General features: G+C 35.3%; 2 protein-coding genes across 4 annotated transcripts; one reads left to right on the forward strand and one right to left on the reverse strand.

Annotated features, from left to right (window-relative positions):
* Positions 1-15,572: 15,572 nt before the first annotated feature.
* On the reverse strand, positions 15,573-16,511 carry LOC144430439 (uncharacterized). The gene has a single exon (XM_078118374.1). The coding sequence runs from the start codon at positions 16,509-16,511 to the stop codon at positions 15,573-15,575; it is 939 nt and encodes a 312-aa protein (XP_077974500.1).
* Positions 16,512-21,716: 5,205 nt separating this feature from the next.
* On the forward strand, positions 21,717-45,394 carry LOC120330325 (uncharacterized). Of its 3 annotated transcripts, none has more exons than XM_039397216.2 (7): positions 21,717-21,986; positions 23,337-23,459; positions 24,983-25,553; positions 28,281-28,484; positions 28,862-29,043; positions 32,783-32,881; positions 38,116-45,394. In XM_039397216.2, the coding sequence occupies exons 1-7, from the start codon at positions 21,803-21,805 to the stop codon at positions 38,181-38,183; spliced, it is 1,431 nt and encodes a 476-aa protein (XP_039253150.1). In that variant the 5' UTR covers positions 21,717-21,802; the 3' UTR covers positions 38,184-45,394. The 3 variants fall into 3 exon arrangements, with proteins under 3 accessions (XP_039253150.1, XP_039253152.1, XP_039253151.1); XM_039397218.2 differs by having other exon boundaries at positions 41,449-45,394; XM_039397217.2 differs by having other exon boundaries at positions 23,337-23,438.
* Positions 45,395-72,089: the final 26,695 nt, after the last annotated feature.

Genomic DNA, 72,089 nt, shown 5'->3' on the forward strand with positions numbered 1-72,089 from the left:
TATTGATCAGGGCCGACAAAGTATTTACAACTACCGCCGGACGAGGACTCATCATTTTCATTTTTTGCAAATTTGCCTTGCTATTGCGTTTTCCAGCCGCTAAAAATGTGTCCGTTGTTCACCCAAAACACCTTAGCCTGGGTAATAGCGTCATCTTGTCTATAGTCTTATTCGGAGAAAAAATGCAAATTGCTTGTGATAAAATAGCTAGAAAATCTGAAAACCGTGTAATTCTATTAGCACACAAACACCGTAATTGAAAAGCTGAGCTGTCAAAAATTGACAAAACACGGGCAGTTCTGAACTGCTGGCCGTTAAATGTTGATAAGCACAATCCTACGCTGGTTGCGGGTTGCTTCACCACCCAAGTGCATCTGGAACAACAGGAACGCTAGCGTAGTGATAGGACAGAAGGCATACTTTGTTACTAAAATCGTCTCTCTTCGCCGAGATGGAAACCAAAAAAGCACCAAACTTTGAATGAGGGCCCCACATTTCTGAAAAGATGCTTCGCTCGTGTTTAAGTTCAAACACAAAGATGGGGCACCGTCCTCTCACCTATCCCCCTAGTCTTCCCTTAGTCCACCACTCGATCCAATTACCCCTATCCACCGACCCATTTCACTCGGCCTTCCTCTTCTCGACCTACTACCCTTGGTCCCCCCGCCTTCCTGTTCTCGGGCCACTGTCCCATCTTCCTCGGCTTTCCTGTCCTCGACCTTCTTTCTTCTCTCGGCCTCTCTGTCCTCGACCTACCGCCCTATCTCTCTCGGCCTTCCTGTCCTACCTTATCGCCCGATTTCACTCAGCCTTCCTCTTCTCGACCCACTGCCTTATCACCCTCAGCGTTTCTATCCTCGACCAGCTTCCCTTATCTCCACCAGTCTCAATTCTGCGACCTACCTACCGCCCTACTCCTTCCTGTCCTCGACCCACCGTCCTATATTCCTCAGCTTTCCTATCCTCGACCCACTTCCCCATCCTTCCTGTCCTCCGCCAACTTCCACTATCTCGGTCCACTGGCCCTACCTCCATCGGCATCCCTGTCCTCGACCTACCCAAATCCCGACCTAAAATCACATGTTTTATGTCACAGAAGTATACCAACGAGATTAATTGGAGCGTACGTCGAGAAAAAACTCCTATAAGACTGGTCATATTTGTAAGATACATCGTAATTAGTAGCTTAAAGTTGTGTTTATAATACTTTTCCTATCTCGGCCCGCACGTATCGCTTGCTAGTGGCATACACACGACTTCGCCGGGATTTGATTTTCGCAATCCGTAGCTTCCGCACCTCTTTGAAAGTCTTCTGCTCTGGATCTTAAGTACTGGAAAGTCTGGAATGTTATTGTTTAATTCCATAATTGTTTCTCTTCCCAATACTGCAAATACACGAAATGCGTATTCCATCTTCCTTGTCCTCCAGCTACTTCGCCATTCCGAAAGCATTTCATAGGGAATAAAAGCGGTGACAGCACGTTTGTACACATTTGACAGCATATATATCCACGGGTTCAATCTATATGCGGGTGCTAAAGTCCATGAGTTAGGCCGTTAGGGTTAGTATCGGTTCAAATATCCGTAGGTGCAAATTCCCATAGGTGCAATAGTATGCAGGTGCAATTGTCGTGGGTTCAAATGTACGTGAGTTCAAATGTAATGGCACCAATGAAAGCAGGTATGAAATAAATACAATAGTTACACAGACAAAGCACGCTAAACTTTTTACAAAATAAAAGCAGCAGACTTTCAAAAGCCCCAGAATCTCGCGAATAGTGAATACTTTACCAGCGATCTCTATCGGTCGAGGTTGCAGAATCATCATAAATACAACTGTAAGCTACTAATTGTGGTGGTTGATTTGATTAACAGGAGAAATGTCTGACAATATTTCTGGATCAAATAGAGGAGACAATGATGTAAAGAAGGAATCATTGGGCAATGTTAACACTATTTTACACTCACTAGAACTATGAATTTCTTTAATGCTGAAAAATATCCACGATAATATCTTACAAATGCATTCAGAACAAGAGAGCTACGCCCAAATATATGGACACATCTGTTCGCAGTATAGTACGGTTTACCGTACCGTCAGACCACAGTCTACAAATGTATTCACACCAAGCGAAGCAGTACAGTAGGACACAAAATGGCGTCCGATTTCCGCAGAACTTTCGGTGACGTCATAGCAAACAAAAACAAATCTCACAGAGCTAACAGAAATATTTGAAATAAATAAAAGTAAAAGCCTTCTGGAGAAAAATTTCATCTTCAACCACTAAAAATTTCAAAGCAATGTGTCCAGTGATCAAAGAGAAAAGCGTTTTTTTAATATTTCCACTAGATGTCCAAAACGTGTCAAAGAACAACAAGAACAAGAGAGCAATGCTCAAATATATGGACACGAAAACTATTTGCAATAATTGCATCACGCTGTTAAACCGGCAAATATTTTTTGCATTGATGAAACCGCGACCACCATATTTCATAACATGTTGAACACTATCGGAAAGATTGTAATGCTTCTTTATTAGCATATTGATGTTGTTTACCGCAGAACTGTAATGAAAAAAGGCTAACAGATGAGCATAAACATTGCAGCTGTGCAAGCATACAAAAAAATGGAATAAGTTAATTTGACTGCAAATGCAGTAAGAGTAAACATGTAAATAAACTTGATATGATTTGGCACATACCTACGTCATCGACTGTACAGTGGTCATATATTTCATTCTCACATCTGCAAATTGCAACAATTTGATTTTTAAAATAGGTGAGTATCGATCAATTTATATTTGATAAAACTGAACAATCACAGCAATATAAAAAACAGATGACAAAATGACTTATAGTTTGTCTTTAAACGTGTTCCCATATACCGTAAATGAAATATTATTTACTGCTTAACAAATTTTTGTATGCCTCTTTCAGGACATGATTCCACACATGAATAACATAAAAAACATTTTTAATTAACTTTCAGCCCTGGCCACTTAAACTAATCAAATCCATGAAAACAAATAACTAACTAATCCCATACAGCCATACCAGACTTGGAATGGTACCTTACCGGTAACCAGACAAGAGGCTGTGGTTCGCAATATGGTTAAGCCGTTCTATAGGCTTTCCTCTCCATCGGGATAATTATGTAAATCTTATCCTTTTTGTAAAGTCTCTTCCTCTGCATATTTCTGTATTTACTGATTTATGTACACTAACCTGCTGCACATGTTGAAATTTTTGTGAAGTTTCTTCCTCTGCATACGGTACCATAGGTATTTATGCAAATGTTGTTTCCAAAAAAATGTAACGAAACAGCGAGAAATTAGAAAGGCATAGCAGCTGTGCAGACATGCTGGCTCATTACAAAAACTTAATTTCAATGCAGGCACACACTCTAAACAAATATAATTAATGCAACTAGTACAGTAATACTGTACTAGTCTACCGATATCGTACCTGTACAGCTGTACCGGTACGTACCGTAACGGACTACGGTACCTGTATCGGTAAGACGGTACGTAAACCTGTAAACGGTACCGGTACGTGCCGTACAGGCCACAGGGACTGTCATAGCTTTCCCAGCTATCGTACCAGTACCGGTATCACTTTCGCTTAACACGGGAACCACAGTCTACAAATACTGAAATATATGGAAAGTGAACATTGATTGATTGATTGAACACCGAGCGAAACAGTACCGGTAGTTTAACTTAACCTCAAAAACCTTTCGAGTTTATTGAGAAATAATTTGAAATACCAACTGATAACAGTAAATACCGCAGTCAACAAATATATGGTCACCAAGCGAAGCTGTAGTAATAGTCAACTAGCTAAGCAGTTATCGCAAACCGTTGCATTGCTGCATTGCGGGTACCGGTAACCCTAAACATCTCGATTCCCCATAAATAACTCTTAGCGGAGCAAGAATGGACCTTCCCCGACATCAAAACATCCGTATTTTCAACCAATCACAAGCGAGCAGATGTAAACAAACATTCCCGCTGAAAAGTCGCTCAGACAACTTTAGACGCGTTCCGCACAGGTTACTGGCGGTTTAGGCAGATATTTGTCCCTTTTTCGCTTTTTACCTGTCTTTTATTTACCACATTTTATCTTTTGGTGATAAAATGTTAATTGAAGTGTCATGCATGAAATATCTTGGGATAATTATTGACAACAAATTTAAATGGCATGCTCATACTGAATATCTATATAGCAAGTTATCAAGAGTGACTGGGATTATGTTCAAACTTAGACACTATTTGACATTGCATGCTTTGAAAATCATTTACTATTCATTATTTCATTCTTGTATTCTGTATGGTATCGTAACTTGGGGTTGTTGTGACAAAACCAGTCTTAACAAATTACAGCTAGTCCAAAATAAAGCAATTCGAGCCATCTGCGGGGTGCCACGCTGGGCAAATTTGAGTAGTTATTACAAAATCCTTGGTATTCTTAAAATAAAAGATCTATATTTTTATGAAATGGGAAGGCTCATGTATCAAGCGGTAAATAGCACTGCCCCTCGCGTAATACAACAATATTTTGTTACAACAAAAAATGCACATACATATGGTACTCGTTCATCTCGAAAGGGAGGATTATTTGTACCACGATTTTCATCCTCGCGGGCCCAAAATTCCATAAAGTACCAGGGTGTGAGAATTTGGAACGATATTAACGAAAACCTAAAGGAAATTCCCAGTTTTAATGTTTTTTCCAAGAAGTATTTCCAGTCTTTTCTGAATAAGTACTGATTCATAACTTTTCTACTTGTACGTTTTTATTTTGTGTGATATAAAACTAAACGCTTTTTCTTGCCGCTTCTATTTTAAATTCGTCTCAATATGTGTCACATTACTATTGTTGCTCAATTGTTAGTTACAACAAGTTAAAATGTTTTATAATTGGTATAATATAAAATGTAATCTGTCAACCTTTTTTATGCCAGGAGAGTTGTTTCGATTTAGTGACCGTATGGTCCTTCCAACCTCCTATCAATTCCGTTGTTAGTCGATTTATTCTTCTTTTACCTATCGAATGTTGTTGTTTGTGTTTGATTTATTGGCTAATGACTGGATGATGAATAAACTTCTATCTATCTATCTATCTATCTATCCGGTACCCCTGTCGTTCAAATGGAGTAAGATTTGTGCCTTTTCCGAAGCCACATATTGACTGACAAAAAGCAATGAGGTGGATAAAGGAATGCAACAGACCTCACAGTATATTCAATCTAGGAAAAATCACCAGAAATACCTTCGTGTGTACCAAGGTAGCCTACGCCAACATAAATAATGTTTTCGATACATGATATATTCAATATGTTAATTCTTATATGAAATAAATTTTCATACAAGCAATGCGTTCCATCATGCATTTTCATGGAGGCGAGGGACCAACTGATGAATACCCTGACCCTATATCAGATTCTTGTCGCCCAACAGAAAAGCACCATCGAATTGTGAAGTAAGGATTACTTATACCATAAGTCAACTTCGGATCATAATTTCACATGATTTGTCACCATTTGATACAGAGACATGTGAATCTGACGAAAGTGAGAAAGAATTGTCAGGGATCCAACCAGATCTGCCCCCAGACTCTTTAGTTGAAACTACCTCAAGTGCCGCTGATGAAAAAGACAGCGCTTTGTCAGACAGCAGAAAAATGCAAGCAAGCATCATCATCATCATTTTATTCTGGTTCTCTGGCATAAAACAACACAAAAAGTCAATATACAAACAAAATGCAGAGAAAAGTGGAAGTCGAGCATAACTTAAAATAGATATTTTAAAAAGTACGCGACTATCTACCAAAAAAAGAAATAATAATAATAAAAGGGCACGAAAGAATTAACAAGATTCAGAATCGGAACTGCAACTGCAAAGTTACACCAAGCTGCTCCTGAAAAGCTTTCCATGTATCTTTTGGTGATAAAATGTTAATTGAAGTGTCATGCATGAAATATCTTGGGATAATTATTGACAACAAATTTAAATGGCATGCTCATACTGAATATCTATATAGCAAGTTATCAAGAGTGACTGGGATTATGTTCAAACTTAGACACTATTTGACATTGCATGCTTTGAAAATCATTTACTATTCATTATTTCATTCTTGTATTCTGTATGGTATCGTAACTTGGGGTTGTTGTGACAAAACCAGTCTTAACAAATTACAGCTAGTCCAAAATAAAGCAATTCGAGCCATCTGCGGGGTGCCACGCTGGGCAAATTTGAGTAGTTATTACAAAATCCTTGGTATTCTTAAAATAAAAGATCTATATTTTTATGAAATGGGAAGGCTCATGTATCAAGCGGTAAATAGCACTGCCCCTCGCGTAATACAACAATATTTTGTTACAACAAAAAATGCACATACATATGGTACTCGTTCATCTCGAAAGGGAGGATTATTTGTACCACGATTTTCATCCTCGCGGGCCCAAAATTCCATAAAGTACCAGGGTGTGAGAATTTGGAACGATATTAACGAAAACCTAAAGGAAATTCCCAGTTTTAATGTTTTTTCCAAGAAGTATTTCCAGTCTTTTCTGAATAAGTACTGATTCATAACTTTTCTACTTGTACGTTTTTATTTTGTGTGATATAAAACTAAACGCTTTTTCTTGCCGCTTCTATTTTAAATTCGTCTCAATATGTGTCACATTACTCTTGTTGCTCAATTGTTAGTTACAACAAGTTAAAATGTTTTATAATTGGTATAATATAAAATGTAATCTGTCAACCTTTTTTATGCCAGGAGAGTTGTTTCGATTTAGTGACCGTATGGTCCTTCCAACCTCCTATCAATTCCGTTGTTAGTCGATTTATTCTTCTTTTACCTATCGAATGTTGTTGTTTGTGTTTGATTTATTGGCTAATGACTGGATGATGAATAAACTTCTATCTATCTATCTATCTATCTATCTATCTATCTATCTATCTATCCGGTACCCCTGTCGTTCAAATGGAGTAAGATTTGTGCCTTTTCCGAAGCCACATATTGACTGACAAAAAGCAATGAGGTGGATAAAGGAATGCAACAGACCTCACAGTATATTCAATCTAGGAAAAATCACCAGAAATACCTTCGTGTGTACCAAGGTAGCCTACGCCAACATAAATAATGTTTTCGATACATGATATATTCAATATGTTAATTCTTATATGAAATAAATTTTCATACAAGCAATGCGTTCCATCATGCATTTTCATGGAGGCGAGGGACCAACTGATGAATACCCTGACCCTATATCAGATTCTTGTCGCCCAACAGAAAAGCACCATCGAATTGTGAAGTAAGGATTACTTATACCATAAGTCAACTTCGGATCATAATTTCACATGATTTGTCACCATTTGATACAGAGACATGTGAATCTGACGAAAGTGAGAAAGAATTGTCAGGGATTCAACCAGATCTGCCCCCAGACTCTTTAGTTGAAACTACCTCAAGTGCCGCTGATGAAAAAGACAGCGCTTTGTCAGACAGCAGAAAAATGCAAGCAAGCATCATCATCATCATTTTATTCTGGTTCTCTGGCATAAAACAACACAAAAAGTCAATATACAAACAAAATGCAGAGAAAAGTGGAAGTCGAGCATAACTTAAAATAGATATTTTAAAAAGTACGCGACTATCTACCAAAAAAAGAAATAATAATAATAAAAGGGCACGAAAGAATTAACAAGATTCAGAATCGGAACTGCAACTGCAAAGTCACACCAAGCTGCTCCTGAAAACAGAAGTTGGCCCTGCACTTGGTAGTAACTGTGGTGTGTGATGAATATTCTTATTTTGTTAGGTTGTTTTGCATTTATCACTGTCATATAAGTCACAACTTGTTCATAATTACCTGATAACTTTAGAACCGAACCAAGTGGTGGGTGTTTGCCCATCTGACCATGGGCTGACTATATAACAATGAGGTAGTGCCCAGTGAGAGCAATTCTTCCATATTATCAAGGGATGAAACCAGGCAGCTTTAATAAAATACCTCAGACGCTCCATTGCTTTCATATTTTTTGTTTGTTGTGCCCAAAAGCATATATCTGGTGTGTATTTTTATCCTATACAACACAATATCTGTAAAACTGTATAATTTGTAGTTATTTTCTTGGATTTACTTGCTTGTTCCTTCATCATATATTTTTTATAATCTGTTATATCCCATTTCTACACTGACTGAATAAACTATATCGTAAAACCTATCACATAACCGACTGTTTTTGGTTGAACCGGTATGATTGGAACTCCGGCTCGATCTAACTTTGTGGGATTAGCACCAACTACAGACGACAAAACTGTTGAATCTATTTTGTTCCCTCCATATAGGTTGTTACCAATGCTGGGGAAGGCTTGGCTCAGCGGAGAATCTTTTAATCCCCTCAATTTCATCTGTTGGATAGTCTTGGTTAGTCCATTTAAACCATGTTCATCACTATAACATTATTGGTCTTATTATTTTATGTGGTATGTAATCGATCATAATACCTCAATAAACCTGTTGAATCTAATCTTTCAATAGTATATTTGCACCCATCTTACTGAGCTAATAAATCTGTGCTTCTATGATAGGACATAAACGTAAGTGCCCTCACTGTGCCTAGCATGTACAAATTGCATCAGAGACTTGGTGACTATCCAGCGACACCACTATTTGAAGATGATGTGGTGGCAGAGACACCTGAACTTATCTATAGCACTTGACTTTGAAATCTAGCGTTGAACCAAGATTGACGACTGAACCATCATGAATGCATCTGAAAAAAATATTCACCTGTTCAGAATTACAGATTTCTGTAGTTTGTGCAATGTTTCCAAGAATGTATCTAAAAGACTTTTCAAACTGCCCCTGCATTTCATTTGTTTCTATACTAAACCCACCAATTCAGCCCTAACTTGGACGCTATCTATCAGTCTATGAACTATGGGATACGGTATGGTACCGGTAGTCACGCAGGTCTCCCAATCCTATCACCACCCTCTGACATTCTTCAACCATATAAGTTTAAATATCACCTTTCAATGAAAAGTTTTGTATCCTTCTCCTGCTGAGGGAAAGAAAAGTTCCTGGAGAACCAAGTTATAGAAAATTCATCTCTGAGTGATTCCATTTTTGTATGTTAAATAGGCTTTTAGAACTAAGTTAGGTACGTTAACGACAATGTGAAGGCGGAATAACGTTAATATTAGATCACTTGACAATATGTTATAACTTTAGAAGCACGAAAATACCGCCATCACCAGTGAAATGCCATTCGAAGGCTTTAAAACGAGCAACGTACCACTCTATCGCCCTACGCAAGCCTGAATATTTGCAATGTTTGTCTGAGCGACCAAAATCAAAACAATAAAGGTCAAAGGTCGGGGAAAGGTCCATTACGATCGCTTCTCAGTTGATATGCCTTCGCGCAATCGCCACAAGGTGTCACTATTTTTTATTCTGATCACTTCTTTGAACACAAAAAACGAATCTCTCGAAGTCCACAGGGAATTTTAAAATAAATAAAAGTAATAGCCTTCTGGAGAAAAATTTTATATTCAACCACTGAAAATTTCAAAGCAATTGGTCCAGTATTCGAAGAGAAAAGCGACTTTTTAAAAACGTGTCGAAGAACAAGAACAAGAGAGCTATGCTCAAATATTTGGACACGTAGAGTCACATAATTTTGATGACGTCATAGCGAAAAAAAAAGTAATAGCCTTCTGGAGAAAATTTTTATCTTTAACCCTTAAAAATTTCAAAGCAATTGGTCCAGTATTCGAAGAGAAAAGCGACTTTTTAAAAACGTGTCAAAGAACAAGAACAACAACAACAACATAATATTGAAACGATCGTTATGTCCACTACGTGTCCAACAAGAACAACAACAACAACAACATAATATTGAAACGATCGTTATGTCCACTTCGTGTCCAACAAGAACAACAAAGCGATCGTTATGTCCACTAAACGTGTCCAATTATTAGAAAGATTTCACGGCATACGTTTTAGTCAATCACGTTGGAATACTCCTGCCGCATGAACCATGTGAGTTTGGGTCGAAGGAGGGAATAGGGAAATAGGACAGTGGATCAGGGATAGAAAGGTTGAGGGAGATGGAACAATAAGCCGATGATATGTAAGCCGAGGGGGTTGGTCTAGGATAGGAAGGATTTGGAGATATAGGACCACGGGTCGGTGCTAGGCAGATAGAACAGTAAGTTGACAATAGGTCGAGAATAGAAATGCTCTGGACTCTGGAGAGATAGGACGGTGTGTCGTTGATAGTATGGCTGAGGGAGATGGAGCAATAGATCAAGAATAGGAAGACCGTATACAGAAGGGCAGTGGGTGGATGATAGGAAGGTTGAGGTGGGAGATATCAGCTGGCCGAGGGTAGGAGTGCTGAGTTTGGCTTTTTAAATTCTAAATTTGAGTCGAGCTCGGTCGAAAATCTTCAAATACCTTAGTTAGTTTATAACCTTGAACTTACTTAATTAATGATGTATACAATAAAATGTTGAAATATATAAATAGGAAATTATCATCAAAATTGTACCAAAATTATCTATATGTCGACAGAAGATATCTCAAAGCACATGATTTTTAGGGTGACCGTACATTTGAACCCAGAGAGAGAGAGAGAGAGATTTTATTATTTCGTCAACCAAAAAACGTAAAAAATAGTCATCAGTAAAATAGCACTAGCAAAAAAAATTTTTTTTTTTTTGGTATGGACAGGAGGAAGCGATACGACCATACGGTCATCGAAGTCAGCTCCCACCATATATGCTGATTTTATTAAGATAACACTGAAAGATGACCAATGACAAAACTACTTAAACTATTACATTAATATTTTTACAATAAAATTCTGAATAAAATTAGGAGACTCGTGGGTAAATGCATTGTTATGAGTATTTTTAAAAGAAAGAAAATAGAAGAAAACAAAAAAGGAAGGGGGGTGTCCTATGTTAATCTAAAGCGACCAGAATAATGCTATGGAAATTTAATATTTAGCTGAAAACTAAATTACTAAATTCATGAATTCAATTGGGCTTGAAACGATAATAAATAGAAATAATAAATAATTGGATATATATAAACAGTGGATCAGGGACAAAATTTTAATGTGACGAGAATGTGGAAAATATTTTAGTGCAACTTAGTGATACATACACAGTATTAGGAAAGTAAATAACAAAAACATGAAAATATTAATTGAACTCCCGCAGTATGTGTAATATGTGTACCATGTTTGGGCCAGACCCAAATCCTATCCAGACCTTCTTTATCTTAGTTCCATCAAGGGCTTGGGAGCAAATGAGTTTCTTTCCAAACAGGACTCAGTCACCTCATATAACCCGATGTAAAGCAGGCGAACAAAACCAGTTACCCGCCCAATGGTACACATACTACTACATACATTAATTAATCAACAACACATAGCAATATCATATACACCAAAATATATGAAAGAAGCACCATTCCATTGATCAACAATAGCAATGATAGTAATTAAATAAACACTGGTATGGTGAAAGGACCTTGACACAAACCTGCAACAATGTAGAGCAGTAAGTTGTGTGTATTGAGAAGAAATATTACAAGTGATTTGAGCTATGGGAGTGGAACTTATCCATTACACAACACAACTACAAATACGAATATAGTCAGGAATGACTGAAATGCAGGGTAAAAGTAATTGGAATTGCACAATCAATTTGGCTAAGAGATTTAACATTATTCAATTATGACAAGTGCAACTGCACAACATATACCGTAATGAAAATTGAGCAATTAGAGGAAACTTTGTTCCAAAAAATCTCGAAATATAATAATAGATACCACACATAACTGATAACATTTGAATTGAACAACAATGATAGTAACTATTATAGTGACAAACAATTGTGATGCAGAGATGAAATTTGACATTTTGGTAATTCCATTCTTGCAAGTAATGAAAATAAAGAGCATCATTGGGAAAGTTAACTATGAAAAGTACATATGCTAAAAGCAGTCAAATTTTATCAGGTAACAATATAAGGGTTTACGCCTACGGTAACTACTATAACCTCATATTATGTCAAAAAGTACAAATGCTGAATAGTTTATAGTTTGGCTTATGATGAAAACTGTTGGTGTTACATGCAAGCCCCTGTGCTACAGTTGAAATAACTCATGTACTATATAGCTATCACATCAGGAGGAAAATTAAATTTCTATATAGAAAAGAGCTGACTTAATAGATTACAGTTGCAAAGATAAAGATGCAAATCGTGAGTGAAATAGTTATTAAGATGCAAAAAAAAAATACAGAAAATATATCCCTACACATATTAATATTTATTTATGAGATACTTCATATACTTATATTTGAAGCAGCTATAAGACGAATCTATGATTTCATTGGGAATAGAGTTCCAAATACTTGGACCAGTAATTTTAATGGAGTCGCGGGCCAGACTGGAACTTGTCCGACTAACAAAATATGCTCCTCTACCTGCTAAACGAGTGTTGTATTGGTGGACATTACTACAATTTGTGAAGTAGCTATCGAAAATTTCAGGCAGAATTCCATGTTTAAATTGAAACATGATTTTCGCTATTTCGAATTTATATACATCAGCTACTGTAAGAATATTCATCTTTTTATAACTGGGACTTATTCTCTCACGAAAACGAGTACCACTCATTAACCTTACTGCACGATTTTGAAGTATTCTAATCCTATCCATATAAGTCTTAGGGGCAGAACCCCATGCCACAATTCCATATTGAAGATGTGAGTAAAATAGAGCGAAATATACGGTTCTTAATACCTTTTCAGATACAAACGGTCTCAGTTTAGACATAGCACCTATGGCTCTGGACAGTCTACCTGCAAGTTGATTAATATGCCTATGCCAGTTTAGCTTATTGTCTAGAATAACTCCAAGATATTTGACAGAGTCACAGATACTAAGTAATGAGTCGTTTAGTATAAATTTTGGAGTGAGGTTCGAATTTTTAAGGCTTTTGCTACAATTAATCAATAAGACTTGGGATTTACTAGGATTGACAGTTAGCTTGTTTTTAATTAGCCATTCTGATATACAATAGAGATCCCTATTAACTATATTTTCTAGGTCGGACAGATTTTTTGCAGCGAAAGTAGCACTAATATCATCAGCGAAAAGTTTAATTGGAGCCCTAATGGCATTAACAATATCATTTACATGAATTAAAAAAAGGGTAGGCCCCAGAACTGAGCCCTGGGGGACCCCTACCGACACCTTTTCACTTATTGATTGACAACCAACCAAACTTACAAATTGACGTCTATTTTGCAAATAACTTTTGAACAATTTATTGGCTACTCCCCGAATTCCATAGTAATTAAGTTTTGTAATTAAGATATCATGATCCACTGTATCGAATGCTTTTTTCAAATCCAGAAATACACTACAACCTAATGAGCCTTCATCTATAACGTTATAGTAATGGCTGATAATATCTAATATAGCATGTGAAGTGCAATGTCCATCCCTAAAGCCAAATTGGTCCCTATTTAGAATTGAGTTTTTGTCCAAAAAAGATTTCAGTCTCTTTAGTAATACTTTCTCATAAAGAATTGAAAGACAAGACAGTACCGAGATGGGGCGATAATTTGACACGGTTTCCTTATTTCCAGATTTGTAAACCGGTACAACTCTGGCAACCTTCAAATGCCTGGGAAAAATACCCAGGGTCATGGAGATGTTGAAAAGATTACACAGGGTTGGACTAATGATGGTCTTTAAAATTTTAATCAAATAGACCGGAACGCGGTCGTGACCTTCTGCTTTACCAGTCGCAAGCGTGGAAATAAGCATTTCAATTTCGTTGGTGGTGGTGGGCTCTAGATACATTGACGATTTAATGGGTTGCTTTAAATATTTCATAAAATCATAATTGCTGTTTGAAAAAGCTGAGGCAAGCGTCGGCCCAATCTGGGAAAAATAATTATTAAAAACATTACAAATGTCAACTGGATCTTCAGTTGATTTATTAAGAGTCTCATCACGCAGAGTGTTCGGATGATTTTTTTTAAATTTTTATTAATGATTGAGTTAATGGTATTCCATGTCATTTTCGAATCTTTCCTATACTTATCGAAACATTTTGCAAAGTAATCCTCCTTTGCTCTATTTTTAATAGGAGAGAGAGTGTTGGAATATTTCTTATATTGGCGTTTTTCAATATCAGTGCCATTTAAAAATAAAGTTTTATGTAATTTATCTCGTTTTTTTGCAGACCGTAATATTTCAGGTGTAATCCATGGTTTTTGCTTCAATCGACGTTCCTTTCTACTAACTTTTTTCAAGGGGGCATATTTATCAATTAAATTTCTTAGTCGGTTGACAGATTCATTAAAAACTATGTCATAATCATCAGCTCCTACCTCAGTACTCAACATGTCATTTCTAAAAATAAATTGGGCATCAGTTAAAAATTGGTCAAGATTAAAATGTTTCATGTCCCGTTTCAATTCCGAAACATGCCTGGGGCGTACATAATTCATCTCAAGATGGCAAAAAATAGGAAAATGATCTGTCAGATTATCATGCAAAACAATTGGTTTAATATTTTTATCTATAATATTTGTATACATATGATCAAGTAAATTAGCAGTATTACTTGTCACTCTTGTGGGAAGCGTAATCAATGGAATTGTGGCATGGGATTGAAGCATTTCTAGGTACTGCTTCGTAAAGTTGGAATTTTCATGGAGGTTGATGTTTATATCACCAACTATAAAAAAAAATTTCTTATCATGAGTTAAATTATGAAGACTATTTTGTAGCTTATATGAGAACTCCTGATGATCCGAGTTGGGGTGGCGATAGATTATACCCACAGTCAAAGAATAGGGTTTGGCTGTTCTAATAGGAACCTCAACCCAGAGTTCTTCACATCCAGCAACATTTAGGTAATAATCCTCAATAAAGTTAGGAGAGAAATAAGTCTTTATATATAAGCCAACACCGCCAGCATTTGTACTAGATGGTGTATGATAGAAATCGTAGCCATCTAAATTAATATTAGTTACAGGATCGGATTTTAGTTTGGTTTCAGAAATAGCTATGAAGGATGGAGATGAACCTAGGTCATATACAAGTCTTGACAGCTCATCAATATTTTTTTGGATGGATCGAATGTTTAAATGGGCAATAACCAAGGAATTCTTTTTCAGTTGGGTGAAAGTAGTTAATAAGTCATTTCGCTCATTCATAGAGACACAGTTTGCAACATTTTCAAACTCAAAATCACTAGTATTTAAAACATTTTGTTGTACTTCCCTCTTATTTGGATCAGTACTATCATCAAAGGGTATTTGGTCAGAATTGGTGCAGCAATAGTGAGTTGCACCAGGACTAATGTTGGGATAATATTTGGAAAAACATAAAATATGGATTCTGGAATAGCATATATCACAGGGGATAAAATTATTTAAACACGGCTTATCACATAGAGAACAGAAATTCAAAAGAGCCATTTTTGGCAATAATATGACAAATGAAACCTACTTGAAAAAAGATGATTACTTCAGGTTTTCAATATCAGACAGCTTTGTGATTGGGACTCTTGGGGCATCTTTGTTCTTCCTCATATAAATATTACCATTGGTTGTCCAGAGCCGTTCATAGTTATTTGATTTTCTTGATTTGCGGGCATTATATAAGAGGTTATTCCTGAATTCTGTTAAATTTTCATTAATGAAAAGCGATTTCATTCCTTGTATCCCAAAATTTCCGATGCTGGATATATTACGTTTTCTATCAATGAATTCGTTCCTTTTGTTTCTATTCGTGAACCTGACAATTATGGGGGGGATCTTTGATTTGTCTCTTCGAGGTAGTCTATGAGAGATTGAGATGTCAAGCCTTTCCACATTTATCTTTAGCAGTTTTCCTATTTTTATTATAAGTTCATCAGTATTTTCATCTTCTGAGTAGGGTATACCATGAAATTCCAAATTTTCACGTCGTACGTATTGGGCCAAATCTTCAAAATCCTTGTCGAACCTTTTTTGCAGAGATGATATGAGTTCTTTAAGTGCTTTATTAGAGGCTGACAACTCTTCGACTTTGCGATGAAGATCAGATAGGTAATCTTTTTGTATCTCGAATTCAGCATTAATAAAATTTTGACTTGCATGCACCATCTGCACATCTTGCTGAAGAGTGGTATTCGTGGCATGAATCCCATTCATGTCCTCCTTGAGTGAATCAACCTTATTCACAAGACTATCGGTCTGCTTGAACATGGTCTCGAGCCTTTCAGCCATTTGCTGGGTGTTATTCAGCACAGATTCATCTATCTGGATTGAGATTTTCCTATCATGCTCATTGATTGATTCTTCTAAAAGGTCTTTAAGGCTATCTTCCACTATTGCCTTTATCTCAATCTTCAAGTTATTGGTGATTCTCTTTTCCATTAATTCCAGTTTACTTGTTAGCTGAGCAAACTTTCCCTCCATTTTCAGATTGTATTCAGTACAGTTATAATAAATTATTGTAAGTTAAGTTAGTTATTAGCAAATCTTAATCAAATAGCGAATAATCCCATGCGTATATCCACGTGTTCAATCTATATGCTGGTGCTAAAACCCATGGGTTAGGGTTAGTATGGGTTTAACTATCCGTGAAACAAAAAAAATTCCATAGGTGCAATAGCATACAGGTACAATTGTCATGGGTTCAAATGTAATGGAACCGATTTTTAGTCATACGCATGGATTCACATGGACAAACGGAAATGCCCGATGGCATTATGGGTAAGTAAACATGGCCAACTTTGGTTTTGTCTCTCTTGCTGTCTCGGCTGGAATTGTAGGTTGTCGTGTGCGGAGTACCGGTGCTTATGCCTGAATTTATGTTAGAGTTTGCAGGATTTTTTCATTTCTCACGTATAATGATGAAACTGTGTGCGTTTTTACCACTTGACGTTAACACGATGGGTTAGAGTGTTAGATACAATGCTGTAAATACCGGTACTTGGGTACGGCACCGCTAAAATTGTAATAAGAGATGAAGAGTGTACCGGTACCGTACGCGGTACGTCTGTACGTACCGTGCTGGTACCTACACATTTTAAAGGAACCACAACGGCGACCGTTACCGGTACCGATTTTTTGGTTTTGTACCAGTTACGTACCTTACGTCACCTTAAATAAATTTGTACATTCCTATATCCTGATATCTGTATATTCAGATATTGCGATAAAACAATACCGGTACCGTACCTTTCTTTCTAATGCTGTAGCGTACCGGTAATGTCTGAATTTTGTAAGATATAAATAATTTTTCAATAGTAAAATATGGCAACGAGTACAGTTTTTATTTTGTACCAAAAAGATGTAAATTCAATAATATGAAATGTTTATAGACTGTTTGAATTTTTTTAGGTTTTTCAGTTTTTGCAGAGTGGCTGCAGCCTGAAATTTCATAAGTCTGTAAGTGTCTTATTTCTTGATTTTGTACTCAGCGTTGCCATATTTTACTATTGAAAAATGAATTGTACCGTACCTTAATACATTAGAAAGCATATTGTTTTATTGCAATATAAAAAGTGTACAAATTTATTCAAGGTCCAATAAATCGGCAATATTTCTCACGCGTTATTGTCCACTCATCCCTCGCAGCTCTGCGAAATCACACTAAAATGCGTCCACAAACAACGATGTTACGACCAAGAACCCGACCAAAGAAAAAAAACGGATAATTTTTTCATGTCGCCAACTGCCTATTGTCCCTTTATGAAAGCTTGAAAATCCAATGAAACATAAGAGTTAAAAAGATAGAAACTTGTCAGAGTTGTGTTTCTTTTAACCATCTTTAAAGTTTTGCGTTTCTACAACGGGGAGGTACGCATTTCCAATAGGTCAATAATATCTTTGTTGACCAATTTGCAACCACCATGTTTTTGTGTGTTTGATTGCGGGCGATGCGGTGTTTTTTTTAATTTGACGAGTTGTGTTCGGAATAACCGTGTTCATAAAATATATGAATGTCAAAAATGCAATTAAAAGCCCAATTTTCTCACACATGGCTGCGTATGTCTGTAGTCTCGACGCAGCAGAAGCGATGTTCAAGGCTCGAAATTCGTGGTTGCACACTGGTCGTTTGGTTGCAAATACATCTTCTGAGTGTCGTACCTTGGTGGTTTGTATAGCGTTAACCCCTGGTGGTAGAAAGTTAATTCGAGATGTAGCATGTAGAATAAATGCCAATGCACATACGGTTAAAAAATTAACGGTGAGAAAGTTAGAAATATTGATTTTTATTTTATAGCGATGTGAATGAAATCGTCCGCAGACTGGCTGCACCACCCTGCAGCCCTAGGTGTAAATAAAAGTGTATAATTTCTGAAACTTTTGTAAAGCTTGATGAAGTGTTTGACGGATGTGTTATACAGTCAGACAGTGCATGCAATAACTTTGTAGAAGCTCTTCGTTGTGTTTGTTTGATGTTAGGATTGTCAGATTGTGGTAAAATACCAACCATTCCAACATTCAGCCATTACATCATTATATGAGTTACTGCAAATATCTTAATGTCAATTGCAGCGAATATTCCATAACCTGGTAATTTTTTATATGAGAACAGGAGAATGTTGTTTATTGTGAGTCTTGAAGCAAGTCAAATTAATGGATATGAAAAATCAGTTCAACATTTGTGGCTGACAGAGTTGTTGATTTTATATTCAGTGACTGTTATTGCAGGCATCTCACTTTTAGCTGTATGCTCATTCAGTCATTGTTGTGTCAGAGTTTGCAAATACAGAAATAGGGAAGCATTGAATTGCGTCACCGGATAATGTGATAACATGTTACGTGACTGTGGGATTATCTGGTTTCTCAAACTTTTTTGATCCCAATGATTTTTGTCTCGTCTCGTGAAACACCAAGAAATTAGGAGATAAAATATGTAATGACAAAGTTGTGGATTTACTTTGTGCATCAACTTGCACAACAGCTTAGCATGTCAACAATCCATCGAGAAGGGTGATTTTGGTTTCCAAAAAATTTGGCTAAAAAGTTTGCTGTAAACTTGACAATTAAAAAATTCGGCCAACAGTAAACGATATTGAATGGTTAACAAAAATGTCATGCTTTGCAGACTAGCACGAGACCTGTACTCCTGTTTAGATAGCAAGTAGAATGGCCGAGATCTCCATGACGACTAATTTAGTCGCAATTTCAATCCCTGTACTGCGGAACAATCCAAGGAAGGTTCGAAACGCGAGTACGCGACTAAACAATTATGGTATGTTCGGATGAATGTCATGGTTCTGAAGGGACACATACTAAAACACATTCCATACCCTGCTTATTTTTCAACTTGCCCTATATACTCGCAGATAGGTCGCAATTTTATTTTTATATTTTTTAAAAAATATAGGTGTGACCAATCCGCTCGACATAAGTCAGGGTCTGAATGTAGGGGCAATGATATACAGGTTTGTAGCGAGTTGGTTATTCAGGAAAATTGTACTAGGGTCTGCGCTTGCGTACATGCACTTATTATCGCTCACAGGGATCGATAAACATATTTTGATTATATTAAGCCCTACAAAATAAAACAAAATAGGAAGTTATCTATGCAAAAAAGCTAGGGAAAGGGCCTTTTAAATTCCTAGATTTTCAGTGCGACTTATGTGCGAGTCAACTCAACACAAAACTAATAGTGCGACCTATACGGAGGCATGAAATATCGGCGAGTACTGTATATACGATAAATTGTATTGAAAGAGATTTATTATACTTGTCAAATAATATATAGATTATCAGTCATTGGTTCATAAAGCTCAAAACATATCAAAGCTATACATTTATCCAAATTCTAAATTTTTTTTTATTACTATATTCATATGCAGCGTGTTTCATGTTGTGTTGTGTCTCTATCTATAGATGTTGTTTTGTCTAACAAACTCCTTTGTACAAACAGTTTTGTACACTCCACCCTTATCCCTGTTACCGCATCCACCCACCCTCCTTGCACAACTGCCTGTATAAAGGACCATATTGTACATATTTGATCTACCCTATTATAATTTATATATATCAAAAGGGGTGTATGCCGCACATTTGTGTTTTAGGCCAATATGGTCTTGTGCATACATCCCGTCTTCAGTATTTATAATTACTCACTCTTTTATATTGCTTTTACGAGACGAATAAACATACATACACATACATACATTTAATATTAAAATCTTGTCATTAGTTTATAGCAGTGGTTCCCAATTTTTTATAATCTGTGGTCCCCTTTCAAACCCTCTCAACAATTGTGGCCTTCTTCCTTATAAAAATACCCAGGCTTTAATTATACATGTTATCATCAGTTATTTTATAATAAAAAAGCAACAAACTAAAATAGAAGAATAAAGAATTACAATCAAAGAATTAAACAACTCACAGTCAATTTCAAATTGATGTAGTCACAGCGAATTTACCTAGTGGAGGTCTTTGATTGTGGGCCCCTCAGAGAACCGTTCTTTGGCCCCCTAAGAAGACGAGGGCCCAATTCGAGAAACCCTATTTTATAGCCCCAAGCATCTACAAAATATGACTTTCAGAACATATGTATAGCAGTTGCAAACGTGAATATGAATATTGTATTAATTCCATGTATATTTTAATTCACAGGTTAGCAATAATAAATTGTTATAAACATACATATATAAACCAAATGTTTAGAAAAATTCTATATGGTATTGATTAGCTATCTATTAGGCATTTTCAACCACATGTCTTCTATATCTGTAGCATGCATGAAGCTTAATGTCCTAATATAGATACAATATTGATAACTTCCTTATAGCGACGCTTCTTTTAAGATTTAGACAGTGATGTCATTCTGTGTAATATTGTTACAACGTCTTGTGTTCATGACGATTTGTTTCTGCTATTTTGATGTCCCATTGAATTAGATATAAATAAAAAGGAAATGGCTAGAAATAAGAGTAGATGTTTGTTTAATAATGATGTGTGTTTGTTGTTTCATTGCTGCATTGAGATAACATTTTGTTGAGTAACAGTAGCTGCAACAAACATTTTACACTGGGCATTCTTTATTTCAAATTAATTTCTTATAACTGAAACATTATCATGAAAGGTTTTTTTTTCTTGGCCCTCGAAACAAATTGTTTCAACATTAATAATGAAGAATTAACATAAATGTACTCAGTTTAATCTAATTTCTAGTAATCTTATGAAATGGCTTGACGGTGAGGGATTTTATGCTACGCACGAAGAACTTGCTCATTGCTCTACATCACAATTTGCCCAGAATACAACATTTATGAGTTTTGCCATTATGATATTATGTTATATCATACAACATCGACTGTTACCTATTATCAACTAAGTCTGGTAACTCCAAAGTGCCTGTACTCGTTGTTGTTAGAATATATTAGCATTGTCTGTGAAAGGGTACTCCCGTAGTGTGTGTACCAGGTTAGGGTTAGGCCGTAATTCTATTTTGATTTTCTTTATTTTAATTCTATTCAGAGTTCTATTTTATAAGGACTGTCTCTGTTATCTAAGTGAATATACTTCCTGCCTATATTAATCAGTCTGTAAAAGATATCGTGTTCAAGCCAGAAACTGTCCATTTTCTTCTGCAGTGCTTGTTATCGTTCCATAAACTTTTGTCTAAACCATAATACTTTGTTTTTCAGTTATACATATATATATAAACATGAAGGGTGTAAAATAAAACATCATCATTAAAATCTTCACTCCAAAATTGAAATCAAATCAGCAAGATGCCGCCACCACCCCCTCCCCCACCGCCGCCCCCCACATTGGCGGTGGCGAACACAGATAAACCAAAGTTGTCAAGATCAGAAGCCGGAGGTAGAAGTGCTATGCTCAATGATATTGCTAATTTTAAAGGAAAGAAACTGAAGAAAGCAGTAACAAATGATCGAAGTGCACCTGTTGTTGCAAGTATGATTTTTATTCTTTTATATATGAATAGAGATGGGCCGTTCAGAATACCAAATCTAGAGGATTTGAATCCCAAAGTATTCGAATATTGCAATTATGCTCAAATTCAAATCCGGCAATGTGGTGGAGAATCCCTTCTATTTGAATAACTTTGAAAATAGAATAGTATTCTGGATTCGGTTCAAGTATTCTAGAATAATCTAAAATATTAAATTATTCTACGCGTCCATTCCTATATAAGAAGCTGGTTTGAAATCACAGTGACTGCAGCTTTTTGCCATAATCTATACAAGCTGCGACTCTGATCCATTGAGATTCTTTTTCTACATCTATTATTGTAAGCTTAGCATTAGGGCTGGGCATATCGAATAGTAAATTATTCAAATCAGTTCAGATGGGGTTTTCGGATCACCGACATCTTGTTTTTTTTTGCCGGGTCCTAGGTCAAAGTGAATCCCTTATTTATTTTCATTAATATTAAATTTTTAAAATGCAATTCTGACATATGACTCACTTCTTTTGAGTGAGGTATTGATGAAACATTTTTCTTACTGTTTGTAAATGCTCAACAAACTGTCTGAGTGATAGATTATGTGTTTTCACTAATTTATGTGTCTGGTGAACCCATTGCTATAAAGCAGTCAATACATCTACATATCTTCCAAGTAAACAAATATTCGATTCGATTCTGAAATCATCAGATAATTGAAAATGCCCAGTCCTATTAGCGCAAGCTCCAATAAAATTTCATATCTCCAGTTCTGACCTCTCCAGCGCTGCTTTAATGTGCATGATATTACTTGCTATCGATGACTATGCTATTGTTGTGTATTAGATTTTGTTGTTCAATCCCACTACCTATCCCAGTATGTAGTATATTTGATGTAGAAACAATTGCTTTTCTTTGTAACCAAGAAAATGGTAGTTGTCATTGTCACACGAGAAGGCTATTGCTTTTATATTTTTTCAGATTTCAAGTCTTATGTGATCTAATGTTTATCCAAACTTTCGCCGTTGTGTTCAATTTCAAGTGAATCTTTCTATTATTCGTTATGACCGTCATTGGTTTTAATTTTGCGAACTTAGAGCGCTCAGCTCATTTCTCATGTAGGCTACAGATCAACGTGTCGATATATTTGACGGAGCTCACTTATTAGTTTTATAATTAAGCCATATTATCTGCTTTTTCCCATCATAGATTATGATTTATTTCCAAATGTTTCATACATATAAGTACATATTGCAATAAGAATAAACAAACAATAATCATGAAATATATTCCGAAGGGGACTGGCAAGATTTCAAGGTCAACCGAACCCTATGAATAATATAAAATTTTATCTTCTTTAGAAACATCAGGCGGAGGAGGAGGAGGAGGAGGCGGCGGTGGAGGAGGAGGAGGAGGCCTCGGTGGATTATTTGCCGGTGGAATGCCGGCTTTGAAACCGGCAGGTGGGTCCAGGCCGTCAGGAGGCAAGTTGCACCTAATTGTGCATTTTTCATTTAATTATGATATTCATTATACAAGGTGGCCAAAAAACAGAACCTATTTGTGGAAATATTGTAACATTTCATATAAAATTCATTTTTCCAGAAATTAACTCAAAAGTGAGAAAGCTGCATATAAGCGAGTTTTTGAAATCGAGTCGTGACTTTAATTAAGCAAAATAAATGCTGCCAACAGTGCCAAGTTTTTACGCTGTGATACTTCCCAAAATACATAACTATTGACACTTCAATACTAATATAAAAAAAAACAATGAAAGTTACTAGAAAATAAAATCAGTAACTTTAAGGTTTTTGTTAAAAAAACAAGCAACCCAAGAAAATTTCCCAGCGGCCAAACGGATGGGAACACTTTTCTAGAAAGCATAACTTTTGTGCAAAGCATCTGATGTTACTGAAATTTGCGGGTATATTCACACACAAACAAGTGTTTAATAAATTTTCTTCATTTTTGTCGAAAAAATTAAGAAATTCATGTGTTCTGTTTTTTGGGTCACCCTATATCAGGGGTTCCCAAACCGCGGCCCGCAGGCCAATCCGGCCCCCGTAACGATTTAAAATGGCCCGCCGAGCTTACGTGAAATAGTGTTCAACAGATTTTATTTCTACCATTTGCGATCTAGATTCTAGATACCGCTAATTTATGTCATTATCAGAGTTCAAGCATGTGTTTATCGTAACAATTCAATTATACCAGTATATCAATTATGGGTACCGGTATTAGGATTACAAAGGACAGTAATTTAGTTATCAGCCATATAGGAAAGTTTAAAGATGTCAGAAATCAAACGAAAACTAGACTCAGAAAACTGACGTTTCTTGAATAAATGGCAGTGTTCGTATTTCTCCATTGAAAAGTATCAAACTTTAGAGATTTGTCTACTTCTCCAACGAACTATTCCAGTTCTGAAGGAATACAACATTGAGCGCTATTATGAGTCAAACGAGCATGTTTCAAAAAAATGTCAAATGAAAGTGAATCCACGTTTGGGCGCTACATTCATCCGGCCCGCGAACATCTTTCCGATTCTAATTTTGGCCCGCGGTCAATAAAGTTTGGGAACCCCTGCCCAATATAATGGAATTTTTGCAATTCAATCGCAACTAATTTCAATTTTTTTTGCTTGTTTATGCTCTGTAAAAGTAGCCACGGATATCTAATGATATGTAAGGAGCCAAGATCGAGATGCATAACCTGTGCCAACACAGTTTTCAATTTTTTTAATAAGTAATTTAATTTAATATTGAACTTTTGTAAATGGCCGATCGATTCAAATTTTCACTTCCCTAAAGATGGTAATGGCCACAAAAAGGCTATCTTTTGCACTAAATTTGTTTGGCTCACCCTGTATATAAGATTTGGTACAATGTGACCCCATTGGTTATTTGACTTCCATGTTCATATTATTTGGTCATTGCCCTTATTTTAAATTTTAATCAAATTCCAATTTTGAAATTTTTATTTATAAATAAAAATATCTTATTTTTAGGAAATCGTGGAAATGCTATGAAACCCCCTGGAATGGCATCAAGAAACGGACCTTCTTTTAATCAAAGAAATAATGACCCTCCACCCCCACCAAGTGATAGAAAGCCGAGCATTGGGACAGGACCTAAGCCATTCAACTCGAGTCCGACTCCATCATGGAAATCACCAAGCAGTAATACTTCACGTCCTACGTCTGGTGGAGCACCAAGATGGAAACCCCCCGGCCAAACTAATCCTCCTCGTGGGCCTCCCCCACCCCCCGCAAGCAATTTGAAAAACAATTTTTCACCCCCTATTAATAATCGTGGACCTCCACCAAGGGCTGGAGTTCCACCAAGGGGGCCACCTCCAAGCCCTGGAATGGGGGGTAGATCTGGCCCCCCACCTCCCCCTCCTTCTAGGGACTCAGTAAGACGGACTTCTGCTTTGCATCAAAGTAGCGGAGGGGATCTCCCACCCCCACCCCCTATTTCAGCAATGCCTTCAAGGGGAAATGGCCGCGGGGCACCTCCCCCTCCTCCTTCCAGAGGACCGCCGCCGATGTTGAATCACAATTCACAACCTCCCGGAAGGTTAGTGTATTCGTTTTTTTTTTAGATATGTCAGTTAGTGTCGAACTTTTTTCCGAACAAGGACGTTATATCTGTAAAGCTGCTGTTTATCGACAGTATCATAATCTTTTTTCTGATTCGGCCTCACCTATTTATTTCGGCCTTTCAGAGGGTGCACTTGGGATTTGGACCCAAGTGTGGTAATAAGTCTAATGCTTCAACCATTTGGCTGTATTTCAAAATTGAATCAACCGTGTTGGCAAGAACGCAGCCACTGTGTAATATATTTGAGTAGGCGATATTGTACTGATCAGATTATAGCACATCACAGCATTTTCATTCTTAATAATATATATTGGTTATTTTTATATATTTAATTTTAGTTAGAGATCTATGTCATGAATCTGGCCCTAACATACCTCAAGTTATAATTGCATCAATATATATATCGTATTTTCCGGATAATAAGTAACACGAAGCCTATTTTTAACACTCAATATAGCTCTATATAGCTATAGTTTTTCCTTATAGCCTTCCAATAAGATGGGGATAAAAATTTCTTTTCTGTTGGCCAGTTAAGCACTCATCGGCGCTCATTATAGGTTTTATATGGTTAGAACCAGGTGGTTGTTTCAAGTAGAATTATACTTAAAAGCTGGGAAATACGGTATCTAAGATTTTAAAAATTTTGTTTAGTTTTCCCTGTAAATTTTTTTTTTTATTTAAATAAAGAAAAAAAAAGGGGCTCCCGAAGTATGCGAACCAAGATGGCGGACATCGGAATGTAATATGTGTACTGGGTTATAGGCTTGCACGTAATTGATAAAAATCAATTCCGTAATTACGGCCAAATCGATTACGTAATGACCCCGTAATTGCGATATTTTTCCACACATTTAAACCTATCATAACAACCAATTGAATCCACTTCATTTTCGATTGGCACATCGAGTTTGGGTTTTCATATTCCTGGCAGTACTAAACGCCGGTGACAGATGGTAAGACAAGAGTGAATTCAAATTAATTTTATTCTGATTGTTATCTTTTGTGCTAGCTTTGATTTCCTTTATCACCTTCGCAAATTAACCGTCCCAATTTTATGCGATCAATTTTATCATTACCGACACTGGTATACGGATATTTATGAAACGATAGTTGACTTTTTTAAAATCGTATTCAAAAAAATGTCGGGTTTCCAATTTATCAATGCCATGACGAGCGTATTCTCTCGTTTGATTATACTTGCTCTTGCCTCGCGACGAAGACTTGTTATTGCACCGTTTTTAACATTATTCGACTTTACTACCTAGTCAGCATTTTATATTAATTATTGATGCCGACTTATTGACGTTATTCCGATTACCATGCTTCATTTTACATTAAATCCTGTCGCGGACTAAATGTTGTAACATTATTTGCAACAAATTTAGATCAAATATTAATTATTTGCGCATAATTTAAATACCGTACTTATATGATATGGCTTTTCTATCGCAAAAAAATGCATATTGTGACATTTATTTTGCACGCACGAAAAAATTAACTTATTTTTCTAACTCAAGTCGACGATCCTATCGGCCAAGATTGACACAAATTTGGTCGAGTGTCGGTGGTTTTCAAGAATCAAAATAAGTTGCCGCATTTGGTAAAGACAGTTAATCATATTTGGCCGAAATATTGCGAGGCATTGTGGAAAATATATTGAGCAAGGACAAGTCCGGACTGATATAAAACGATAAAACTGGTAACAGAACATCAAGGTTTTGTAATTGAAAATGGTTCTCGCACAGAATAAACACACTGGCTCATACTTGATATTTGATAGTAGTTAAATTGAGAATATTGAACTGTTAAAAACAAAAAAAAACGATCGTCGAAATTCTTAAATCTCGTTGCCTTGGTTAAATATAATCCAATGATCAGGACATTTTCAATTAAATACTGAATAAAGATAGTAATACATTAAACATTTAGGCTACAATTTAGCTTTTTTTTTAATTTCAATCATTGTGGTGGAGAAATCCCACTATTTAAATACGGTAACTATAAAAATAGAATAGGATTCTGGATTCGATTTAGGTATTCTAAAACAGTGCTTCCCAACCGCCGGTCCGCGGACCGTCAACGGTCCGCAAATGAATTTTTACCGGATCGCGGGAAATCCCGTCATATTGTTGTTTCTCTGCCGTCTCAATCGCTTTACCGATGCCGAAAAGACGAAGTTGCGTTGGTTCATTACGCAATTTCTCTTCCGTCGTCATATTGCTGTTTGATAAGCGCGACATTAATTATCACGGTGACGTATTGGCAAGAGAGAGAAAAGTGAGAAAAACGGCTGCAAATACCGAAGCTATAACTTCTTCTACTTTTTAAACTTTCACTTTTTTTAATTGACGGAATTGACTGCTTTGAAGAGAGCTCGTTTCAATCGTGAAAGTGCTCGACCAATAATTACGACTTTACGTAATTCGTAACTTCCCTTCCGTAACTCGAAATAATTCCGTAATTCCGTAAATCTGTAAATTACGTGCAAGCCTACTGGGTTAGGGTTAGGCCATAATTTTAGGTATAAATACTACGGGAGGCTCTTGGCTAGTCTTCGAACTGATAATAGGACTAAAATAAGGAAAATTGGAAAAAAATTATCGCCTAACCCTAACCTGTTACCCATGTTACGTTCCGATGTCCGCCATCTTGGTTCGCATACTTCGGGAGCACCAAAAAAAATTTATTTCTTAAATTTCACAGGGGTTCTTATAAAGCAAGTAATGGTCCGCCGCCACCACCTCCCCCTCATGGTGGTCGATCGTCAATGATAGAACGTTCTTTACCACCTCCTCCAAAAACTAACGGATTTCAACCACCTCCCCCCTCGAGAAATGATTTTCCACCACCTCCACAGAGAAATGATGCACCTTCGTTACCATCACGAAACGATTCCTCTGTCAGAGGGTAAGTGTTTGGGGGAATTGGTAATTTTTGAAAAAAAATCACGAGTTTTCAGATTTGGTGAGAAATTGATTATGCAGAGTAATTTGATCACAAAGAGTGTTAATTTCTAATATTTTACCTCAAAGTCATGTTTACGTATTTAAATACTGTATGATGATATATATCAAGATTTAACTGCCAATAAGCAGCTAATTTTTATCTTGAAAAAGTGTATTTCCAGCCATCCAGTTTTCTGTGCCATAAATTTATTCTTTTTTTGAATTTTTCAACAAATTTTCAACTTGTCTTATCTTTCATATCTGTGTAATAAAAAAACTAAAAATATACAAAATACTATTTCTTTCTTTTGAATTAAAATATTTCATTATATTTTTCAGTCGAGCCCCACCGCCTCCCCCATCAAGGAATGGGCCCAGAGGGGGCCCTCCTCCACCTCCGAGTATGTCACGTCCAGCACCGCCTTCAATGGGAAGTAAAGCCCCGCCTCCCCCACCCCCTTCCAGAGGTCCCCCACCTTCGGCCAGTAGGAATTCTGGATACAATTCATATCCACCACCTGGTAAGTTTGACTTTGTTGTTTTTTAGAATGAGAAATTAGTTGAAAGACTATATTTAGAACAAGCAAGGTTACTCCCATAGTATAGGAACCAAGATGGCGGAAACCGGAACATAGTATGTGTGGTCAGGGTTAGGCCATTACTTTAGTTACAAATATTACGTGAGTTATTTGCTAGTCCCCGAACTCGTAATAGAACTAAAGTAAGGAAAATTGGAATAAAATTATGGCCTATCTCTAATCTGGTACACATACTCTGTTCCGGTGTTCGCCATTTTGGTTCACATACTACGGGAGTACCGGGGCATGTGTATGGTATTCATAAAGTCTTGTATTACAGCGTTCTTTAAATTTTTTTATCAAGACCCACAGGAATTTAAATTGAAAAATGATGATAAAACTGACAATACTTTTAATGAAACTGATGTGCTTGCATATTTTTGCACAAAAGATAGAATCTTGGCTCTATTTTGGCGATGGTGGATTCCAGTACCATCTTTCAAATTTGATCAATATTTTGTTTTGTTAACATAAGTTAGTGTCGAAAAAGATTTAACCGCGACCCGATACCCGCGATAGATTATGATTCAATACTAGACCTGAGTGCAACTTTTAAATTGTTCAAAGTTACAAATTAGTGAATTACTATTACTAAGATGAGCTCGGATTTTACAAATAATTTTGAAGATTCTGGTCAATATTTAGGCTGAAAATTTGTTTCGTTAGATAGCATTTTCATGATAATTTATCAAATTTTAAAAACAAGCCTCCATATACATAAAGGAAATCTAAATTTTTTATGTCCCAAAAAATGCAAGAAACAAATTAAGTTCATGAATTTTCATCAATTTTCCTAAGAATGGAAAAATAATAAATTCTTGACAGCATAAAACCTAATCAAATTATAATTTACCTAATCCAATTTTGGTATTTCTGAAGTCAGAACACATTGAGATTGTGTCAAGATCTTTTATTTATTTATTAGAGTTTTAATTTCTGAAAGGTTAAGGCTAATTTAATATTCTGACATGACCAAAATACCCATTGATTGAAATAAATATAAAATTCAGTATTTTGGAAAATAAGAGATTGTTCGCTATAGAAGGAAAGAACAACTCTATTTTAATAAGAAAATGATTTTGAACAAAGGCCTTTTTATAGAATCCTTGAATATACAAAATTTGCTTGTTTAAAATGTGTGCTTGCAACCTTTGATTGAATGATCCAATATAATACATGAACTAATATGGACTATATATTAGGTAGACTTGTATTCCGCCAAAGTCCTAAGCATTATAGATGGTTTCTAACTTCAGATCCCTCAAACAGTACAATAATCCCTTGGATGTCTAATGTGTTGTTTAGTATACATTGCCTTACGAAATCTGAATTCCATTACGTTTGTTTTGAGGCGTGACCAGCCCAAGAATAAACAAAAGTCATATGAGGATGACATGTCCTAACTGCGACGTGATATAGAATAATTGGGCGTACTATGAATTTTTCTGTATTTTAACTTTATTTCTGTCCATCTATTTTACATAGTCGAATTGTTTATAATGTAATTTGCTCAAATCAATGAAATCAATAATAATGAGAGAAATTGTACAAGAAATAATGCTACACATTAAATAAATATATAACTCTAGCTAGGGGCTCCCGAAGTATGCGAACCAAGATGGCGGACATCGGAATGTAATATGTGTACTAGGTTAGGGTTAGGCCATAATTTTAGGTATAAATACTACGGGAGGCTCTTGGCTAGTCTTCGAACTGATAATAGGACTAGAATAAGGAAAATTGGAAAAAAATTATCGCCTAACCCTAACCTGTTGCCCATGTTACGTTCCGATGTCCGCCATCTTGGTTCGCATACTTCGGGAACACCTAACTCTAATTGTGTCAGTGGCTGGTATTCAATATTTAAATAAGGTCTTGCCTTGATCAAACCTTATCAAATACCAAAACAAACTCAAAGTTAAAATTACGAGCTCATGTTTCTGGCATTATGAATTCAGATTTTATCAAAATTCAAAATTTTTTAAATCAGCAACTTATTATCATAGTATGTCCATAAAGTCCCTTTACAATTTCAATTTTGTTATGAAGTCAGTTCTCAATATATCTTAACCAGGTTTGTTTTTTAATCAGTCATTCTTCAAGTATTTTTACTTCATTTAATACATCAGCGAGGGCCAAAATGATTGTACATGGTATCGATAAATTCCCTTTAATTTAAAAAAATTCAAAAAGACTATGGACACGCTATATATGCCGCAGTTGGCTGGATATATATTTCGTTTTAAAAAAATAACGTTTTTGTTACTATTATTAATATCACATGTCACATCCTATATAGATTTAGTCATGGTCATTGAAATTTTTTGCTTGGAAACTCTTGGGAGAATATGCGTGTTCACAAAAGCCATGCAATATGCACTTGCCCTAGTAAATGAGATCTTTAGCAAGCTAGATAGATAAATGGCCACACTGTATTGAGCCCCCAAGCTTGGAAACTTCAAAACAATACAATCCCCTCTGTAAGGGTTTTATCAGTTTGTGACTCATCACATATACAGGAAATTACAAAAATAGATCAGCCTGGTGGACTATTGTGTTCTCATTTGGGCCATGTTTGATTTAATATGATTTTTATCTATCCCTATGTCTTGAATGCTTATGTTATCCTGTGGTTTTTATACTTGAACATTATAAAGAATTTGAACCTCATAAGGCCTGCTATAATATAGGATGTCCATAAAGTCTTGATATTTTTCAAAATTGCAAAGGAAGTTTATCGATACCGTGTTGTTTTATCTATATGTATGTCACATCACATATCTATTAAATGAAGTAAAAATATTTAAACAATCACTGATCAAAAAACATCAAACCTGGTTGTTGAGATATATTAAGAACTGATTTCACAACAATTGAAATTGTAAAGGGACTTCATGGGCACCCTTTACTTTGCCAATTTGTTGCTTTATGTATCTGAAATTTAAATTTTATTGGTTGAATTTATTTGCTGAATTTAAGGAATAAATCAAATTAAAATCTACATAAAAAAATTGGGAGATGAAATTAACGATATTAAACTAGTTGAAAATACATCCATAATGCACTGTACAGGCGGGCATTTTTGAATAGTATCGAATATTTGAATACTTTGGGAATCAACGACTACTTTTTAATGTAATAAAAACTTATATTTATTTTTGGAAAATGATATTTGACAATCTAACTGGATGTAAATCTTGTTCGATTTATAGAACAATGTTATCTCAAATTTCCTGCATTATTAAATATAGATTGATTTTTTCGAAATCCAAGTTTGGACAAGATCCAATTTACAAAACCTGATATTTTTTATTTGTCAATATTTTTTTAAGAATATATCAGAATTTATTCTATAAACTACTTGGTTATGGACATTCTCTAACCCTATTTTATAAATATAACAAATTTAGATACCGCCAATTTTTACGGCATTATCACAATTTAAGCACATGTAAATTCGTAGCAATTGTACCGGTACCTTGTTATTTATACATACCGGTACCGATATTGACCCCTTGGGAGTGCTCCTCTATACCGGCCCGCGAATATCCTTCCGCATCTAATTTTGTCACCGGTCAAGCAACTATGGGAAACACTGTTCTGAATGATAGCAGTGGGCAAGATACCTTTAATAATTTTCCTGCCTTTCCAATTTTTTTTAAAAATTCCTCTTTACTTGCAGATGACTTCGAAAACAGGTTCAAATTTCGAGCAGAGCTTCCACCTCCAGAGCCTTTTCAACCGTCTCCTAAAACTTATCCCAGTCAGGCACCAAGAAAAAGTAAGTAATCTATTCATGTGTCTTACTGTAAATTTGGTTTGTGAATGTCTCTAATACAGAGGAATTAGAAAAGTAATTGTCTATCATTTTAGCCAATTTCAATGAGTGTGATTTTGTGCCTATTATTTTTGTTACCAAAACGTTAGGTTAAAAATCTTCTATACCGGGGGGGGGGGGGGGGGTCTTTTTTATTGTTATTAATGCTACATGTCGCCAGAACATATTAGGCTTTAAATTTGCACAGCTTCTATTTCTTTTGTAGCCTAGGTAGATCTTCTTTTTTATGGTTATTATGTTTTTAGCATATGTTTAGGTTTATAGCATGTGTCTGTCTGTAGGAGTGTGTCAGAATCATTTTGGAATTAACTTTCTCATTTTATTTAATTGAATTATTTTTTTAGCTTTCTCAAATCATATTGTTATATGGCGTAGATTGAGTATTATGACAAATAATGGTGAAATACTGACTTGTATTGGAGTGGCATAGCTTGCTCTTCTTTCATACATTGCACATGCCGTATATTCTCTCATATAAGCTGACCCCTAAAAACGATTACTCCTCGATTACTAAAACTTTTGAGTACAATCATACACAAACATAAGTTCAAGAGTTTGATAAATTTCATAATTAATCTGTTTTGGTCACACTGTATTCTCAGCTATGCCATGTATAGGTGTGTCCCTTTGCCCTAATTTCAACACTGGGCTGATTATTTGCAACATGATATGGAGGTTTCCAACTCAACAACCCAATTAAAATAGCAGATGGTTTGAATACTACAGCAGGCCTATGTTTGAAAACCATTTTTTCAAATCATAACACCATGATAAAAATACTTTTCTCCTAACTTTATTGTGTGGAGTCATGCAGAAAAAGTATTCAGAGAATGTGCCAACACTTGCAAATCATAACAGGCTCTTGAAACATTTGATACATTCAAAAATGACCAAAACAAGTGCATTATTGTAGTTTCAAATCTAGTATTTAAGTGTGTTTGATATTAGTTATATTTAATACAGTAAATAATATTTTTATAGTCTGTTTTTTGGGATAATTCAGATTTTTTTAATTTTCAAATATTGCCATTTTAAAAAATTGGCATCTCAGGCGTTATTAGTCATTATTAAACTTATAACATCGTGTAAAATAGAAAACCAGGTATTAAAGTAAAATTTTGAGTTGGGTTGCGTGAGACTAATTCCCAATTCGTCCGTAATGCAAGGATGCGTAGCAGGAATAAACATGACTATACTATTCAAATCAAGAGTCCTGCTGCACGCTAATGCGAATGTCTTTCTGTAACGTTTGGTCTGACCGAAGTCAAGCTTCATCAGACAAGCAGTTTACAACAATGACTACTAAGATAAACTAAACTACCCGTAAAATTTATCTTGAATTTTCTGCACTATAAAAACTCATATCTGAAACAAAGCAAAATACAATGATTTGTCTGATCTTCTCCAATGAACATGGACCATATGGGAATATATAAATATTCATATTCAAAATAATATTTCATAATGTAAATTACTTTTCACCATTTTTGGATACACTTGTTTTTTGAAATATAGTAAATTTAGAAATGAAATCTAGCTGGTAATCTGTATTGGAATGTACAAGGTGTCCATAAAGTCCCTTCACAATTTCAATTTTGTTATGAAGTCAGTTCTCAATATATCTTAACTGGGTTTGTTGTTTTTTAATCAGTAATTGTTTAAATATTTTTACTTCGTTTAGTTGTTGTTAACACCCTTCGTCGTTCTGTGTTAGAAGACCCAGGAACACGGCGGTTTCGACCGGATTCTCCCACAGGTCCCTTGTGGTTAAGTGTGTTGGTTTGGCTGAACATATAAATAGATGTGGTTCCGCATTCAGGGCAGATATTCCTTATTGCTGGATCAATGCGAGTCATGTAGTGGTTTGTTTGGCGACCCCACCCAAGAAACTTCGTTTAGTAATACATCTGTGAGGAAAGCAATATATGGTATCGATAAATTCCCTTTGCAATCTCAAAAAATTTCAAGATTTTCCTTCATGGACAGTGGACACTCTATCTAACCTCAGTATTTACTACTGCATATCATACTCCTGGGTCCTGATATTGCAATTGTCTTATTATTAACTGGTGACAGGAGTTAGGAATGAAACTGTACCACTTACCATCAAAAACTGACCAGTTTATATCAAATTCAATCCCAATGGAGGTACGAGAATTCAAGACAAATTTAAGATATTTTTAGTTCTCAATTTTCACTTAGACATCTAACAGTTTTTAAACAATATTTTGTTGTTGATAAACGTCATGCCCAGCAAACCATTTCGAAAAATGTTGAATTCTGAAGAAATTTGTTATTCCTAGTCAAAATGTTTATTTTTGTGAGCCAGTTTTCTTGTTTCATAAAACATTCCACCATAAATATCTTAGCTCCAATAAGCATAGTCATTATATGGATAATATTATTAATAATAGAATAGTTGGATTTACATTATCTTACATAACTTCAGTTTCAACTTTATAAACCACAATCAAACTGTGTGGTAAGAATGATCAAACTGATAGTCAATCATTGACTATTCGGGTTGCGTTTACTGAAATTATTTTAGTCTCTTATTTTGATATAAGTTTAACCATCTTTCTACCATGGCATGTAGATTTACACAACTGGTATTTACGGCCCATGGTTGATCTTAGATTGATATTTATTGTAACATCATAATGGGTATGTTAGCTCATTAGCCACTAGTTTCAACTTGCTATCAGAATGAGCATGTAATTGCTACACAAGTGAAAACATGATATATTTATGACACATTCATAATATAGTATGTGCATTTTTTATGGTATATCAGAAAATAAACTACTTGGTTATGGTCATTCCAGAACCCTATTTTATATCATTATCAAATTTGATACTGGGAAATTATGTTGTAGATTGTATTTTTATTCCGGATTTCAATGAAAGGAAAATATGTTTCATTTGATTGTTACAAAGAGACTTTAGAGATACCGGTATTTTGATTCCAAATGTATGAGCATGTGGCAACCCTATTGTTTGATGCTTTGGTGTTCAATCGCAACAACTGTACTCACCTTAACGCAGAGCATATGTTTGGAATGTATAAACTTACAAGTCTCATGCCTATCTTAATTAATTTGTCTTTGAACTGGCATGGTATATACCTAAATCAATAATATGTTTTGGGTTAGGATAGGTACAACTGCTAGAATCACATATGCCTGTAGCTGTATACTTATTAATGCTACCATACGTGTATGTTATTTTGCTCATAAACTAGAAGCTCCAATATTTACGTCTAATCAAAATTGCCATATACTCAATTAAATTATTAACAAATCTATAGGGTAAGCATATATCATTATAAAACAAGGAATCTAGGCATACAAATCGGGAAAAGATTGCTATAGGCTCTTGTAGCTAACCAGTAGTGAATATGACAAAGGCATTTGGTTATTGTTAAAAAATCTCTTTCATACCACTAGTTTTATCGCATTTATTGAAACACTATCAACATTGAATTCAAATTTGCTATAGAGTTGAAAGGAAATATTGAATGGGCCGTAACTGAAAGTATATGAATAATGGAAAAACGACCATTACTGATTTGAGGACTGTCTGTTCATTGAGAACTACCCAACTACATTGTATTGTTAGCAAACAAACGGTGCATGTTATTGGAATGTCAATATTTTCATTTCTATGTACGGTAGTTTCACTGGGTTTCCATATTCAGTAGATAAAATTATTTGGCTGGGTTTTCATATGACAGGTAAAATTATTATCACTGTCATTAAAACAGCTCACAATTCCTGTGACTAGTTTATGTTTAAATAACTTTGTTTGTGTTCTGCTATTTTTATATTAACTTAAATCGAATTGTATCTATATTTCAAACATGGATTGTATTTGCATGCTCAATTTATATCATGGACTTACATGGCGTTTTATAATGAGTATGGATGTATAGTTTATTGTCTTTATGTGTTGGCTATTGAGTAGGATGTCATGATTTATTGTGACTACGTAACATTGCTTATGTCGATAATGCTTGGTATTGTGGTTGCAATGTGAAAGAGTACAAATTAATAATATCATTTGAAATAGTTGCAATAGTTGGTCCTAATTTATATTGAAGCTATAAAACACTGCAAAGTGACATTGGGTATGAAGTGCAAACTTTATAGTTTTGGCATATTTATTACCATTTGTTGTATTTTAACACAAATAGTAAGTGCCAAAATCTTTGTATATAAATGCAATGTTGGATTTATAACCAGCCCATAGCCACCTAATGGGTGAAAATATTTAGCAATTCCATGAAGTTTATGCTCCCGAAAATAAATAACTGGCTAACTGATACCCAACATGAACTGGTAACCCGATGAGAACCACGACCTTACCGGCTTTAACACAGATGTGCGACATTAACCTTTCACAAGTATAACAGCAGTTTAGGACTGCTGCGTTATGATATGACAACAGACATGAAATATACAGCTGTAAAAAGCAATTTGTTTTGGCGTCAATCGTCGTTAACCTGGGGTTTTGTACAAGGCAAATGATATCCACTGAAATCTTCATGTTTATATCCCAGAAATATTCCACATATAATATACGGTAATTGTTTTTAGTTTACCAATTTGTCTGGTAAAAGTTAGCGAATAGCCAATCTATCCAATACAGTCTCGCAATAATGTATGAATGCAGCTCAACAAGTATAAAAGGGAAAGATGGATAAATATAACATATTGTGGGATTTCCAACAGTCAGATATTTTTACAGGCCACACTAGCTTTCTATATCCCAGAAACTATTTATTCGAAAAGAAGACAATTTGTTTTATTTTTTAAATTTTATTTCTCAGAGTTTTCAATATATTTTATTATTGCATGGAAGTTGATAAAAAGTTTTTTTCCCATTCAATGTTAATGTAATTTATTTGGTTATTGGGCCTAACCTGATGTCAACAAAGCATCGACATTTCCGGTATGGATGGTATGGATACTAGCTTCTGTAGAGGGCATATGGCTCACTGTTTTCTTAAAAAATTGTTTTCTATATTGTATGTTTCTAGTATTAGTTTGTAGTTGCTTTGGTTGAACTACAATAAAAGCAGCAAATAACTTTTCTTATTCCTATTTTTGCTCGTATTTTTATTTCGTGTGTGGTGTTTATTTATTTATTTAAGTTCTTTTCATTTTATTCTTTTTCAGGCAACCAGAGACGAGTACCATCGAATGCCCCGCCTCCGCCTCCACCCATACCTAGCTATGGATACTAAACTGTTTGGAGGAAAAACAAGAGCTCAGAATGCTAACATAATAATGTAGCATATTGGGGTCGGTTATAATGTAATTGGCCCCAATTAGAAGCGTGACGCAGGCCGATAACAAAAGCCAGCATCACTCAAAAACTTGATCTTGTATATCTTTTCAAATATGGGATTAGGAATCTTACAGAGATTATGTTTGGACGCTTATCTATCAAAAAAATATGTTGATTTTAGTGTAGTACAATAAATTGGTCAGCCTTTGAATCACGCATCTCAAATCGAATTTTTGTTACGCTACATTACAGTACTCGCAACTTCATTGTTATGTATCTTATGTTCGCAACGTTTTGCTGACCTTTCTTTATTACATCATAATCATAATGCAGTGTCCAATGAATTACTTCCTGTCACATGATCCTATGGAATTGGTGCATTTTAAATTTAAAATTGCTGACCTACGGTAATAGGACAGGTAACAGAATTAGTAAATTTGATGAATAACAGATTCATATCAGATATCAAATAGATAATTTGTTCTGAAAAAAGATCATTGTATACATACTGTTTAATTAATTGTGCCAAAGATAATATCATTAGTTTTTTGGATTTTTCCAGTAATAATCCATTTTCATGACCTGATATTTTGGAGTTTAATGGTTTTAGTGCAGTGGTTCTCAAACTATGATGATCCCCCCTTTCAAAGACACTCAACACAACATAGGCCCCCTGCTCTTCAATACAAAAAAATCCTAGTTTTATTCTAAATGGGTCTCCATCAGTTATTTCCTTCTCTACATTCTATAACAAAGCCAACACACGAAAGTAAAAGAATAAACGTGTAACAGTCAAAAAATCAGTCGATTTACTTCTGATTGTTGTAGTCATCGTGATTGGTACTGAGTGAAGATCTTTGTTTGTGCCGAGAGCCCAGTTTAAGAAGCCCTGACCTAGTGCATATATCATTAAATAGGATTCATTCATATAACTTGTCTCAAACCATTAATTTATTTTTGCTTTTGAAACTCGTACCTTGCGACTCCAGTTTCTAAAATGTTATTTTCAAATTTGCTTATCTCATCTACGATTATGATCACTGACTAGCTCATTTATACATATTATAGGTTTTGATCTTTAATACATTCTGAAAAAAACATCAAAAACACATCATGGTTATATATTATGGTTTAATAATGGCGAACCCGTGAGTTTTTTTTTTTTCATCAAATTCACAATACCAACTCCAGGCTTAGGCTTAGTCTTGCAGGAAAAATGCTATCTCTAGTTCTTTATTACTGTAGATATTGATCAAATCTATGAGGTACCTTCATCTTGTTTCATGGTAAAATTATGACGTTTTCCACCCATTCAGTAGAAAAGGTTGAATATAAACTGTTTTAATTATTATTTCTGCATTTGCCCGATATATTATTGTCCCTTTGATTTGGGAAATTTACTTTTATGACAATCACATGTGCCTACTTTATTCTGTTGGAGCTCGGTGTTTTTTTTGTTTTGTAATATTACTTTCTCAAGTTTCGAGTTTTTAGAGAATATTTTCTTTATTATTGTTATTGTTTTTTTTTCATCTTTGTGCAAATGTTAATATCATATGCTGAAGAGCATTTAGATCCCTATCTTCCAAAAACTAAATGAAGTAAAAATACTTGAACAATTGCTGAAAAAAAAAGCCTGGTTTAGATATATTGAGAACTGACATCATAACAAAATTGAAATGGTTAAGGACTTTGAGACACCCTGTATATTCGTTACTTCATATTCACAACATTTATGATTAGTAAACTTATTGGTTTTGGACGATTGGGACATCTTTATGGTATACCTGATGGTATTGATATACTGATAATATCACAGGCAACTTTTTTAATTCTGACTATATATTTACTCATCTCTGATTGGTGAATTATTACATGCAAATCACAATATGTCACATTCCATGAGTCATTATTCTGATTCACTTAGTATGGCGGATGTCAGTTCAAACTGTGCTAATGGGCATGTATGAGTTTATTCTGTTCATATAATTAAGTCTTGAAATATTGTAAAAAGAATCTAGAAACAGGGATGGCCGAAACCAAACATTTAGTATTCTGAAATCTGAATACATTCTAAAGTGATCTTTTCGAATATGAAATATCGAAAACCGTATATTTAAAAATGAGTTTATCGATAGAAAAAGAAAGTTCTTCAAATTAGAAATTGAATTTGATTATGCAGAATAATTGAGATATACATTGTTTCAAATAATATTCTCTATTTTATTCTGTCAGAAGTTAATTTATTTTTCTCTATCATGAAAATAATAAACGCTGGAAAATCCTAGAAAAATTAAGAAATAACTGAATCAATTATTTCGAATGTATTCAAATATTCGATACGATTTGGGCATATCTATCCAGCACGCTGATCTTAGTCTCTTATCTGGAAAAAATTATTCCGGTTGAATTTTCATGGGTTCAATTTTATTTGAATAGACTTTGTGATTGTTCATCCACTTGTGGAGCTGATTCATGATTTCTCAAAAGCGGGCCACAGTACTAGGCACAGAACTGATTTCACATTTCTCTTTCCAAAAAAACTCCCCATTCCTCCTAGTTTCATTGTGTGATAAGGTTATTTCACAGGGTGTTTCCACTTTGCTAAGCATGAATTATTTAAACATAATGGGATTTTGAATAATGGAATTACTAATCACAATAACACTATAAATGATAAGAATTGAATGATAAGAAGGTATATCATGCACAATGGGTTTTTATAGTTGTACTTGACTTTGTTGGAAACGCAGTTTACACATCCTGGGTTGCCAATCCCTCACCTTGAGTGTAATAAATTGGGTAGGCAATGCGTGAACCGGTAAGGTTCAGGTCCTCCCGAAAATAAAAAGTTTATATATGTTGATGGCTGCTTCAGAGCATAAGGCATGATGATAAATGCCGAAAAAAATGTTGAATAATGACCAGATTCCCCTTTAAATTAATGAATTAATCTATCAGAATGGTTGTTAAATTTTCATGATCCATAGCCCCTGTCAAAGACCCTCAACACTTTAGGAGTTCCTTCACCATCCAGTCCATGCTTCTGAAAACTGGCTAACTAATCTCATACCCGGCATAGACTGGTAACCAAATGGGAGTTCCGGTTCGCCATATGATTAAGCTGTCTTATCAGCTTTCTTCTCAACCGGGATAAATATGTAAACCTCTGTTTCATTTCAAATGTGATCATGTTAATAATTATGACTTTTATGTGATAGAATAATAGTTGGTTGAAGATTTGGATTCACAGAAGAAATGCTGTCCTTGGATGTCACAGGTTTCTGAAAGTTTTTCTTTTCAATATTCACCAATGACTGCAGAATATACAATTTGGAAATGGGCCATTGAGCGCATGTTTTTGCTATATCTAGACTTGTTTGAAATTTATAAAATTCATGTTAATTATAATAGTGTTTCAACCAAAAATTAAACCCATTTTATACAGTACAGAAATACCATGTAAATACTTGAATGCTGATATCTCTGTTAGGTCTATGGGGAAACTTCACGATCTCCCCTTGACCTCTGTTAGACTCTTGACTCCAGCTTTGAACTTGGAATATTGATAACAAAATCTTTCCCATATGCAACAAGTCTTCTTAAATAGACTGTTATGAGCGCTTAGCAAACTTTCAGAGTTTATTTATATATTATTATCACAGTCTATAATCCAGACTTTAGTGAAAACATGGCCAAACTGTCTATAACAGTGGTTCTCAAACTTTTTAGGGCCGCAACTCTTTTTTAGAATTTGTCAAGTCTCACGTCCCACCTCAAAAATAACTAGTTAAACTATAAGCTACAAATAACAGATAGTAAAGCAAAAGTATGTTTTCCAAAATAAAGAAATATGAATATCCAAAATAAGGCGGGCAAGATTAAATCCAACAAACATTTTTATTTAGTTTCACGCCCCCTCTCAAATTGTTTATGTCTTCTTGTGGGGCGTGCCTCGCGGTTTGAGAACCACTGTTAAACTCTCCATAACGAAACATCAAGTGACTTAACTACCATATTCATTCATTATAAAAAAATGGCATTTGATTGTTTATTTATCATATCTTCACTGTAAGAGCATACAAAATAAAAATGTCAATTCTTTTTCATTATTTTGTTGTCTCTGGCCACCTCGATATCTAATATGATTTCTGAATTGGAAAAAAATTGTTTGATTTCATTATTTTGTTATCTTCGATCATCTATGACAAACTTCCCAAACTTTTAAGCTCATGGCCCCTTCCAATATATTAAAATTTTCTGCGAACCCCTGTTCAGAGTTGCGCACCGCTTATCGGGCGACAATCAAAGTCTGCATTGTTGTGCAAGCACGCCGCTTCTTTGATCCTGTATATTCTCTTGAAATTGTGAGATTCGTGTTTTGCGCTAGTTTTAATATTTGTATTTAAAGTCAGAAGTTTAAAAAATTCTAACAGATATAACACTTTTTGGGAAATTAGTCTAGTCTTTGTGGCCCCTAAAATTTATAATAAGCCCCCTTGCCTGGGCGTGACTCCCCTGATCTATACATAATATCTGAAATGATTTCTGCATTGGAAATACTGACAATTTTTCTCGCTTTTTAACTGTTATATGGTGTTGCCGAAGTTACTCATTTATTATATTTTCACAACTGTATCTTCATATCTATATATGAAAAGAGAGTCGATGAATTTCACCCATTTTTCAACTTATATTGTTGGTTGCACATGAAAAATACTTCGTCTTATAAGTGCTATCCATAACAGTCTTGATAAGAACGCTAAATGCTTACATTTTCTACATATTTTGCAAATTTTTTGATAGCTTCCAAATTTGGCAATTTATACAAGGACTTCACAGTTAATTTTTTCTCTGATAAATATTTGTAGTTTCACTGCATTTCGTTCGGTTAAGTCTGGCATTGTTTGAGTTTATTGTTAGTTTGGATATAAACTGATTAAGTTGTCTTGACATCTTTTTTATTTTCTTTATTCACTGATCCAATTATTGTGTGTTGTATTAAAGTGCCTAAAAGTTTTCAAATATTTATTGAAATTTTCTATTTGTAACTTTGGAGCAACTGATTTCAAAATTGGCTAAGCCATATTCCCATATTCCCCCTTTACACATTGAAAATCTTGTGTAGCTAGTCTGGCTACCCTAAATTCAAAGTTTTATAGCCCAACCGATCTTCATAAATGGCCATTCAAATTGCGATTGGCGATGTATTTATCATTCTTGTAGACATTATTGGTCTGTACAGAACAAGTACTATAAATATCCTTTATTTGCAAATACAAGTTATTCCATGCGAGTAAGGAAGCTTTATTTTTGACTTAATGATATCCTTACATTATTCGGCCATAAGAAGCTTCCTGGTCCAGAAGGAGTTATATGGAGTTTAATTGTTCAATATGATACTATTTAAGCCTACTTTTACAGTTCAATAATATTCTCGATCCATTCATCCAGACACAACATCCATTAAAAATCCTATGTGTCACCACATTGTTATACTCTTCTGTTAAGAATGTATGAGTGAGCTAAACTGAAAGTGGTTATCAAATTTTATCACATTTGATAAAGTTATGAATAGGATATTTTGAAGACTGTTCATGTTCTGTTGTAACAAAATATCTCCAGAACCAAATCAATTCTCAGACTTAAGGCTCTATTTTCTCCACTGAACTTATTATTTTATGGCCCAAATTAATAAATTTATACATGTTTTTTAGTGTGCCTATCCAATCAGATGGCTTATGACTAACTTATTCATTCTCATCCATTGTAAGCCTGTTAATAATATATAAATCATTGTAAAATTTATTTCTAAAGCCTGGTCGGTCTTATGGTCATTTTCATGCATTATGTTATCATGAACTCAATCCCTAAGTTCCCCAATTAGAGGAAGCTTGACCTCCACGAACCCCTATTTGTGCGCCACTTCTTGGCCCATCTTGCTCACTAAATAAGTTGAGCAAAATAAGTTTTGAGTCGTTGATTCACCACTCTTATAGTCCATGCTTGTCATTTCTGATTTTTAACAGTTCATCATATATCAAGAATAGAGTTGTATCTTGTTTTTTCAGGCGCTTTTTTTCATGTTTTATTTTCAAGTGAACAATGAATAGTTACTATGTATATATATTCGCTTTATTACCGAATCAGGATTTTGGAATAATTTTTCATTTTCAGTTTTTAGATTAGCTGGCCAATTGATATTGATAATTGACCTGTGACTCTTATGTATGTTGTTTCACTCAATTCCAAAAACTTTGCGAATCACCACTGCATTCTTGATTCTTCATGTACTGGTTACATTGAAGATTCTCTGGGATGCTTGTTGTGATCACAAAGATCCACAATCTACTTCTGCATGTAACGTCATGTCCCAGGAATCCCACAAAAGGCTATCCTTTTCTAGTGCTTTGGTAGTATCTAATTTGTTTGGGACTTGGTGCCCTAATCCATTACTCTTTTCTCTAAAATGTACTCAGACCTTGAAAATAATTTGGCCTTAGGAACTCATTAAATATACTTATAGTTACAGCTTTCACAGTTACTGTTTTATAAATAAACGATATTGTATTGCCCTAATGCCCAGACATCTTTTTAAATGTCCAGTCCTCATGTCTTTTAGCCATTATTGTCCCTGCAATTGATTGAATTCTAAATTAGCTGTATGTTCATTAACTTTGCTGCTTTCAATAAAGGATATGAGTCGTAGTATACTACAATCTATGGCAGGGATGGCGAACCTATTTGAATAAATGTCAAAAATTTTAGCTGCACGCCGGTATATCACAGTAGTTCACTTATCGTTAGATTATCACTAAAATTTGAGGACTTTTTGTATTAATTTAACTTTATGGGTCACTGAAGAAACTCGGTGGGTCACTTTGTCACCCGCGGGTCAGTGGTTCGCCATCCCTGATCTATAGGATAAAACTTTGACCGAACATTTCAATACATGCAACTCTGGCTTTAGTAAAACAGTGTGTTGCTCAATTCTGTTCATAAACAAATTCTCTCGGATAATTTTATTTATCTTCTCTACATTTATGTATATTTCTATTGTTTCCTGCATATTTTTTCTTGCATTGAGAGTAATAATTTACTTGATTGTTTTGTGTATTCGCCTAACTATTCAGCACCGAGATATATTAATAAAAATATTGAATTCTATGTATGTTCTTTGAAAGTAGCGGTTCCCAACTAGGGCCACGGAGAGGTTGGAGGGGAGCCACAATGCTAGGCGCAGAACTTATTTTGACATTTCCCTTAACAAGAAAACTACACGTTCTTCCTAGTTTCATTGCTTGATAAGGGTGTTTTCACTTTGTTAAGCAAGAATTATTAAAACATAGCGGTATTTGGAATTGACCAATCAAAATACCACTAGAATGATGAGCGGGGGGGGGGGGGGGGGGGGCATGAGTGCTAACACCTTCCGGAAGGGGTCAACGAGCCATAACAAGCTGGGAACCATTGTTATGTATAGAGACTTGGGGGGAGGGAGGGGGGCTTGTAGAGAGAATTTAGGGGGAATGTATGTGTTGATGAGTGTAATATAAGTGAATATTTAATTACTAAGACGGGCTTGAAGCAGCAGTGAATATATGGGTTCGCAATATCGATGACTTCCTTCACAGGCCCTAACTAAAGTAGGCTAAATGTCGGTGATGTTTGGGACTAAATTTAGGGGGAATGTTTGTGATGATTAATGGATTAGGGAGGGTACAGCAACGTAAAAGAAGAAATCATTTTTCAGTGAGAATTTGCTTTCAATGAATTGATATTAAATTTTCATATTATCCTAGGAAAAAAATGTCTTAACAACTCTTCTCCCTCATGATTATTTTTCATCCGTGTGGTTGTGTTCTACAAAATTCTTTCCACGGTGTCTCTTTCCAATGCAATATACAATATTACAATATTCGTACAGTTATAAAGGCGCAAGTACTTCATACTGAGTTTTTCTGACTGATTTCTAATCTAAAATTTTATATTAATGATTATTTTCATGTATAATTTCCAACCTTTATAACACATATATGCGCCAGACATACTTCCCATTAGATAACTCTGCTCAGTCGGCTGTCTATGCCTATCTATAATCTGGCAACTGTTAATTTTTCGTTATGCCACTCTTCTTTGTTCCGGAATTTTGGGAAGCGTGCTGCTGGATTCTTTGCTGAGTAAGTAACTATTATTCATTAAGTTTGACGTGATGGTCATACAAATATATTAAAAAATTGTAATTACCGGACTAAACTGTCCTACTGATGCCCATTACTGCGATAATAAAGTCTCTGCAACAAAAGTTGGATGCTGGTTTACCGTTGACCCGGCCTAGGTCTGCAGAGCGCAGCAGGCGGTAGAAGAGGTGGCCTTTGCTTTTGAAAAACGTAAAATCTAGAGACATAAGAGGGGAATCATGTTTTGATAGATAAACAACTAAACCCAATAACCGATGCGGTTAGATAGTTCCCACGCTAATCATGTTTCATGAGATTCGATGGCGTTACCGTTGAGACACGTGCTCTTTTCGGAAACCCTAATAAACGAAATATCCTTTCAGCATAGGACTAAACACCTGCTCTATTATGTAGAAAATTCGGACCCCCAAATGTCTTGACTTGTTAAATAGGGGTAGGCCTAGTTTGAATTGGAATAGCGGAATGCACAGGGAACAGAAAAACACTGCTCGCCGTGAGCCGCGCTAAATGTTTGTCTATTTCACCTTGAAGTGTTAAAACGACGTGTGACGATGGCCACCTTGGTATACATTAATAAAATATCTCTAGACACTAAATGGACTAACGGACGTTATGTGTGCCTAGAGGCATGTATTAAAATTTCCACAATTACATTTCATGAACTTTACTGAACTTATTAAGGCCCTATGTGTACAAACCTTGCGTGTTAATGAAAAATAGATGGCGCACGCATCGCCCGATAAACGTTTTTTCCAATTTGCATTTGATTCTGATATTTTATGACGCCGCTGTGATTGGTTTATCAAATAACAATCTATGGGCGGTTTTCATTTAATCTAACCCTCGTTTGATAGATAGATTTTCCTGTTTATCGGAGAGAGAAAATCGGCTTGATCATACGGCGAACCACAGCACCGACTGAAGGTTTGCTCGCATGAACGGGTATCGCAAAATTTTTAATTTATCAGTTTTGCGTTCCTGGTGCGCGGACTTGTACGGTGGAGGTTGCGATAGTGTTACATAGACAGCAACGCGATTACTCAATGGCCAGTGTCACGGACCTTCTTCGACACATATATATTTATGTTTTCATATGCTATCATACAGACGCCTTATTATGTGGGCTTTGGCCGGGTCTGACCAAATTGCATTATGAGACTACGATCAGCCAGAAGGTGCGGATAAAAATTTGTTTGCTCTCCTTCGGCCGATACGCTCGGGGTTGGATACTTTTTATGTGTGTCTGTTACTCATGCTATTTTGGGCGTCGAAAGTGCGTCTTTTGATTTGGAAAATCCATAGTGCAACAACCCAACTCTGACAATAGCGAAAGCGCGTGAATTCGGCTGACAACGTACTGTGACTCCAGCAATCCTCTCGCACATAATTTTTCTCCACGCGATTAGAACTAGCGCAGGGTAATCGTCAAGAACAACTTACCTCTTCGCTGTTAAATTCTGCCTCAGTTGTATTAAAAAATAGGTTAACAAATGTGAAATCGACTGAGGAGTAAATCGAAGGTATGGTCAATTTTTCGTAGTCAAAAACTTACCGCAATTGTGACACGCTGAACTTAAATTACTAGTCCAATTTGCGGGAACCCTGAGACAGCTTCGTCGAGCACCAGGTATTTGATCGAAATCAGGTTTGAGTAGAGCTGGTCTTGGAGTTGGTTTCCCAAATTCTGGTTTTATGTTATCGGATATCTAAAGCAGGGGTGTGTAACATTTTTGTCGGCGGGCTATACAACTGACTTCAGACATCTAGAGGGCCACACAAAACATTAGCGGAAAGGCAAGGGAATATAATATCGCTTAGCGGAAACGGCGGAAGATTTAACGCACTGACAAGAGTAAATAAACAGTGTATTTTATGTATTTTACCCATGTGAGCGCTTTTTCAAACTTAAACTGTCGGATTAGAATTGGTTCCATTACATTTGAACACACGTACATTTGAACCCATGACAATTGCACCTGTATGCTATTGCACCTATGGAATTTTTTTTGTGTTTCGGATAGTTGAACTCATACTAACCCTAACCCATGGGTTTTAGCACCCGCATATAGATTGAACCCGTGGATATACACATGGGTTCAAATGTACGTGGGTTCAAATGTACGGTCACCATTAGAATTATATGATGGGGAAAATCGGAGTGTTGACATTGGCCACACCAACTGCTTCGGTGAGCCGGGTTCCCCTGATCTAAAGTCTAGTGGGCACACGGGGCATTAGAGATATGGATGGTTGTGCTATACTCGAGATATTTGGTTTGAGACCATTTTTGGGGAAACCCATCGTTTAAAATAATATCGCTATTCGGTAATATCGTCGAAAAAAAAACTCTCCGCACGGAAGCAAATTGGCTCTAATTCGATTTCCTCCGCACAGGTTATTTACGGACACAAAGAGAGCTGGATGGAACAACTCTTCAGGATAATACTTCAAATCAATCATATGTGTAGAATAGGTCCAGGAAAGGGTGTTCACCACAAGAGGGCAGAGAAGAGCAGGCATGGAATATGACGAAAACTTTTAAAAATCTGGTAAGTTACGATTAATTTTACTAATAGTAACCGCGTTAAAATTGCATATTACCGATTCATCTTTATTGCATTTTTTGCTTTAGTGCAAGGCGCTACGCACAACACAGTCTTGTGACAAACACATACTAATATAGAGGTATAAATTCCGACATTTTTACTGGCGATATCTTGTCAGGAGATTATTCTTTGCAAAAATAGATTTATGATGAAGAGGAATAAAACAAAGTATCTAAAAATTCTTCGGATAAGTTAGATCGAAATTGACGCACAAATCATCGCGCGTCAGTACTCGCATGTTAGACATACAGTTTGGCATTTGGTTTCAACCTCTAACATTCGTTCTAATGTCAATGTACTCAAATAAACAAATTCATTTATTTTTGTCACAGATCTCCACTTCCCTTGGGCACATGATAAGAATTTTAAACATAGGTATATAGGAAAAAATCTAAGGTTCCATGCAACATTTTAAAAGCAAGCAAATATCATTATATTGCGTTTATATGAAACAGACATGTAATGTACGTTAGACTTTAGAGAGTAGTATTTAGCATAGGTATGTTATATTCATGTTTATATATATATATATATGGTGACCGTACATTTGAACCCACGTACATTTGAACCCATGCGTATATCCACGGGTTCAATCTATATGCGGGTGCTAAAACCCATGGGTTAGGGTTAGTATGGGTTTAACTATCCGTGAAACAAAAAAAATTCCATAGGTGCAATAGCATACAGGTGCAATTGTCATGGGTTCAAATGTACGTGGGTTCAAATGTAATGGAACCATATATATATATATATATGAAAGAATTTTTTTTCAACAAAATATCAAATTGTGTTGGATCTCAATCTTGTTAGAATTCAGTGGTTCTCAAACGGTCGGAACCCTCCAGATTCCAGAACCACTGTGACTGCTAGATTAAGCGTGATATTTGACATAACCGAATTTGGTAATTGTATATACATTTGTGTGCATGCCGCACCATGTTTTTGTGATGGCTCTTGTATTGGAATATACTTGAAATAACAACTTCCATTCATATTTACATAAATGTTAGGTTTTATTTACGTTCAAATGAAACTGTTACGACGTTGACTTTAAAAAGGCAAATCAACTCCTCTGGGAGTATGGCTTAACGCCACTAAATTCGACGTGTCACTGCAGGTAATTTGATCTTTATTATTTTATTCAAATGTAACCTTTCGGATGTTTCCGGTATATTCTTGATTCGATTTAACAAATCTTGTGGAGAAAAGTCGCAAAAATTTACTCGGATTTGAATATTTAAGTAAAAAATAAAAAGGGATGCAAAATTATATCCAGCTTTAAATAAAGGCCCTCTATTCTCTATTGAGTGATTTTAGACAGTTGTGACCATGAGCACATTCAGTTTTAGAGATGTATTTTCAAGCACGCACGAAGAGGAAGGGCCTCAATAGTAAAAAGTTAGGGACGATATTTTCACTCACTCCGCTATTTTTATACAACTTGATCTAGTTTACGGTCATTACACTTTTAGTGTAGAATTTTCTCTAACATGGGTGAATGCTAACATGAAAAGAATGAGCGCTTTAGAAAGAACGAAAGTGAAATGATTAAGCGCGCAAAGTCTGGTATAACAAAAATACTAAAAAATTAGTTAATGGCTAAAAGCCTGGGTGATTAGGTTACTCGTTTCAGACCAAGAAGGTTCATTACATTTGGACAGTGGCTCATCTAGGGTATGGCTCATGCCATTAGCGTAAGCCGTAAACGACGCTTATGGCATGAGCCATACCCTAGATAGGGGCGGAAAAGCGGCGAGAAAAGTTTTAATCGTAAACGGTTTCAATAAAATAATTTGAAATTTGTATTTTTACTAAATATTTTGGGTATCTCGTTTTAATACCAGTCAATTTAAATTGCCAACCAACTATCAAAAAAAGCGCATTTTAAAATTTTGCCATGGGCGCCATTTTACGTAGACTGCATTTGGAATAACACCAGTCAAATTGTGGCAACAATAGCAACCCTAACGACGAAAATATTAAATTAGCAGAATGATCCATAGGTTCCACTTCATGTCCACGAACAACTATGTAATTCTGGCTCCAATGCTGGATTCCTCAACTGATTCGAGCTTAAAGTAGGCGCCATAAATAAGTCTTGCATTCACTCTGGCTCTCGTCATAACTTGAGACAAAATTGAGAGTATGTCTCCCTCACATTCGTCCACAAATCGCAGCAGTAGTAAAGAAGCCCCAGGCACAACATTCCCACTGACATTAATCATCATCATTCTATACCTGTTACTAAATACAGGGTTTGTCGTGTTACCGTGAGTAAAATTCCCCTATCTTATCTTCTTTGTTTTTTATTGTTTTATAGCAAAATGGCTTCAATGAAAATGTTCATGTTTGGTGATAGGTGTGCCGCGAAAAATTAAAAATCTCAATAGTGTGCCGCGATTTAAAAAAAGGTTTGGAACCACTGACTTGGGCTCTCACCATAAGCTGAAAAAAAATTAGTTAAAATCATTCATATGTGGTTAATCCCATATTATTCTATCCTCCTGGGATTTACAATTTTAACTTATTTTTCGAGACACTAAATATTTCTAATTTTCATTGATTTCGCTTTCGACGTGAGGTACTTTGGAAGACGAAAATGCGTATTTGATCGACGTAAATTCAATACAGCAACGCATTGAACGTCACTCCGCGCACAATTTAGGAATAAAATTACAAGTTATATTGAAATATATTATTTTGCGGAGATAAAAAATCGAAGTCGATGTAATGATAGGCGCTGCAGTCTAGCTATTTCTGTATTCTGGTTAGCTTGGTTAAGCTGTATTACCGCAGGCAGCCATGGCTTATTAACATTGAAGTTCAATAAATCGAGAAAACTTCGCTAATCTTATCAAGACCCTCCCCCGAACCTACTTGGAGAAGGATCTCCGTACGATCGAGTTTCAAGGATGTATGTGTCGTGACCGTATTGGGCGATCTTCATATGATGCAACTTCGCTTACTCTAAAAGATTTTGTATGCACTATTGCATGGGCTCCAACTTTTCGGGTTACAGAGCCCTTGAAAAGGTTGACTATTAATAACAGTGTACATACTTCGGAAGCGCCCTTATTTGAATGTAGTAGCATTGTAAGCCTTCGTTAGTTTAAAATTAGTGAAAATTGTTGATGTGCTGAAATGTATTTCGACTTATACCTTCAAATTCACTCGTGATTTTTACGATCAATCGGGTGTGGAATTCGTTTGCCAGTTATGCGGCTCTGATCAACGTTAAACATTTAGCGGGTTTCGAGTTTGGATCAGAGGCATTCTTTGACTGTACTGTGAACTTCAGCCTTGAATCCGTCAGCGTTCTGATACCTCACCAGCTCCACATAAAAGAGCTAAGATTACTTATATGTCTTGAACGCTCACCAAATTCAATTGCAGAACTTTGCACTTTTTAATTGTAATATACAAAGCGCATGTCCTTACTATATGGAACACCGAAGAACATAGAAACTTCTAGTTAACTCTGGGATGACCTTTGACCCCAACTGACGGTTGTCATATATATTACAATATACTTCAATTTTTGCAGAATTACTTAACGTTATGCTCAATCTTGAGTGCATATATCCTTCATAAATCATAAACAAATACGTCCCAATATCCGCTGAGAACAATGACGACGAAATATATATATATACATTATTACATCATTGTTTTAGTCAATTGTTAAGATTTCACCTGTTATAAAATCAATGTTAACTAAATTAAAAATCATTTTCTTCTTCGCCAATTACGTCATAAATCTGATTTTTGTCTACATAGCTTTGTTCATTATGTCGTGATAAGTATGATAAATAGTATTCCGAGTACTTGAACAATATAAAAATCGATACTGTGGAGAGACATGCTGTTTGGAAAATCAGGAAAATATCGTTCAAAACTAAGGTTATTACTGTGAAAAATATGACTTTAACACGGATTATAGTCAGGTGAATATTCTTGCGATAAGATCTTTATATTTAACCTGTTCGAGTTTTTTGGAAGGACCCGAATCAGTACAGATTCTATAGAATTAATCAGAGTTTTCTTTTAGAAAGTTGAAATTTAAATATTTAATCCTGCAGAGAAGTACCCACTCACTGTTATTTCTGCTTACATAAGATGAGTTTTAGAAAAATATTATGTAATTAGGGCATTTTTTTTCCGATCTCATTTTGCACGCGACTGGTTATCTGACAAGTGTACGCCCGTAAGTAAGAGTATGAATTCTGGAAACTGCATACCAAGCGTGTATAGGATAAACCAGGTGGGTGCAACCTTTAATACAGAAGGGTCAGATACAAACAACTAGGTGAAACTGCGGGCCGCATCCTTATTTAACATAGGCGTTCCAGTAGTTGCAGGCACATAAATTTTGGTTGTTGATCTCATGATATGAGTTGTTCGCTTCACACAAGCTAGCTGTTAGGACATTGTATCGTCATAGACATATAAAATGAATTGGACTCAGGTATAGGCTCATTTTCAACACAAAAATATTGGAATTACTCATACATACCAGATTAAACTAAATTGAAAACTCGTTTCGGGGGCAGAACATCATTCAAAATTGATACTTTTCTGCGGGTCGCATGATTTCCCTTGTGGGCGCAAGTTGCACGACCACGGGGGATTAGAATCTGCAATTTTTTTTTTTTTTACACATTGTATTCAAAAATAAAATCCGCGAGGTGCAAACGTTAGCGTTCACGTTTATTAGATTTGATATTTGACAAAATCGTTTATGTTCACACTCTGTCGAGTATAGAATTACCGAGAGCAAGAAAAATGTCTGTTTTGGGTGTTAAATAAATAGCACACGTGGCCACAAATGATGATTAATATTTAATTTTACTGTCTAGAATTTTATAAATCATAATTTGAGTGCAAAGTGAAGACATTAAAATTGCTGGCCATGCGTGAAGGATTTGAACTTCGTGTAACGAGCAATTGCACAGTATTATGAAAGCTTAGCCCGAACCAGGGAATGCAGCAATCGCTGAACGCAGTAACGCACGGAAATAAAAAGGATGTGTTTTATTAGAAGTGCCAGTCTTTCACTGGCATATAGGCTGAGGGTCGAGAACCCCATACATTTTTCGTAGCTTGAAAAGCTTTTTATACCCTCAAAGGACACGTTTTCCGGTCGGACCCGCCAGCTGTGACGATCTAACTTTGCAGTTAGAACCCACCCTATTTAAAAATTTCTGGTCACGCTTCTGTCCCTGGCGCCTGATTCGTTTTTTTCTCAAACCATCGAGTCGAAGGTATAGTTTCCCCGGATACGGAATTTCATACTTTCAAAGGCGATAGCTAATAAGGACAGAATTTGATCAAAAGCAATATGTTCATTAAGCGTTATTGAGAAGACTTGCATACGTGGACGTTCTTATTATCAGATATTTATTTTCTCGGAACTGGAGACGAATACAAAATTTTTTCTAGTCCGTAGCGAATCCAAATTCGTTTCAACGCGAGGTCGAAATCGGAGGCCTCGCGGGCCACGCTATTATTTTTGATGTGTTCGCAGGCCACAAGAGTGTAACCTTCAAATAACCGCAGATTGATTGAATACCGAATTTAACAAATTTGAGTTACAGGATGGTAATTACTGACTTTTCTGACATATCGGCAGCATTTTTTGTAATACTGTTTTGGCTGATTGCGAAAAAACTACCCAGCAGGAATTATATTGTTGGGCCATAACATTAATATTTAGTTATCAAGCATAGTCAACCAATTCCTCATTCGATTTTCAGTTATTTATGAAGCCTATTTTGCTAGCTTATATTCCCGAAAGATAGAAAGCCAGTTAACAATTTTAACTAGCCAAGCACTTTATTCAACTTCGCTGGTTGCCTCAGCTAGCCATGGAGTGAGGTGGTAGGCTTGGGTTTTATCTTTGAGTTATTATACCTGTATAATAGTCTTTTCAAAACTACAATCAGTGACATTAGTGATAAAACAATATGTCAAAAGATTTTTCTGGTTATTTTTATGACGAAACAACACCAAATTTTGTTTTGTTCGATTTTTTGTTTACCCCCTGCAATGGCGACGCGGGCCATAGATAATGAAGCCGCGGGCCTGGGTCTGGACCACTCTGGGTTACCTTGTTAATTGTATCACAGTCCCTGCGAGACTCCAATTTCGTGGTCACACGTCTTTAATGCAGTTGCAACCATGGTGACGCTTGTGGCATCATAGTGTTAGCCACAATGACGTCAAATGATGTCACAATGTTCATAAATCGTAAGATTATCTTTTATAAGAGCTACCAGGTCTCTAGGGCCTTTCACGGTCACTTGAACGCATTCGACTATCATCCTTCTACAGGGTTAAAATGTAACATTTACCGTTTTTTTCATGTAATTTGGAATACTCTCGCGGGTTTCATGTCGTCTGTGAACAATCTCTTAAATACCTTACCATAAGAAGTCGATAACTGTACATCATTTTTAATAGTGTCTTTGATTAGACTTGGTTTAATTGTAATTTTTTTTATTGAGTTCAGAAAAGACAGAAAGTACTAGAGTCGGTGGTTTGCAAATGGTGTGGTAGGCCCCGCAGGGGGGCGTAGACAATTTTTTGAGGGGGCGTGAGGCTAATTGAAAAGAAAAAAATATTTGCTAGATTTGATCTTGCCCGCCTTATTTTCGATATTTACATTCCTTTATTGATTAGAGATTGCAGAAAACTGTTGTGCTTTCGCCTTACTATCTGTTATTTGTAGATTTTTATTAGCCGAGACTTGACAAATTCGGAAAGAGGGGCGTGGCTCAGAAAGTTTGAGAACACCTATCTAGATATTCATTGAAAAAATAGGTAATTTTAACAAATTTCACTCCATTTTGTCCTAACTGTTTAAACGAGAATATCGGTCGGAGACCGAAGACTTATCGATCGAAACTGCGGTTTCGATTCATGACTCTCTAGTGACACCGCATGCCACATCACTAATTTATTGATAACTCGCTAATTATACGACATAATTCATCCAATATCAAGCCTATTCATCAATACGTTCTGGTTCGAGATATGATGAATGCACATACAAAATTTGGAGCAGATTCAACGTGAGATATCACCGATCTTAAGATCGATAAGTAATAACTGATGGAGTTCACGTGAAATGGCAAACTCGAACCGCACCGTCTGTGCGACTGAAAACTTAGAATGCTTTATTAAGCTCAAGGTAAGTTTTGAAACACACTTCCCTGAATTCCTATTTTAATTCTGTTGGTTTTAGATTTATTTCAGTGAAAATGGTACACATGTAATTAACGTGTCATTAAACTAGCTAACTGGCGATTGACGCGTTACGTGGCGCAGAAAAATCAAGACGACCAGGAAAAAACGAAGTTTTTGGAAACAAAACTTATGTTACGTAATTCAATAATATATGATCCAGATTCAAGAGCGTAGCAAGACCAAAATTTTTGAAGAGAGATAATTTTCTTGTATAATGACGTAATACCACAATTACTCGTTCATTTCGCAGTCACTGACTTGAAGAATCGTTAGCGTCCGGTTTTCAGTAAATCGTTCAGTAATAGAGCAAATTGTGTTGGAAAAGGCGAATAAATTTATGTCTTCTCACCGCAAATGCAACAAAATTGCATTTAAAAAGGACCCCCCTTTTTCATTTCTTATGACCAGCAAGTGTCCATCTCTTATTCTTGGTCAAGCTTGATGTATAGATAGCCTCCATCTGCGTTCTTGCACAATAAAAAAAAAAAAATTCCATTGCGTAGATTCAAAATAGTTTGTCTTTTCTTTTATTATTTTCATTGAGTAAAATTAGGATTGAAATTACGTGGCACTTACTTGTCGGATAGTCTAATTTTCAGTGCTCCAGAAATGTGTGTACCAATATGGAGGTAACTAACTTTGTTCACCTACTTTACATCCAGTTGTGTAGAGGGATTAAAACCTATGGGCAGGGGGATACTCACTTGATTAACACAGGCAGTCCCCAAACTCGTAATATACCTAAAATAAGAATAATCGGAATAAAATTATGGTCTAACCCTGACTTAACTTACACAGTTTTACAAACATTTTTCTCTCATTTTCAACTTCGCTTCATATACCAAATTTTGTAGACCCCTTCAAAAACACTGGAAACATAATATGCAGTGTTACAATTTCAATTCCTTATTGCTGTCTAGACATTTTAATATGTTATTATTAGATGAAACAAAAAAAAATCCCAAAGGCAAATGCAATATTTAGACCTCCTAACACACCATGAAATACTTCAGATAAATAAACTAAATTAGCACTGCAAATATACCCCTTAGCTACACATTTGTTTATACTTCTCTTGGGGCAAAGATAAAAAGTAATTTCAAAGCTTTATATGTGATTCTGTATACAACTGAAATAATTGTCAAATTACGGTAAAATTTGAGTGATTTTTGCGACTTTTTTAGCAGCGTAACATCTATAATTCATAAGCGAGAAATCTAATCATGTCAATGCATTATGGTCGCAAGATATTTGAATCAAATAATTGTCAACTTAAATGCTGTGTAGTGAGGACCAAAGATAAATCATTCTTGTTTGTCCAGGATTTATTTATGGCAAGCCATAATTTTTTAATTGAGTTTTCTGATTTAAAATCTGTATGTGGTTGCCTTCTGCATAACTTTGCTCAACTGAATACAGAATATAGAAAACACAAAAAAATAAAAAATAAATGCAGGATATAAAATAGTAAAATACAGTAGAACATTTTATTAAATGTGATGTTATGATGTTATAAAATGGAAGGAATAAACCCAATAGTTCGTTATTTCAGAACAAAACATGTAGATTGAATTAAGATTTTTGCTGTATCAATTTAATCGCGAGAACGCTTTTTTCAGCAGCGCTTGTTCGCCGATTTTTCAGCTCGGTCAGTCGTACCAGCTTTTCGCTTTCATATATTGGGATTGCTACCTTGTTTTTGTAAAATATGAACGTATGTAATAACTAATATAGGGGGTATTATTTGTGTTGTGTCTTGTGTGACCAATTTAGAATAGAATGGTAAGTTCGAATAATTATTGCTGTGTAATGTTACATAATAATATGTCTCATAATACGTGATAAACGTTTTATTTCATCCATCTAGAATAGTAGTGATAGCATCACATCAATAAATGTCTGATTTATTTTCAAAAACACTGTTTTCATTGTTCAGAATTCTGTCACTGAACAAAATTATTCGTGTGATTATTATTGTCTTTATCGAATTTGAAGAGTAATACTGCGTAGTTTAAGAGTTTCGGGACTCGACAAATAACACATTTCTATGTAATTATGAATGGGTAATTCATAATGAGTCATGTTGAATAGTTATTGCTGTGTCATGTTACATAATAATATGTCCCATAGTAAGTAATAAACGCGTTATTTCATCCATGTAGATTAGTAGTTATAGTGTTATATATATATATGTCAATATATTTCTGACTAAAGGCTCTAATTCGATTCCAGAAACACTGTTTTCGTTGTTCAAAGAACAAATATATATTTATATGGGCCGTGTGGTTATTATTGGTTTTGTAGAATTTGTAGAGTAATACTTCATGATATGTTAACGACCACGATGACAATTGAAAATCGTTCTGCGAAAATATTCCTGCTTCTTCACAAATTTTGATATATGACGTGTTCTGGAATTTTCTATGGAGAAGTGTTAAAAATTATTTGTCGTAAGTTTTGGCTTTTTCATTCAGGCACACTTTGACTCGGAACAAAGCTGTACAAGCATTACTGATATCAAAGGGGCTTCAAGTTTTGGAATGGTTTGAGTTTATACAATTCCCCATCCGATTCATGACACATTGGGTGACGTAAATATATGATGCTGTATTATGAACAAAACTGCCTATTTCACGTTTCTAATCTATGCTTGGCAATTGGCATAGCCCTGCGGTTTCCAAACTTTTTGTTCCTGCCGCGCCAAAGTATCAGGGAAAAAAACACCTATTTAGTTAGTTAAGTTATAATTAATGAAACAATTTCGTTAATTTTCACGGCGCACCTAGCAACTGGTGCGCCGCGCACTCTTCGGGAACCGCTGGCTTAATCAGTTATCTAATAAATTATCAACATATCGAACGAACTCTTGGCCACTTTTGTCTCAAGCCTCATTTTAAAACAAACAGCCAACCTATAGTTTATTACCTAATTATTTGGCACTCCGGAAGTATTCGTACCAAGATGACGCATAACCTGAACAACCCTAACCTGGCACACATACTATGTTGTGCGCCATCTTGGTACGAATACTTCGGAAGCACCAATTATTTCAAATAATAGGAGATAAAGGGGTGCTTTCTCTATGAACAATAACCACAGAGAACACTCCACTAACACCCTTTCGCGCGTGTACCCACTACAATTCGGTCACTGTTATGCATGCCTGTGGGAATATTTCGTAAATTTGAACTTGTTGTGTTTCAGTTGAGTTTAAGTTATTATTGTAGTAACTGAACCCACACACCGCTTTCGGTTTAGCTGTCAAGCTCCACAAAATATATCGCGGTTCGTTTCCTACTGGAGTAGGAACGTCGCCACAAGAGAATATTAATCTGCACTTTCCCAGTCGTAGGATGACTAAACTACTAAGTATAGCTATATATGAATCGTAGATGATTATTACATGTTTGTTTTTTGAAAATTGTTTTCCCAAAAAGTTGTTATTCTGTTACACATACGTGGTAATATTATTCTTGTTTCTAATTTAAAAAAAAATTCTCGTGTTCTCACGCACTCACTCAGAAGTAAAGGGACTTATATATAAGATTGAAGTAACGGGCGACCGAACAGTGAAACTAACTGAGAAAAACTAGTGACATTATGTAGAATTTTATTGGTGCAGCACGCTTTAGTAAAAACAAACAGCTAATATCTAATAATACGGGACCTATAAGCAGTTCAAGTCAATCTGACTCTACTAAATGTACTATCTTACATTTCTATAAAGTGCGGCATGAAATGGATTCAATGCGAATTGCTTATGATATATATAATAAAAAATAACAAAAAATTATAAGAATAGCATCGTATATTATCGTATTAATTAAAGAACATGGCAAACAGTTTTTTCTCTAGACAGATATGTTTCATTTGGTGCCATTTTTTCCGAAAGTTTACTCGGATCCAGAGTAAATTTTAATGTACTTGATTCTGCAAAATTTGTTTCGACTTTTTAAATAATTTCCATTTCTTACAATATATAGATTTATAACTGTATCTCATTATCATGAATAGATGTCTATCAAAATGTTATTTTTACTCAACCTTTTTTTCGGAATCTATTTTTGTCCTCAATACTATATCGATCGGGCGTAGTTTCCCAGTCTTGAAGTCTTTAAACAAACTTTTTATTTCGTGAAAATTTTGGCTAAAAGTGCAATTTTCCTCATTAACTAGGTTAGTATAGAATTCTGTGGTTACGGTTATATTGACCCAAAATATACATTATTAAAAGTTTTTAGTGCGAATATTGACATTTTATGATTAAAATCAACCATTTATAGCAATTCAGGTGTAAGTTTATGGTATCTGGAACCGAGAAACGCCCCGTTTGACTCAATTATGCTACGTCTATATTCCAATGCTACTAAGAATATAGATTAGTTACAACGATCGTTCGCTCAGGTGTGTCATTGTAAATCGAGTTACAAAGGATCTCTGACGTCAAACTGTGTTGTCTGGTAGCTCATGTATATGGTCTTTAGTATAATAACGGGAAAAGTTCGCGATACTGCCCCTTTGTTCATACGGTATCATAATACAGCGATCACAAATGCGACCCAAACGGAATAATTCACTGTAAAAAAGAAGACCAAAATTTACTATAATTGCGCAGTTATTGTGATTTTCAACTATTAAAAAAGTCGATTTCTTATTCACTTATGAAGAGTATAAGAAATAAAACTAGTGTGTTAGTTTTAGAACATCGTGTCCAGCTTTGAATAAGTTTTTTATAAATACAACATTATAACAATGATATATCATAGTAACTTTCAAATGCCATTTAATATTTCGTAAATTTTTGGGAGTCTCACGAGTCGAAATTCCTTCAGACGATGCAAAGAAAGGTCTTCCGTTGCGCTTAGTAGTCGGTACTTTCGTAGAGAACAAAAATCAGTCTTATAGCAAGTATATAGCAGAACGGACATAGGCAGTCTAGCTGAGTTGAGAAAATTAAACAAACTCTTTCTAGATTCTACATCGAGTATTACAGGGTAGTTGTCATTAAATTTTTGAATAGCGCAATCTGATTGTTGGACAATCCGGAAGTATGTGTACCACCAATATGGCGGTAACTAATTTTGTTCGCCTACTTTATATCAAGTTGTGTCAAGGAACTGAAATCTATGGAAAGGTGGTATATTCACTTTGCCAACACAGACAGTCAACGAACTCGTAATAGAACTAAAATAAGTAAAATCGGAATAAAATTATGGCCTGGCTCTAACCTGGTACACACACTACGGGAGTACCAATTGTTGCACAAAGTTGTGGGATACCGATGCTAGAGGCCGATGTACCCGCCGTATAGAGCCCTTAAATTATTCTTAAAATTTGAGTAAAGTCATTTCAAATTCTTCATGATATTTGTCAAAGTATTTGTCATTAAAATTGATTAATGTTAGTGAGCGCATATTTCGAATATGAAGATGATTGTTGCAACAAAGGTGTTGTGCGAATACCGATCATGTCAGAAGCCGTTGTATCCGGATTAACAACCTTTAAGATTTAGGCTTTCTGATTTACAAACATTTTTGTGTCTATGAGTCGAATGTTAGGGTGAAAAATTATACTGTATACTGCGCATATGCAGTGAAGGTTTTAGGTGATGAAATATGGCAAGAATGAGGCATAATAAAAGCTAAGACAGGAATTGCAGAAATATTTGATGAAAAATGTATTAATATAATGTACTTGCATAAGTTGCATTCGTGATAGAACTCCGAATATTCGATTTACTTCAGGCATAAACGAGGGCGCATATGATCAGAGTATTCATGAAGTCTTTAAAATGTATAAATTGCAAAGGGTATTTATTGATAGTACATAGTTTGTTGGCCCCTGCAAGTGTATCTAAATAAGTTGAACAAACACTGTTTAGAATGAAACAAATCTGGGTAAGATTACAAAACTTTATAATCATATCGTGACTTTGTGAACACTCTGTATATTAGAATATCGCACCTTGGTGATTTGTCCTAACTGCAACTTGTTTACCGATCTGAATACGCTTTTAAAAATGAAGAAAAAGAAAAATTGTTTGTATTTCAGAGTAATAAAAGTTTTTGTTTGGTTTCTTCGTCTGGACTTTACCAGCCTAATTTAATTACTTTTATCAACTACTAATAGGCATGTTCTATCTGCTGCTTACACTTGGTAGAAGCAGAATTTTTCGTAGGATTGCACAGAGATGAATATAACGTGGTTACTACTGTATCACAGTAGATTTTACTGCATTTTTTACTGGGTTTCATGCAGAACAAACACGCCTATTCAGTTAAGCATAAAGTGTTGCATTAGAGTAGATGAAGTGTCATCTTATTCCAACAATGAGTTTTGATAAATCTGTGATCGTGTGATGTATTTTTTAAGATTAGATCGGGAAATATTATTGTTACTCTTGTTGTTTTATGCATGGAGTTACAGGGTGTCCATAAAATCATAAAATGTTTTTAAATTGCAAAGGGAATTAATCGATACCATATATTGTTTTGGCTTCACAGATGTATTAAATGAAGTGGAGTAAACAATTACTGATTAAAAAAAGCAAATCTGGTGATTGAGATATATTGAGAACTGACTTTATAACAAAATTGAAATTGTAAAGGGAATTTATGGACACCCTGTATATTAATATGGATGGAAATATTCCATTTGTCTTGCTTATTCTGTGTAATCGTTTGCAATGCAATAGGTTAGGTTAAGATATAAAATATTTGTTGGGGAATTTATGGAATAAATTGTTCACAGAGTGTTATGGGTCGTGACGGTTCTATACAACAGGTCGTGATTGATATTGGGTTCTTATTCTTACAAGGCACTATTAGTTAGATACTATCTTGAGATTTATTTGTTTGTTAATGCTTCACCTTTTACCCTATCCTAAGCAAACTTAAGATATGCAGAATCAAAGAATTTTTCTTTATATCTTTTCTTTGATTCCATTCATCTTAGTTCAGGATGAATTAGGTTAGGTCATTGCCCTGCCTTTCAGCATATCCTAACTTAACGTAAGATAAACATGATCAAAGAAATTTTATCTCGTTGTTATCTGTTTTCTTCAATTTTATCTTAGGTTCGGTTGGTTTAGGTTTGGTTATTATTGCCCCACCCTTTTAACGTTTCTTGACCAAACTTCAGACAGACATAATTTAAAGAAATTTTGTTGTCTGTTTTCTTCCATTCTGTTTATCTTAAGTTAGGATAGTATAAGTCAGACCCCCACCTACCGACTTGTCTTAACCTATAACTCTAGAAAATGAATTCGAATAAATTCCAAGGTTTTTATTCTTCAATCAATCAAAGTTACAATTCGTTTTATTATTATGGATGTGAAAGATTACGTGTTCTAGAAGTCAATTTGTAGTTTACTTTTCATGTTTGTTTATGAACATAAGTATCCGGGATACGATATCGAATTTAGAAAACGTAGCAACTTCCAAATTAAGAGTTGACGTTTTATTTGTAAGGTTAACCAGTACTCTGCAACGGATACTCCCGTAGTGTGTGTACCAGGTTATAGAGTTAAGCCATAATTTTATTCCGATTTTCCTTATTTTAGTTGTATTACGAGTTCGGGGACTGTCTGTGTTAGACAAGTGAATATACCCCATACCCATAGGTTTCAGTCCCTTTACACTTGATGTAAAGTAGGCGAACAAAATTAGTTGCTCTCATTTTGGTACACATACTTCTGGATCTCCCTGTAACGTACGTTTAGCGTAGACATGGTTTTGTAATTGTGACCTGTTTTATTCAAGTATATATGACTAAGCAATGTGTTTGAATCGCATTTTCGAGTGCTTTCGTGAGAGCCTATTCTAGCTTGAGTACCCTCGCGTATTTGCTAGGCACACTAATAGAAATGGTCAGAAATATGACAAGAATTACAGTGCATACTAGTTTAAAAGTAAGCCAGAGGGACGTATAGACTTGACACATTCAATCGCTGGTTGCCCAAAACTCAGGAATTGGTGATGTGAAATATAATTGCAAAACTTACAATATCAAAAGTGATGTGAAATCTCTTAATCAGATTTGACAATGTGTATTTACCGTGAAAAGTATTTAAATTTTTTTAACCAGTTTCTATGACTGACGTCAAAGCTGAGTCAATTATTCTCGTAGTTCCTCGTACTCTTTGATACAAAGCGCAACAGAGTAAACATTGGTCAATGAAATTTGTGTAATTATTTTGTAATGTAGCTTATGCTAACAGGTTGTGTTTTTTGTATACAGGTAGTTATCAAAATGTGTTTAATTAACTATCAGTTGAGGTTACTCGAGACTAACTCCCAATCCTTCCTCAACGCCTTTGCGCTAGTGGATCCGTGTGCGTATAACGCAATGATGATGATGTAGCAGGAATAAAAATAATCATACTATGCAAATACATCTGTGTTAGTGTGCAGCAGGACTCTTTATATAAATTGCATAATATGTTTAATCAACTCGCTTTTCACCGTTATTTTTTAATTGACTGGGAAGCATTGATGGACTGAGAACCTTATAACGAGACATTTTGGAAACAGTCAGGTTGTTCTTGAAGAAGTCAGACAGTACAAAAAATAAGATTATAAATCGAAGTTTATTTTATCAGTGTCGGCTGAATTTCAGGAAAAGTGGTTGAATTAGGTATTTAAAAAGTCAATACCGTATTTCCCCAAAAATAAGACAGTGTCTTATTTTAATTTTCTTTCGATAAAAAATACCACTATGGATTGTTTTGGGGGATGTTTTTTTATTTTCATTTACCAAAAACAAAATTACAAAGTAAAAAATTACGAGATTTCAAATATACAAAATATGAAAACCGATATTTACTTATAAATAACACGTTTTTATTTAAAAAAAATCGTGCTATCGACTAGATCTTATTTTAATGGGAGGGCGTATATTAAAACCATACTTGATATACGTATTCCGAATGTCAATGAAAGAAATTGAGAATGTAATCGAAGTAAATTTTTTAAAAACTTAGGGCATAGAGCGCTATATGACGTCACATCATGGAATTGTAACGTCATAATACTTTTCGAAGGTATGTACGATGAAACGGGGGCGAATTTAATATTCGATTTTTCACTCTAATTCACAAAAGTTTCTCTCTGTGATAATAGGAAAACACTCCTCACTATTAAGGTGCATATTTCTCGCTCCACACTTGGTCTCTTTTAAATATCTCAGTCTTCTTGATAAGTATAAGTAGATTACAGTTACTCAGCACTGTGTGATAATGGATGAACGCGCATCTCTTTTTCGTGTTTACTCGTGGATGGAAGGTATTTGTCTTTAGTATTCTAATGTTAAAGGCTCTAATGCACTGGTTCTCAATCAGTGGGCCATGGCCCACTGCTGGGCCATAGAGACATTTTAAAGTGGGCCACAAGTCTATTAAAAATTACTATGGTTATGAAAAAGTTTAGTTTCGTTTGTGTCATTATAGTCACATTTTTATTGTAGTAGCAATGAATGATGCTGCTGCTTTTCATTCTAATTCTTGAAGTGAAACTATTTTTTTTTGCAAAAATAGTCTTGTTTTTCTTGTAGTTTTTTTCCTTGCATTAGAACGTTAGTGGGCCACCGAATTTTTATGCAATAAAAGTGGGCCACGAGAGAGAAAAGGTTGAAAACCACTGCTCTAATGCCAGTAACTACATTAGACGTAATTAACATATAATGAAACCATTTAGACAATTTTTTGAGAGGGCGTAAACCTAAGTCTTGACATATTCTAAAATAGAGGCGGGGCTTAAAAGTTTAACCACTGCGTAGGTCGTAATTATGGTTGTAAGCGCTTACTCCGAAGATATCTTCCGTCTTAAAAAGCAATTTGTGCTATTTATCATGCTGTCATAAGTAGGTGTTCCTCCGAAATGCCGCGTCTTTACCCTTAGATCGAGAAATATTGATAAGAGTCAGTCTACAGCAGGGGTCGGCAACCTTTTGTCGCTCGCGGGCCAAAATAATGGTTGCAAGTCACATATTTTTAGAAAGTTGAAAACCGAACGGATGATACTTTTTATTATGAAAATGAAGCAGTGATACATCTCTTGAATAGAATATAGATTTATTTCCTCATTGCATTGCATTTTTGGCGCCATTGAACCCTTTGCACTTAGCATCAACTTTCCTACGTTTTGTTGCCAATTGTTTAATTATAATTAAATTATAGGCTCATTAAACGAGTAATTGGGAATTTTATACTTGTTAGATTATAATATAATGAATTGTCTAACGTAAAAAATATAATCGTCAAACAGCTGTTTTGTTACTATAATTCAGGGAAGCGTCGCGGGCCGGATTATGTTACTCCGCGGGCCGTGGGTTTCCGACCCCCGGTCTACACCAATATGTGCATCTCATGTAAATAGGCACGAAGGTGTCATTCTAAGAACCGTGAACATTTTAATTCCCAGTGTTGATGTATTCCACTGGGAATAGGGCGTTTTTTATATAATGATAGGTATTGAATGGTTTATATTACTAATATTTACAAATAATTCGAACGGAAAATCCAAATTGAATTTGCTTCAGTTTCACCTTGAAATATGGCCTGAATCTTGCACACGGTATGATCTATGGTCCATACAAGACCGGGCATTATACTTACCTAACCGCAACAAAACTTATTAATAGGCCTTGTCTTGTTTTATCCGGTCCATTATGTCTGAGTTTGTAGCCTAAAATAACATATCGGCGGCTTCCTTATGGGATCTAGCTTCCAAAAATTACATGACAAAAAGCATTTTGATGTTATTGGGAGCCCTCAGTATTTGCGTGTTGGTAAGTTGTCAGAAAACTTGCGTCACTTAAATAAAATGGGCAAACCTCTTACATCTTTCCATAATTTATAAGTGAAAACATAGAATGAATTTTTTTTTAAATTTTTCAATTTTATTCTGGTAAATTCGATCTGTCAAAAAACTGACGTAAACTGACATGCCTTTCCATTAACCGTGTCATATTTTTTCAAGGGCAATAACATACTGGAGTACCCAATAATATTATCTACTAGGAGCGTATACTATGACTGGGTCTTATTTCAATTTCGAAAATAACACTAGGGCTTATTTTTGGGGGATGCAAAGATTTTTGAAGTTCAAATTATGAGATTTTCAAATTTACAAAATATGAAAACTGATACCAATTTACTTATAAGTAACACGTTTTTATTTAACATAACTGCTGAACAAAGATTTTTAATGGTTCCATTACATTTGAACCCACGTACATTTGAACCCATGACAATTGCACCTGTATGCTATTGCACCTATGGAATTTTTTTTATTTCACGGATAGTTAAACCCATACTAACCCTAACCCATGGGTTTTAGCACCCGCATATAAATTGAACCCGTGGATATACGCATGGGTTCAAATGTACGGTCACCATTTTTAATAATTTAAAACGTGCAAGAGAGATTTCTCGCTATGACTAGGTCAAAAAAAATTCGCGATATGGAATAGATCAGCATTTCTTGATCTGGGGGTAAATTTCTTCATTCTTAGTGGTAAATTCCGTTATTGGAAAAAGAGGTTTTGAATAAACAAAAACCACATAAATTTGCTTGCTTTTCTGAAAGAAATGTTGTGTTATTGGTAAGTTACAAGAAATTGGTAGTAGCCTATTATTATTAGTAGGCCGAAATTTTCTTTTCTTTCTGTTCATTCCTGAGTTCTTTGTTAGCTCCAACTTCTTGAAAAAATAAATTCTAGCTTATTAGATCAAAATGTTTGAAATGATCGAAATACACCCGTAAATCGACTTTCCCCCTTTCCCCACTGAACTCCACACTCCCAAGAGAGGAGAAGGTACTTACGAAGTATGTGAACCAAGATGACGGACACCGGAACGTAGTATGTGTACCAGGTTAGGGTTAGGTCAGGTACAAATAAATACTACGGGAGTCACTTGGCTAGTCCCCATTCTTGGTTTTTGAATAATATTTTTTAAAACAATGACCAATGGCAGTATTGGGGGGGGGGGGGGTAAATTTTGTAATCTTGTTTAATAAAGGGGAAAATATTTAAAAAGGTTAAGAACCACTGATAGATCCTATTTTAAAAAGAAGGCGTATATTAAAATAAATTTCAAAATTTGGGCTAATTCCTGTTTTCAGGGAAAACACGGTATTCCCACCGCTATATTGCGCATGGCAAAATTCTTGAGATGTGGTAATTCCGTGCAGTAGTTCAGTAGTAAAGTCAGTGACCGTGAACTTTTCTTTGAGGTAAATATTTGCGGCTGTATTACGTGGGATGAGAATCTCATGCATCACGTCAGATTTTACCACGTAGAATCAAAGTAGATAGAACACTGATAAAGAACATGAAGGGCTAGGTATGCAAGTGAGTAGTTGGTTAGTTTGTAATTAAGAACTAAGTATAGAACACCTACGCCTTGAGAACAATGGTTCTCAAACCTTTTAAGCACTTTTTAGAATTTACCAAGTCTCGCGCCCACCTCAAAATAACTAGCTAACAATAAGCTATAAATAACAGATGGTAAGGTGAAAGTATGTTATATTAAAATACGACTTGAAAATACGAAGATGGCATGAACGTAAATATCTAAAATAAAGAAAAATAAATATCCAAAATAAGGCGGGCAATATCAAATCTAACAAATATTTTTAATTAGCCTCACGCCTCCTCAAAAAATTGTCTGCACTCCCCACTTTTCAGAGCCACTGGCTTAGAATAAAACATTGGTGCGATTTCTTCTCGGCTAAGACGAATTTACGATATGAGAATCATATTCAAAATGTTTTAGCTATTTTATTGTCGGAAAATATTGTAATTTGTCTGCCCCCTGTTATCTTTCCAGTGGTATTTTTAATGAATATTTTGATTGGTTGACTCCAATTCAACAAAGTGAAAACACCCTGTGAAATAACCTTATCAAACAATGAAACTAGGAAGAACGGGGCGTTTACCGCTGCGCTAGGTCATTGCACCCTACAAATCATGCTATTTTTGGAATTCCCAATTCCATATACAGAGAGATTGAAAAACAAACGGGGACATAATTTTTTACGCATTATCTTAGCAGAATGCACGGACTAGTTGTTTTCTTTTTCCCATATGCTTTATGAGTCAATTCCCAAACGAAAAATGAATCACGAATGTCACTTTTTTGCAACATTCCCGTTTACACTAACAAGCACTTTTTACTATAAACTGTTGGTAAATCTAGTCAAGGTAACTCGGCCCTATTTTAGCCTTTTTTGTTTAAGTTTTCCAATCAGTATGTTATCATTAACACTGTTCTTATTTTAAATATAAAAAAAACGTGTTGGCGGGAAAACCCATCGTGACATATTTTGTTACGCATAACAGCATGATAAGATTGGCGTGAACACACTTACGCGAAGAAGGGTAAGAGTTACGCATATACGGTATGCGCAAAATCTACGTGGAATCTAATATCTATTATCGAAAGTATTCTAAAGCTTTTTTGAAGTTCAAATTTTGTGGGGTAAACTGTATTTAAAATTGGATGTTAGTAGTAGGGCTAGAACAGCGTTTCCCAAACCTTCCGTTCGTCGGCACCCTTTGGGTAATTTATAGATCGCCCGTGTACCGTCGCTGAAATTGTCTTGCGTGCCGTGATTGGACAGAATAAGTCATGTGAACTGCAAAAAGGGACTTGATAGTTAGTGTAGTTGTAGTTAAAGCTTCTACTGGGTTGAAAATGCGATTTAATGAGGTTCTCCAAATTATTAACACCATGTTAAAAAATAGTTTAGAACAGATTAGAAGTTATGGAAGGAATATACTTATATATACCTAATCGAATGTACCCATTGAAATGTCAAAGTGTGCCCCTGAGCACTGGTCTAGACATTTTAATTCCCATGTGTTGTCGAATATACGAAATAAGAATTATTAATAGGTAAATGCTGGTGCGAACTCAGAAAAGTTAGGCAAGGAAGAAACGCTGATGAAAATTCAACATGGTGATGCATTTAAAAATGGGCGCTGCCGAAGTGTGCGTACCAATATAGAGGTATCAGATTTTGTTCGCCCACTTTACATCAAGTTGTTTAAGGGACTGAATCCTGTGGCCAGGGAGTATATTCAATTGGCTGACACAGACAGTCCCCGAACTCGTAATAGAACTAAAATAGGGGAAAATCGGAATAAAATTATACCCTAACCTGGTACACATATATACTACGGGAGTATCAAAAAATGCCCTGCAGCAGTAGCGGGCGAGGTGGTAAAATTAAAAAGCTCTGATTACTACGGCCATATATAGTTTGGCTTTTTAGTTCGCAATCTAGCTTTTTTGTAGTTATCAATTTAAACAAAGTATATTGAATAATACTTCATTTAGTATATTGTTAATTATTAATAAGCTTATATTAAGGCTTAATCCATACATGCATATGAGTATTTTAGGCTCTTTCTTGGCTGGTGTTGTTATTCAAACTGACAGAATGACTCATATCGGATTTTTGGTTAACTCAGGCGAGGCTTTGCCATAAATTCCATTTGTATCCTCGTCAATGTACCGCATGTATTCAAATCAAATTTTGTAGAAATAAAGGATTTCGAAAAATGTGGTTTGGCCATAAATTTGCCCATGACGACCATGAGAGATATATTTCAATGCTATTATATTTTGTCATTGAGGCTGTTCTGCCACGAATTGAATTTGTCCCATGCACTTTATGTATTCAAATCAAATTTCGTAGAAACATAGGATTTCGAAAAATGTGGTTTGGCCATAAATTTGCCCATGACGACCATGAGAGATATATTTCAATGCCATTTTATTATATGCTATTATATTTTGTCATTGAGACTGTTCTGCCACGAATTGAATTTGTGCTATGCACTTTATGTATTCAAATCAAATTTCGTAGGAATATAGGTTTTCAAAAAATGTGGTTTGACCATAAATTTGCTTATGAGACATATATTTCAATGCTATTATGGTATATGCCATTAGATTTCGTCACTAAGGTTCAAATATATTATTTTATTTATATCTGTGTGACCCTAATTTAATAATGTAGAGGTGTTACTGACGCACGTATTTTGTTAACTGTATTTCCCCCGCACGTAAATGGATGGGCGTAATAATTACATTACGATAAACCTAAATTACATAAGTTCAATTGCTACTGCATATATATTCTGGGAAAATGTATTTATTCAATTTATTTTGAATATTGTCTCAATACTCCAAACACGATAAATAGGGTACGTCCGTATTATGTGTACCGGGTTACGGCTAGGCCATAATTTTATTCCGATTTTCTTTATTTTAGCGGAATGTCTGTGTTAGCCAAGTGAATATACCCCCTGCCCATAGGTTTCAGTTCCTTTATACAACTTGATGTAAAGTAGGCGACGAAATTAATTACCTTCATATTGATACACATACTTCTGGAGCGCCATAAATAGTATATCTATAACTCTATTTTTTGCTTGGAAAACTGTCGTCGTATAGTTACAGAAAAATTGAAGTGATATTTACGTAATTTTCCTCTGTTTAAAATCGGAAATTTGCATATCCGCATTCACATTTTAAAAAGTGTTTTTGCTCATTTTTGACATATTTGCGATGTGGATGGAAGAAATACATAGTGACCATAAATTCCATTTACAATTTCAATTTTGTTACGGAGCCAGTTCTCAATTTATCTTAACCAGGTTTAATGTTTTTAATCAGTAATTGTTTAAATAAATTTACTTCATTTAATACATCAGTGAGGGCCAAAACAATTTATGGTAACGATAAATTTCTTTTGCAATTTTATTTTTTTCAAGTCTTTATGGACACCCTATATTGAGTTA

This window comes from Styela clava, chromosome 12 (assembly GCF_964204865.1).
Source record: "Styela clava chromosome 12, kaStyClav1.hap1.2, whole genome shotgun sequence".
Lineage (NCBI taxonomy): Eukaryota > Metazoa > Chordata > Ascidiacea > Stolidobranchia > Styelidae > Styela > Styela clava.

Bases quoted from the DNA above. Each gene is read 5' to 3' on its own strand.
- LOC144430439 (XM_078118374.1), bottom strand. From the start codon at position 16,511: ATGGAGGGAAAGTTTGCTCAGCTAACAAGTAAACTGGAATTAATGGAA.
- LOC120330325 (XM_039397216.2), top strand. From the start codon at position 21,803: ATGCCGCCACCACCCCCTCCCCCACCGCCGCCCCCCACATTGGCGGTG. The intron at 21,987-23,336 runs GTATGATTTTTA...TATCTTCTTTAG, and splicing joins AAGTGCACCTGTTGTTGCAA to AAACATCAGGCGGAGGAGGA. The intron at 23,460-24,982 runs GCAAGTTGCACC...TCTTATTTTTAG, and splicing joins TGGGTCCAGGCCGTCAGGAG to GAAATCGTGGAAATGCTATG.